Genomic DNA, 72,089 nt, shown 5'->3' with positions numbered 1-72,089 from the left:
CAAAACATTGACAATCTGAAAAGTCAGTCTTCTTTTACTTAAGTCGTCAATGTGCCATTTGTACTTAATTCCGATGCTATTTCCGTGTTTCATCGTCAATGTGAAGGTACAAGGGATGCAGTAAACCTGCAGTTGTGCATCGGAATCTAACACTGGTTACACAGGATAGGCTGAAAACATAGACACTCAGAAACGTTAGTCTTCTTGTACTTAAGTCGGCATTGTGCCGTTTGTATTTAATTCCTATGCAATTTCCGTGTTTCGTCGTCAATGTGAAGGTACAAGGGATGCAGTAAACATGCAGCTGGGCATCGGAATTTAAAACTGATTACACAGGATAGGCTCAAAACATAGACACTCAGAAAAGTCAGTCTTCTTTTACTTAAGTCGTCATTGTGCCATTTGTACTTAATTCCGATACAATTTCCGTGTTTCATCGTCAATGTGAAGGTACAAGGGAGGAAGTAAACATGCAGTTGGGCATCGGAATTTAAAACTGATTACACAGGATAGGCTCAAAACATAGTCACTCAGAAAAGTCAGTCTTCTTTTACTTAAGTCGTCATTGTGCCATTTGTACTTAATTCCGATGCTTTTTCTGTGTTTCATCGTCAATGTGAAGGTGCAAGGGATGCAGTAAACCTGCAGTTGTGCATCGGAATCTAAAACTGGTTACACAGGATAGGCTGAAAACATAGACACTCAGAAACGTTAGTCTTCTTGTACTTAAGTCGGCATTGTGCCGTTTGTATTTAATTCCTATGCAATTTCCGTGTTTCGTCGTCAATGTGAAGGTACAAGGGATGCAGTAAACATGCAGTTGGGCATCGGAATTTAAAACTGATTACACAGGATAGGCTCAAAACATAGACACTCAGAAAAGTCAGTCTTCTTGTACTTAAGTCGGCATTGTGCCATTTGTATTTAATTCCGATACAATTTCCGAGTTTCATCGTCAATGTGAAGGTACAAGGGATGCAGTAAACCTGCTTTTGTGCATCGGAAATTAAAACTGATTACACAGGATAGGCTCAAAACATAGACACTCAGAAAAGTCAGTCTTCTTTTACTTAAGTTGTCATTGTGCCATTTGTACTTAATTCCGATGCTATTTCCGTGTTTCATCGTCAATGTGAAGGTCCAAGGGATGCAGTAAACCTGCAGTTGTGCATCGGAATCAAAAGCTGGTTTCACAGGATAGGCTCAAAACATAGACACTCATAAAAGTCAGTCTTCATGTACTTAAGACGGCATTGTGCCATTTGTATTTAATTCCGATGCAATTTCCGTGTTTCATCGTCAATGTGAATGTCCAAGTTATGCATTCAACCTGCAGTTGTGCATCGGAATCTAAAACTGGTTACACAGGATAGGCTCAAAACATAGACACACAGAAAAATCAGTGTTCTTGTACTTAAGTTGGCATTGCGCCATTTGTATTTAATTCCGATGCAATTTCCGTGTTTCATCGCCAATGAGAAGGTCCAAGGGATGCAGTAAACCTGCAGTTGTGCATCGGAATCTAAAACTGGTTACACAGGACAGGCTCTAATCATAGACACTCAGAAAAGTCAGTCTTCTTCTACTTAAGTCGGCATTGTGCCATTTGTATTTAATTCCGATACAATTTCCGTGTTTCATCGTCAATGTGAAGGTACAAGGGATGCAGTAAACATGCAGTTGGGCTTCGGAATTAAAAACTGATTACACAGGATAGGCTCAAAACATAGACAATCAGAAAAGTCAGTCTTCTTTTACTTAAGTCGTCATTGTGCCATTTGTACTTAATTCCGATGCTATTTCCGTGTTTCATCGTCAATGTGAAGGTCCAAGGGATGCAGTAAAACTGCAGTTGTGCATCGGAATCTAAAACTGGTTACACAGGATAGGCTCTAAACATAGACACTCAGAAATGTCAGTCTTCTTGTACTTAAGTCGGCATTGTGCCATTTGTATTTAATTCCTATGCAATTTGCGTGTTTCATCGTCAATGTGAAGGTGCAAGGAACGCAGTAAACATGCAGTTGGGCATCGGAATTTAAAACTGATTACACAGGATAGGCTCAAAACATAGACACTCAGAAAAGTCAGTCTTCTTTTACTTAAGTCGTCATTGTGCCATTTGTACTTAATTCCGATTCAATTTCCGTGTTTCATCGTCAATGTGAAGGTACAGGTGATGAAGTAAACATGCAGTTGGGCATCGGAATTTAAAACTGATTATACAGGATAGACTCAAAACATAGACACTCAGAAAAGTCAGTCTTCTTTTACTTAAGTCGTCATTGTGCCATTTGTACTTCATTCCGATGCTATTTCCGTGTTTCATAGTCAATGTGAAGGTCCAAGGGATGCAGTAAACCTGCAGTTGTGCATCGGAATCTAAAACTGGTTACACAGGATAGGCTCTAAACATAGACACTCAGAAATGTCAGTCTTCTTGTACTTAAGTCGGCATTGAGCCATTTGTATTTAATTCCTATGCAATTTGCGTGTTTCGTCGTCAATGTGAATGTACAAGGGACGCAATAAACATGCAGTTGGGCATCGGAATTTAAAACTGATTACACAGGATAGGCTCAAAACATAGACACTCAGAAAAGTCAGTCTTCTTGTACTTAAGTCGGCATTGTCCCATTTGTATTTAATTCCGATGCAATTTCCGAGTTTCATCGTCAATGTGAAGGTCCAAGGGATGCAGTAAATCTGCAGTTGTGCATCGGAATCAAAAACTGGTTTGACAGGATAGGCTCAAAACATAGACACTCAGAAAACACAGTCTTCTTGTACTTAAGGGGGCATTGTGCCATTTGTATTTAATTCCGAAGCAATTTCCGTGTTTCATCGTCACTGTGAAGGTCCAAGGGATGCAGTAAAACTGCAGTTGTGCATCGGAATCTAAAACTGGATACACAGGATAGGCTCAAACATAGACACTCAGAAAAATCAGTCTTCTTGTACTTTAGTCGGAATTGTGCCATTTGTATTTAATTCCGATTGTATTTCCGTGTTTCATCGTCAATGAGAAGTTCCAAGGGATGCAGTAAACCTGCAGTTGTGCATCGGAATCTAAAACTGGTTACACAGGATAGGCTCAAAACATAGAACTCAGAAAAGTCAGTCTTCTTGTACTTAAGTCGGCATTGTGCCATTTGTATTTAATTCCTATGCATTTTCCGTGTTTCATCGAGAATGTGAAGGTCCAAGGGATGCAGTAAACCTGCAGTTGTGCATCGGTATTTAAAACTGGTTACACAGGATAGGCTCAAATCATAGACACTCAGAAAAATCAGTCTTCTTGTACTTAACACGGCATTGTGCCATTTGTATATAATTCCGATGCAATTTCCGTGTTTCATCGTCAATGTGAAGGTCCAAGGGATGCAGTAAACCTGCAGTTGTGCATCGGAATCAAAAACTGGTTACACAGGTCAGCCTCAAAACATAGACACTCAGAAAAGTCAGTCTTCTTGTACTGAAGTCGGCATTGTGCCATTTGTATTTAATTCCGATGCAGTTTCCGTGTTTCATCGATAATGTGAAGGTCCAAGGGATGCACTAAACCTGCAGTTGTGCATCGGAATCAAAAACTGGTTTCACAGGATACGCTCAAAACATAGACACTCATAAAAGTCAGTCTTCATGTACTTAAGACGGCATTGTGCCATTTGTATTTAATTCCGATGCAATATCCGTGTTTCATCGTCAAGGTGAAGGTCCAAGTTATGCAGTAAACGTGCAGTTGTGAATCGGAATCTAAAACTGATTACACAGGATAGGCTCATAACATAGACACACAGAAAAATCAGTGTTCTTGAACTTAAGTTGGCATTGTGCCATTTGTATTTAATTCCGATTGAATTTCCGTGTTTCATCGCCAATGAGAAGGTCCAAGTGATGCAGTAAACCCGCAGTTGTGCATCGGAATCTAAAACTGGTTACACAGGACAGGCTCAAAACATAGACACTCAGAAAAGTTAGTCTTCTAGTACTTATGTCGGCATTGTGTCATTTGTATTTAATTCCGATACAATTTCCGTGTTTCATCGTCAATGTGAAGGTACAAGGGATGCAGTAAACATGCAGATGGGCATCGGAATTAAAAACTGATTACACAGGATAGGCTCAAAACATAGACAATCAGAAAAGTCAGTCTTCTTTTACTTAAGTCGTTATTGTGCCATTTGTACTTAATTCAAATGCTATTTCCGTGTTTCATCGTCAATGTGAAGGTCCAAGGGATGCAGTAAAACTGCAGTTGTGCATCGGAATCTAAAACTGGTTACACAGGATAGGCTCTAAACATAGACACTCAGAAATGTCAGTCTTCTTGTACTTAAGACGGCATTGTGCCATTTGTATTTAATTCCGATGCAATATCCGTGTTTCATCGTCAATGTGAACGTCCAAGTTATGCAGTAAACCTGCAGTTGTGCATCGGAATCTAAAACTGGTTACACAGGATAGGCTCAAAACATAGACACACAGAAAAATCAGTGTTCTTGTACTTAAGTCGGCATTGTGCCATTTGTATTTAATTCCGATGCAATTTCCGTGTTTCATCGCCAATGAGAAGGTCCAAGGGATGCTGTAAACCTGCAGTTGTGCATCGGAATCTAAAACTGGTTACACAGGTCAGCCTCAAAACACAGACACTCAGAAACGTCAGTCTTCTTCTACTTAAGTCGGCATTGTGCCATTTGTATTTAATTCCGATAGAATTTCCGTGATTCATCGTCAATGTGAAGGTCCAAGCGATGCAGTAAACATGCAGTTGGGCATCGGAATTTAAAACTGATTATACAGTATAGGCTCAAAACATTGACAATCAGAAAAGTCAGTCTTCTTTTACTTAAGTCGTCATTGTGCCATTTGTACTTAATTCCGATGTTATTTCCGTCTTTCATCGTCAATGTGAAGGTCCAAGGGATGCAGTAAAACTGCAGTTGTGCATCGGAATCTAAAACTGGTTACACAGGATAGGCTCTAAACATAGACACTCAGAAATGTCAGTCTTCTTGTACTTAAGACGGCATTGTGCCATTTGTATTTAATTCCTATGCAATTTGCGTGTTTCATCGTCAATGTGAACGTCCACGTTATGCAGTAAACCTGCAGTTGTGCATCGGAATCTAAAACTGGTTACACAAGGTAGGCTCAAAAGATAGACACACAGAAAAATCAGTATTCTTGTACTTAAGTCGGCATTGTGCCATTTGTATTTAATTCCGATGCAATTTCCGTGTTTCATCGCCAATGAGAAGCTCCAAGGGATGCAGTAACCTGCAGTTGTGCATCGGAATCTAAAACTGGTTACACAGGTCAGCCTCAAAGCATAGACACTCAGAAACGTCAGTCTTCTTCTACTTAAGTCGGCATTGTGCCATTTGTATTTAATTCCGATGGAATATCCGTGTTTCATCGTCAATGTGAAGGTACAAGGGATGCAGTAAACATGCAGTTGGGCATCGGAATTTAAAACTGATTATACAGGATGGACTCAAAACATTGACAATCAGAAGAGTCAGTCTTCCTTTACTTAAGTCGTCATTGTGCCATTTGTACTTAATACCGATGCTATTTCCGTGTTTCATAGTCAATGTGAAGATCCAAGGGATGCAGTAAACCTGCAGTTGTGCATCGGAATCTAAAACTGGTTACACAGGATAGGCTCTAAACATAGACACTCAGAAATGTCAGTCTTCTTGTACTTAAGTCGGCATTGTGCCATTTGTATTTAATTCCTATGCAATTTGCGTGTTTCGTCGTCAATGTGAATGTACAAGGGACGCAATAAACATGCAGTTGGGCATCGGAATTTAAAACTGATTACACAGGATAGGCTCAAAACATAGACACTCAGAAAATTCAGTCTTCTTGTACTTAAGTCGGCATTGTGCCATTTGTATTTAATTCCGATGCAATTTCCGAGTTTCATCGTCAATGTGAAGGTACAAGGGATGCAGTAAATCTGCAGTTGTGCATCGGAATTTAAAACTGATTACACGGGATAGGCTCAAAACATAGACACTCAGAAAAGTCAGTCTTCTTTTACTTAAGTCGTCATTGTGCCATTTGTACTTAATTCCGATGCTATTCCCGTGTTTCATCGTCAATGTGAAGGTCCAAGGGATGCAGTAAACCTGAACTTGTGCATCGGAATCTAAACCTGGTTAGACATGATAGGCTCTAAAGACATAGACACTTAGAAAAGACAGTCTTCTTGTACTTATGTCGGCATTGTCCCATTTGTATTTAATTCCTATGCATTTTCCGTGTTTCATCGTCAATGTGAAGGTCCAAGGGATGCAGTAAACCTGCAGTTGTGCATCGGAATTTAAAACTGGTTACACAGAATAGGCTCAAATCATAGACACTCAGAAAAGTCAGTCTTCTTGTATTAAGTCGGCATTGTGCCATTTGTATTTAATTCCGATGCAATTTCCGTGTTTCATCGTCAATGTGAAGGTCCAAGAGATGCAGTAAACCTGCAGTTGTGCATCGGAATCTAAAACTGGTTACACAGGATAGGCTCAAAACATAGATACTCAGAAAAGTCAGTCTTCTTGTACTTAAGTCGGCATTGTGCCAATTGTATTTAATTCCGATGCAATTTCCGTGTTTCATCGTCAATGTGAAGGTCCAAAGGATGCAGTAAACCTGCAGTTGTGCATCAGAATCGAAAAATGGTTACACAGGATAGGCTCAAAACATAGACACTCAGAAAAGTCAATCTTCTTGTACTTAAGTCGGCATTGTGCCATTTATATTTAATTCCGATGCAATTTCCGCGTTTCATCGACAATGAAAATGTCCAAGGGATGCAGTAAACCTGCAGTTGTTCATCGGAATCTAAAACTGGTTACACATCATAGGCTCAAAACATATACATTCAGAAAAGTCCGTCTTCTTGTACTGAAGTCGCGCATTGTGCCATTTGTATTCAATTCCGATGCAGTGTCCGTGTTTCATCGTCAATGTGAAGGTGCAAGGGATGCCGTAAACCTGCAGTTGTGCATCGGAATCAAAAACTGGTTTCACAGGATAGGCTCAAAACATAGACACTCAGAAAACACAGTCTTCTTGTACTTAAGACGGCATTGTGCCATTTGTATATAATTCCGATGCAATTTCCGTGTTTCATCGTCAATGTGAAGGTCCAAGGGATGCAGTAAAACTGCAGTTGTGGATCGGAATCTAAAACTGGTTACACAGGATAGGCTCAAAACATAGACACTCAGAAAAATCAGTCTTCTTGTACTTAAGTCGGAATTGTGCCATTTGTATTTAATTCCGATTGTATTTCCGTGTTTCATCGTCAATGAGAAGTTCCAAGGGATGCAGTAAACCTGCAGTTGTGCATCGGAATCTAAAACTGGTTACACAGGATAGGCTCAAAACATAGACACTCAGAAAAGTCAGTCTTCTTGTACTTAATTCGGCATTGTGCCATTTGTATTTAATTCCTATGCAATTTCCGTGTTTCATCGAGAATGTGAAGGTCCAAGGGATGCAGTAAACCTGCAGTTGTGCATCGGAATTTAAAACTGGTTACACAGGATGGGCTCATAACATAGACACTCAGAAAAATCAGTCTTCTTGTACTTAAATCGGCATTGTGCCATTTGTATATAATTCCGATGCAATTTCCGTGTTTCATCGTCAATATGAAGGTCCAAGGGATGCAGTAAACCTGCAGTTGCGCATCGGAATCAAAAACTGGTTACACAGGATAGGCTCAAAACATAGACACTCAGAAAAGTCAGTCTTCCTGTACTGAAGTCGGCATTGTGCCATTTGTACTTGATTCCGATGCAGTTTCGGTGTTTCATCGTCAATGTGAAAGTACAAGGGATGCAGTAAACATGCAGTTGGGCATCGGAATTTAAAACTGATTACACAGGATAGGCTCAAAACATAGTCACTCAGAAAAGTCAGTCTTCTTTTACTTAAGTCGTCATTGTGCCATTTGTACTTAATTCTGATGCTATTTCTGTGTTTCATCGTCAATGTAAAGGTGCAAGGGATGCAGTAAACCTGCAGTTGTGCATCGGAATCTAAAACTGGATACACAGGATAGGCTCAAAGCATAGACACTCAGAAACGTTAGTCTTCTTTTACTTAAGTCGGAATTGTGCCATTTGTATTTAATTCCTATGCAATTTCCGTGTTTCATCGTCAATGTGAAGGTACAAGGGATGCAGTAAACATGCAGTTGGGCATCGGAATTTAAAACTGATTACACAGGATAGGCTCAAAACATACACACTCAGAAAAGTCAATCTTCTTGTACTTAAGTCGGCATTGTGCCATTTATATTTAATTCCGATGCAATTTCCGCGTTTCATCGACAATGAAAATGTCCAAGGGATGCAGTAAACCTGCTGTTGTTCATCGGAATCTAAAACTGGTTACACATCATAGGCTCAAAACATATACATTCAGAAAAGTCAGTCTTCTTGTACTTAAGACGGCATTGTGACATTTGTATTTAATTCCGATGCTATTTCCGTGTTTCATCGTCAATGTGAAGGTCCAAGGGATGCAGTATTCCTGCAGTTGTGCATCGGAATCAAAGACTGGTTACACATGATAGGCTCAAAACATAGACACCCAGAAAAGTCCGTCTTCTTGTACTTAAGTCGCGCATTGTGCCATTTGTATTCAATTCCGATGCAGTGTCCGTGTTTCATCGTCAATGTGAAGGTGCAAGGGATGCCGTAAACCTGCAGTTGTGCATCGGAATCAAAAACTGGTTTCACAGGATAGGCTCAAAACATAGACACTCAGAAAACACAGTCTTCTTGTACTTAAGATGGCATTGTGCCATTTGTATATAATTCCGATGCAATTTCCGTGTTTCATCGTCAATGTGAAGGTCCAAGGGATGCAGTAAAACTGCAGTTGTGCATCGGAATCTAAAACTGGTTACACAGGATAGGCTCAAAACATAGACACTCAGAAAAATCAGTCTTCTTGTACTTAATTCGGCATTGTGCCATTTGTATTTAATTCCTATGCAATTTCCGTGTTTCATCGAGAATGTGAAGGTCCAAGGGATGCAGTAAACCTGCAGTTGTGCATCGGAATTTAAAACTGGTTACACAGGATGGGCTCATAACATAGACACTCTGAAAAATCAGTCTTCTTGTACTTAAATCGGCATTGTGCCATTTGTATATAATTCCGATGCAATTTCCGTGTTTCATCGTCAATATGAAGGTCCAAGGGAAGCAGTAAACCTGCAGTTGCGCATCGGAATCAAAAACTGGTTACACAGGATAGGCTCAAAACATAGACACTCAGAAAAGTCAGTCTTCCTGTACTGAAGTCGGCATTGTGCCATTTGTACTTAATTCCGATGCAGTTTCGGTGTTTCATCGTCAATGTGAAAGTACAAGGGATGCAGTAAACATGCAGTTGGGCATCGGAATTTAAAACTGATTACACAGGATAGGCTCAAAACATAGTCACTCAGAAAAGTCAGTCTTCTTTTACTTAAGTCGTCATTGTGCCATTTGTACTTAATTCTGATGCTATTTCTGTGTTTCATCGTCAATGTAAAGGTGCAAGGGATGCAGTAAACCTGCAGTTGTGCATCGGAATGTAAAACTGGATACACAGGATAGGCTCAAAGCATAGACACTCAGAAACGTTAGTCTTCTTGTACTTAAGTCGGAATTGTGCCATTTGTATTTAATTCCTATGCAATTTCCGTGCTTCATCGTCAATGTGAAGGTATAAGGGATGCAGTAAACATGCAGTTGGGCATCGGAATTTAAAACTGATTACACAGGATAGGCTCAAAACATACACACTCAGAAAAGTCAATCTTCTTGTACTTAAGTCGGCATTGTGCCATTTGTACTTAATTCCGATACAATTTCCAAGATTCATAGTCAATGTGAAGGTACAAGGGATGCAGTAAACCTGCAGTTGTGCATCGGAAATTAAAACTGATTACACAGGATAGGCTCAAAAGCGTAGACACTCAGAGAAGTCAGTCTTCTTTTACTTAAGTCGTCATTGTGCCATTTGTACTTAATTCCGATGCTATTTCCGTGTTTCGTCGTCAATGTGAAGGTCCAAGGGATGCAGTAAACCTGCAGTTGTGCATCGGAATCTAAAACTGGGTACACAGGATTGGCTCAAAACATAGACACCCGCAAAAGTCAGTCTTCTTGTACTTAAGTGGGCATTGTGCCATTTGTATTTAATTCCTATGCAATTTCCGTGTTTCATCGTCAATGTGAAGGTACAAGGGATGCAGTAAACATGCAATTGGGCATCGGAATTTAAAACTGATTACACAGGATAGGCTCAAAACATAGACACTCAGAAAAGTCAGTCTTCTTGTACTTAAATCGGAATTGTGCCATTTGTATTTAATTCCGATGCAATTTCCGTGTTTCATCGTCAATGTGAAGGACCAATGGATGCAGTATACCTGCAGTTGTGCATCGGAATCTAAAACTGGTTACCCAGGATAGGCTCAAAACATAGACACTCAGAAAAGTCAGTCTTCTTGTACTTAATGCGGCATTGTGCCATTTGTATTTAATTCCGATGCAATTTCCGTGTTTCATCGTCAATGTGAAGGTCCAAGGGATGCAGTAAACCTGAAGTTGTGCATCGGAATCTAAACCTGGTTAGACATGATAGGCTCAAAACATAGACACTCAGAAAAGTCCGTCTTCTAGTACTTTAGGGGGCATTGTGCCATTTGTATTTAAGTCCGATGCAGTGTCCGTGTTTCATCGTCAATGGGACGGTCCAAGGGATGCAGTAAACCTGCAGTTGTGCATGGGAATCTAAAACTGGTTACACAGGATAGGCTCAAAACATAGACACTCAGAAAAGTCAGTCTTCTTGTACTTAAGTCGGCATTGTGCCAATTGTATTTAATTCCGATGCAATTTCCGTGTTTCATCGTCAATGTGAAGGTCCAAGGGATGCAGTAAACCTGCAGTTGTGCATCGGAATCTAAAACTGGTTACACAGGATAGGCTCAAAACATAGACACTCAGAAAAGTCAATCTTCTTGTACTTAAGTCGGCATTGTGCCATTTATATTTAATTCCGATGCAATTTCCGCGTTTCATCGTCAATGAAAATGTCCAAGGGATGCAGTATACCTGCAGTTGTTCATCGGAATCTAAAACTGGTTACACATCGTAGGCTCAAAACATATACATTCAGAAAAGTCAGTCTTCATGTACTTAAGTCGGAATTGTGCCATTTGTATTTAATTCCGATTGTATTTCCGCGTTTCATCGTCAATGATGAGCTCCAAGGGATGCAGTAAACCTGCAGTTGTGGATCGGAATCTAAAACTGGTTACATAGGATAGGCTCAAAACATAGACACTCAGAAACGTTAGTCTTCTTGTACTTAAGTCGGCATTGTGCCATTTGTATTTAATTCCTATGCAATTTCCGTGTTTCATCGTCAATGTGAAGGTACAAGGGATGCAGTAAACATGCAGTTGGGCTTCGGAATTTAAAACTGATTACACAGGATAGGCTCAAAACATAGACACTCAGAAAAGTCAGTCTTCTTGTGCTTAAGTCGGCATTGTGCTATTTGTATTTAATTCCGATACAATTTCCGTGTTTCATCGTCAATGTGAAGGTCAAAGGGATGCAGTAAACCTGCAGGTGTGCATAGGAATAAAAACTGGTTACACAGGGTAGGCTCAAAACATAGACATTCAGAAAAGTCAGTCTTCTTGTACTTAAGTCGGCATTGTCCCATTGGCATTTAATTCCGATGCTATTTCCGTGTTTCATCGTCAATGTGAAGGTCCAAGGGATGCAGTAAACCTGCAGGTGTGCATCGGAATCAAAAACTGGTTACACAGGATAGGTTCAAAGCATAGACATTCAGAAAAGTCAGTCTTCTTGTACTTAAGTCGGCATTGTCCCATTGGCATTTAATTCCGATGCTATTTCCGTGTTTCATCGACAATGTGAAGGTCCAAGAGATGCAGTAAACCAGCAATTGTTCATCGAAATCTAAAAATGGTTACACAGGATAGGCTCAAAACATAAGCACTCAGAAAAGTTAGTCTTCTTGTATTTAAATCGGCATTGTGCCATTTGTATTTAATTCCGATGCCATTTCCGTGTTTCATCGTCAATGTGAAAGTCCAAGGGATGCAGTAAACCTGCAGTTGTGCATCGGAACCTAAAACTGGTTACACAGGATAGGCTCAAAACATATACATTCAGAAAAGTCAGTCTTCTTGTACTTAAGTAGTAATTGTGCGATTTGTATTTAATTCAGATGCTATTTCCGTGTTTCATCGTCAATGTGAAGGTCCAATGGATGCAGTATACCTGCAGTTGTGCATCGGAATCTAAAACTGGTTACCCAGGATAGGCTCAAAACATAGACACTCAGAAAAGTCAGTCTTCTTCTACTTAATTCGGCATTGTGCCATTTGTATTTAATTCCGATGCAATTTCCGTGTTTCATCGTCGTTGTGAAGGTCCAAGGGATGCAATAACCTGAAGTTGTGCATCGGAAACTAAACGTGGTTAGACATGATAGGCTCAAAACATAGACACTCAGAAAAGTCCGTCTTCTAGTACTTAAGTGGGCATTGTGCCATTTGTATTTATCTCCGATGCAGTGTCCGTGTTTCATCGTCAATGGCAAGGTCCAAGGGATGCAGTAAACCTGCAGTTGTGCATCGGAATCTAAAACTGGTAACACAGGATAGGCTCAAAACATAGGCACTCAGATAAGTCAGTCTTCTTGTACTTAAGACGGCATTGTGCCATTTGTATTTAATTCCGATGCAATTTCCATGTTTCATCGTCAATGTGAAGGTCCAAGGGATGCAGTAAACCTGCAGTTGTGCATCGGAATCAAAAACTGGTTTCACAGGATAGGCTCAAAACATAGACACTCAGAAAAGTCAATCTTCTTGTACTTAAGTCGGCATTGTGCCATTTATATTTAATTCCGATGCAATTTCCGCGTTTCATCGTCAATGAAAATGTCCAAGGGATGCAGTATACCTGCAGTTGTTCATCGGAATCTAAAACTGGTTACACATCGTAGGCTCAAAACATATACATTCAGAAAAGTCAGTCTTCATGTACTTAAGTAGAAATTGTGCCATTTGTATTTAATTCCGATTGTATTTCCGCGTTTCATCGTTAATGAGAAGCTCCAAGGGATGCAGTAAACCTGCAGTTGTGCATCGGAATCAAAAACTGGTTACACAGGATAGGCTCAAAACATAGACACTCATAAAAGTCAGTCTTCCTGTACTTAAGTCGGCATTGTGCCATTTGTATTTAATTCCGATGCAATATCCGTGTTTCATCGTCAATGTGAATGTCCAAGCTATGCAGTAAACCTGCAGTTGTGCATCGGAATCTAAAACTGATTACACGGGATAGGCTCAAAACATAGACACACAGAAAAATCAGTGTTCTTGTACTTAAGTTGGCATTGTGCCATTTGTATTATATTTCGATTGAATTTCCGTGTTTCATCGCAAATGCAAGGTCCAAGGGATGCAGTAAACCTGCAGTTGTGCATCGGAATCTAAAACTGGTTACACAGGACAGGCTCAAAACATAGACACTCAGAAAAGTCAGTCTTCTTCTACTTAAGTCGGCATTGTGCCATTTGTATTTAATTCCGATACAATTTCCGTGTTTCATCGTCAATGTGAAGGTACAAGGGATGCAGTAAACATGCAGTTGGGCATCGGAATTTAAAACTGATTACACAGGATAGGCTCAAAACATAGTCACTCAGAAAAGTCAGTCTTCTTTTACTTAAGTCGTCATTGTGCCATTTGTATTTAATTCCGATGCAGTTTCCGTGTTTCATCGTCAATGTGAAGGTCCAAGGGATGCACTAAACCTGCAGTTGTGCATCGGAATCAAAAACTGGTTTCACAGGATAGGCTCAAAGCATAGACACTCATAAAAGTCAGTCTTCATGTACTTAAGACCGCATTGTGCCTATTGTATTTAATTCCGATGCAATTTCCGTGTTTCATCGTCAATGTGAAGGTCCAAGGGATGCAGTAAACCTGCAGTTGTGCATCGGAATCTAAAACTGGTTACACAGGATAGGCTCAAAACATAGACACTCAGAAAAGTCAATCTTCTTGTACTTAAGTCGGCATTGTGCCATTTATATTTAATTCCGATGCAATTTCCGCGTTTCATCGTCAATGAAAATGTCCAAGGGATGCAGTATACCTGCAGTTGTTCATCGGAATCTAAAACTGGTTACACATCGTAGGCTCAAAACATATACATTCAGAAAAGTCAGTCTTCTTGTACTTAATTCGGCATTGTGCCATTTGTATTTAGTTTCGATGCAATTTCCGTGTTTCATCGTCAGTGTGAAGGTCCAAGGGATGCAGTAAACCTGAAGTTGTGCATCGGAAACTAAACCTGGTTAGACATGATAGGCTCAAAACATAGACACTCAGAAATGTCCGTCTTCTAGTACTTAAGGGGGCATTGTGCCATTTGTATTTAAGTCCGATGCAGTGTCCGTGTTTCATCGTCAATGGGACGGTCCAAGGGATGCAGTAAACCTGCAGTTGTGCATCGGAATCTAAAACTGGTTACACAGGATAGGCTCAAAACATAGACACTCAGAAACGTTAGTCTTCTTGTACTTAAGTCGGCATTGTGCCATTTGTATTTAATTCCTATGCAATTTCCGTGTTTCATCGTCAATGTGAAGGTACAAGGGATGCAGTAAACATGCAGTTGGGCTTCGGAATTTAAAACTGATTACACAGGATAGGCTCAAAACATAGACACTCAGAAAAGTCAGGCTTCTTGTGCTTAAGTCGGCATTGTGCTATTTGTATTTAATTCCGATACAATTTCCGTGTTTCATCGTCAATGTGAAGGTCAAAGGGATGCAGTAAACCTGCAGGTGTGCATAGGAATAAAAACTGGTTACACAGGGTAGGCTCAAAACATAGACATTCAGAAAAGTCAGTCTTCTTGTACTTAAGTCGGCATTGTCCCATTGGTATTTAATTCCGATGCTATTTCCGTGTTTCATCGTCAATGTGAAGGTCCAAGGGATGCAGTAAACCTGCAGGTGTGCATCGGAATCAAAAACTGGTTACACAGGATAGGTTCAAAGCATAGACATTCAGAAAAGTCAGTCTTCTTGTACTTAAGGCGGCATTGTCCCATTGGCATTTAATTCCGATGCTATTTCCGTGTTTCATCGTCGTTGTGAAGGTCCAAGGGATGCAGTAATCCTGAAGTTGTGCATCGGAAACTAAACCTGGTTAGACATGATAGGCTCAAAACATAGACACTCAGAAAAGTCCGTCTTCTTGTACTTAAGTGGGCATTGTGCCATTTGTATTTATCTCCGATGCAGTGTCCGTGTTTCATCGTCAATGGCAAGGTCCAAGGGATGCAGTAAACCTGCAGTTGTGCATCGGAATCTAAAACTGGTAACACAGGATAGGCTCAAAACATAGACACTCAGATAAGTCAGTCTTCTTGTACTTAAGACGGCATTGTGCCATTTGTATTTAATTCCGATGCAATTTCCATGTTTCATCGTCAATGTGAAGGTCCAAGGGATGCAGTAAACCTGCAGTTGTGCATCGGAATCAAAAACTGGTTTCACAGGATAGGCTCAAAACATAGACACTCATAAAAGTCAGTCTTCATGTACTTAAGACGGCATTGTGCCATTTGTATTTAATTCCGATGCAATATCCGTGTTTCATCGTCAATGTGAATGTCCAAGCTATGCAGTAAACCTGCAGTTGTGCATCGGAATCTAAAACTGATTACACAGGATAGGCTCAAAACATAGACACACAGAAAAATCAGTATTCTTGTACTTAAGTTGGCATTGTGCCATTTGTAAATAATTTCGATTGAATTTCCGTGTTTCATCGCCAATGCAAGGTCCAAGGGATGCAGTAAACCTGCAGTTGTGCATCGGAATCTAAAACTGGTTACACAGGACAGGCTCAAAACATAGACACTCAGAAAAGTCAGTCTTCTTCTACTTAAGTCGGCATTGTGCCATTTGTATTTAATTCCGATACAATTTCCGTGTTTCATCGTCAATGTGAAGGTACAAGGGATGCAGTAAACATGCAGTTGGGCATCGGAATTTAAAACTGATTACACAGGATAGGCTCGAAACATAGTCACTCAGAAAAGTCAGTCTTCTTTTACTTAAGTCGTCATTGTGCCATTTGTACTTAATTCCGATTCTATTTCCGTGTTTCATCGTCAATGTGAAGGTCCAAGGGATGCAGTAAACATGCAGTTGGGCATCGGAATTTAAAACTGATTACACAGGATAGGCTCAAAACATAGACACTCAGAAAAGTCAGTCTTCTTGTACTTAAGTCGGCATTGTGCCATTTGTATTTAATTCCGATACAATTTCCGAGTTTCATCCTCAATGTGAAGGTACAAGGGATGCAGTAAACCTGAAGTTGTGCATCGGAATTTAAAACTGATTACACGGGACAGACTCAAAACATAGACACTCAGAAAAGTCAGTCTTCTTTTACTTAAGTCGTCATTGTGCCATTTGTACTTAATTCCGATGCTATTTCCGTGTTTCATCGTCAATGTGAAGGTCCAAGGGATGCAGTAAACCTGAAGTTGTGCATCGGAATCTAAACCTGGTTAGACATGATAAACTCAAAACATAGACACTCAGAAAAGTCAATCTTCTTGTACTTAAGTCGGCATTGTGCCATTTATATTTAATTCCGATGCAATTTCCGCATTTCATCGTCAATGAAAATGTCCAAGGGATGCAGTAAACCTGCAGTTGTTCATCGGAATCAATAACTGGTTTCACAGGATAGGCTCAAAACATAGACACTCAGAAAAGTCAGTCTTCCTGTACTGAAGTCGGCATTGTGCCATTTGTATTTAATTCCGATGCAGTTTCCGTGTTTCATCGTCAATGTGAAGGTCCAAGGGATGCACTAAACCTGCAGTTGTGCATCGGAATCAAAAACTGGTTTCACAGGATAGGCTCAAAGCATAGACACTCAGAAAAGTCAGTCTTCATGTACTTAAGACCGCATTGTGCCAATTGTATTTAATTCCGATGCAATTTCCGTGTTTCATCGTCAATGTGAGGGTCCAAGGGATGCAGTAAACCTGCAGTTGTGCATCGGAATCTAAAACTGGTTACACAGGATAGGCTCAAAACATAGACACTCAGAAAAGTCAATCTTCTTGTACTTAAGTCGGCATTGTGCCATTTATATTTAATTCCGATGCAATTTCCGCGTTTCATCGTCAATGAAAATGTCCAAGGGATGCAGTATACCTGCAGTTGTTCATCGGAATCTAAAACTGGTTACACATCGTAGGCTCAAAACATATACATTCAGAAAAGTCAGTCTTCATGTACTTAAGTAGAAATTGTGCCATTTGTATTTAATTCCGATTGTATTTCCGCGTTTCATCGTTAATGAGAAGCTCCAAGGGGTGCAGTAAACCTGCAGTTGTGCATCGGAATCAAAAACTGGTTACACAGGATAGGCTCAAAACATAGACACTCATAAAAGTCAGTCTTCCTGTACTTAAGTCGGCATTGTCCCATTGGCATTTAATTCCGATGCTATTTCCGTGTTTCATCGACAATGAGAAGGTCCAAGAGATGCAGTAAACCAGCAATTGTTCATCGAAATCTAAAAATGGTTACACAGGATAGGCTCAAAGCATAAGCACTCAGAAAAGTTAGTCTTCTTGTATTTAAATCGGCATTGTGCCATTTGTATTTAATTCCGATGCCATTTCCGTGTTTCATCGTCAATGCGAAAGTCCAAGGGATGCAGTAAACCTGCAGTTGTGCATCGGAACCTAAAACTGGTTACACAGGATAGGCTCAAAACATATACATTCAGAAAAGTCAGTCTTCTTGTACTTAAGTAGTAATTGTGCGATTTGTATTTAATTCAGATGCTATTTCCGTGTTTCATCGTCAATGTGAATGTCCAATGGATGCAGTATACCTGCAGTTGCGCATCGGAATCTAAAACTGGTTACCCAGGATAGGCTCAAAACATAGACACTCAGAAAAGTCAGTCTTCTTGTACTTAATTCGGCATTGTGCCATTTGTATTTAATTCCGATGCAATTTCCGTGTTTCATCGTCAATGCGATGGTCCAAGGGATGCAGTAAACCTGAAGTTGTGCATCGGAAACTAAACCTGGTTAGACATGATAGGCTCAAAACATAGACACTCAGAAAAGTCCGTCTTCTTGTACTTAAGTGGGCATTGTGCCATTTGTATTTATCTCCGATGCAGTGTCCGTGTTTCATCGTCAATGGCAAGGTCCAAGGGATGCAGTAAACCTGCAGTTGTGCATCGGAATCTAAAACTGGTAACACAGGATAGGCTCAAAACATAGACACTCAGATAAGTCAGTCTTCATGTACTTAAGACGGCATTGTGCCATTTGTATTTAATTCCGATGCAATATCCGTGTTTCATCGTCAATGTGAATGTCCAAGCTATGCAGTAAACCTGCAGTTGTGCATCGGAATCTAAAACTGATTACACAGGATAGGCTCAAAGCATAGACACAAAGAAAAATCAGTGTTCTTGTACTTAAGTTGGCATTGTGCCATTTGTATTTAATTTCGATTGAATTTCCGTGTTTCATCGCCAATGCAAGGTCCAAGGGATGCAGTAAACCTGCAGTTGTGCATCGGAATCTAAAACTGGTTACACAGGACAGGCTCAAAACATAGACACTCAGAAAAGTCAGTCTTCTTCTACTTAAGTCGGCATTGTGCCATTTGTATTTAATTCCGATACAATTTCCGTGTTTCATCGTCAATGTGAAGGTACAAGGGATGCAGTAAACATGCAGTTGGGCATCGGAATTTAAAACTGATTACACAGGATAGGCTCAAAACATAGTCACTCAGAAAAGTCAGTCTTCTTTTACTTAAGTCGTCATTGTGCCATTTGTACTTAATTCCGATTCTATTTCCGTGTTTCATCGTCAATGTGAAGGTCCAAGGGATGCAGTAAACATGCAGTTGGGCATCGGAATTTAAAACTGATTACACAGGATAGGCTCAAAACATAGACACTCAGAAAAGTCAGTGTTCTTGTACTTAAGTCGGCATTGTGCCATTTGTATTTAATTCCGATACAATTTCCGAGTTTCATCCTCAATGTGAAGGTACAAGGGATGCAGTAAACCTGAAGTTGTGCATCGGAATTTAAAACTGATTACACGGGACAGACTCAAAACATAGACACTCAGAAAAGTCAGTCTTCTTTTACTTAAGTCGTCATTGTGCCATTTGTACTTAATTCCGATGCTATTTCCGTGTTTCATCGTCAATGTGAAGGTCCAAGGGATGCAGTAAACCTGAAGTTGTGCATCGGAATCTAAACCTGGTTAGACATGATAAACTCAAAACATAGACACTCAGAAAAGTCAATCTTCTTGTACTTAAGTCGGCATTGTGCCATTTATATTTAATTCCGATGCAATTTCCGCGTTTCATCGTCAATGAAAATGTCCAAGGGATGCAGTAAACCTGCAGTTGTTCATCGGAATCTATAACTGGTTGCACAGGATAGGCTCAAAACATAGACACTCAGAAAAGTCAGTCTTCCTGTACTGAAGTCGGCATTGTGCCATTTGTATTTAATTCCGATGCAGTTTCCGTGATTCATCGTCAATGTGAAGGTCCAAGAGTTGCACTAAACCTGCAGTTGTGCATCGGAATCAAAAACTGGTTTCACAGGATAGGCTGAAAGCATAGACACTCAGAAAAGTCAGTCTTCATGTACTTAAGACCGCATTGTGCCAATTGTATTTAATTCCGATGCAATTTCCGTGTTTCATCGTCAATGTGAAGGTCCAAGGGATGCAGTAAACCTGCAGTTGTGCATCGGAATCTAAAACTGGTTACACAGGATAGGCTCAAAACATAGACACTCAGAAAAGTCAATCTTCTTGTACTTAAGTCGGCATTGTGCCATTTATATTTAATTCCGTTGCAATTTCGGCGTTTCATCGTCAATGAAAATGTCCAAGGGATGCAGTATACCTGCAGTTGTTCATCGGAATCTAAAACTGGTTACACATCGTAGGCTCAAAACATATACATTCAGAAAAGTCAGTCTTCATGTACTTAAGTAGAAATTGTGCCATTTGTATTTAATTCCGATTGTATTTCCGCGTTTCATCGTTAATGAGAAGCTCCAAGGGATGCAGTAAACCTGCAGTTGTGCATCGGAATCAAAAACTGGTTACACAGGATAGGCTCAAAACATAGACACTCATAAAAGTCAGTCTTCCTGTACTTAAGTCGGCATTGTCCCATTGGCATTTAATTCCGATGCTATTTCCGTGTTTCATCGACAATGTGAAGGTCCAAGAGATGCAGTAAACCAGCAATTGTTCATCGAAATCTAAAAATGGTTACACAGGATAGGCTCAAAGCATAAGCACTCAGAAAAGTTAGTCTTCTTGTATTTAAATCGGCATTGTGCCATTTGTATTTAATTCCGATGCCATTTCCGTGTTTCATCGTCAATGCGAAAGTCCAAGGGATGCAGTAAACCTGCAGTTGTGCATCGGAACCTAAAACTGGTTACACAGGATAGGCTCAAAACATATACATTCAGAAAAGTCAGTCTTCTTGTACTTAAGTAGTAATTGTGCGATTTGTATTTAATTCAGATGCTATTTCCGTGTTTCATCGTCAATGTGAATGTCCAATGGATGCAGTATTCCTGCAGTTGCGCATCGGAATCTAAAACTGGTTACCCAGGATAGGCTCAAAACATAGACACTCAGAAAAGTCAATCTTCTTGTACTTAATTCGGCATTGTGCCATTTGTATTTAATTCCGATGCAATTTCCGTGTTTCATCGTCAATGCGATGGTCCAAGGGATGCAGTAAACCTGAAGTTGTGCATCGGAAACTAAACCTGGTTAGACATGATAGGCTCAAAACATAGACACTCAGAAAAGTCCGTCTTCTTGTACTTAAGTGGGCATTGTGCCATTTGTATTTATCTCCGATGCAGTGTCCGTGTTTCATCGTCAATGGCAAGGTCCAAGGGATGCAGTAAACCTGCAGTTGTGCATCGGAATCTAAAACTGGTAACACAGGATAGGCTCAAAACATAGACACTCAGATAAGTCAGTCTTCTTGTACTTAAGACGGCATTGTGCCATTTGTATTTAATTCCGATGCAATTTCTATGTTTCATCGTCAATGTGAAGGTCCAAGGGATGCAGTAAACCTGCAGTTGTGCATCGGAATCAAAAACTGGTTTCACAGGATAGGCTCAAAACATAGACACTCATAAAAGTCAGTCTTCATGTACTTAAGACGGCATTGTGCCATTTGTATTTAATTCCGATGCAATATCCGTGTTTCATCGTCAATGTGAAGGTCCAAGGGATGCAGTAAACCTGAAGTTGTGCATCGGAAACTAAACCTGGTTAGACATGATAGGCTCAAAACATAGACACTCAGAAATGTCCGTCTTCTAGTACTTAAGGGGGCATTGTGCCATTTGTATTTAAGTCCGATGCAGTGTCCGTGTTTCATCGTCAATGGGACGGTCCAAGGGATGCAGTAAACCTGCAGTTGTGCATCGGAATCTAAAACTGGTTACACAGGATAGGCTCAAAACATAGACACTCAGAAAAGTCAGTCTTCTTGTACTTAAGTCGGCATTGTGCCATTTGTATTTAATTCCGATACAATTTCCGTGTTTCATCGTCAATGTGAAGGTACAAGGGATGCAGTAACCATGCAGTTGGGCATCGGAATTTAAAACTGATTACACAGGATAGGCACAAAACATAGTCACTCAGAAAAGTCAGTCTTCTTTTACTTAAGTCGTCATTGTGCCATTTGTACTTAATTCCGATGCTATTTCCGTGTTTCATCGTCAATGTGAAGGTCCAAGGGATGCAGTAAACCTGAAGTTGTGCATCGGAATCTAAACCTGGTTAGACATGATAGACTCAAAACATAGACACTCAGAAAAGTCAATCTTCTTGTACTTAAGTCGGCATTGTGCCATTTATATTTAATTCCGATGCAATTTCCGCGTTTCATCGTCAATGAAAATGTCCAAGGGATGCAGTAAACCTGCAGTTGTTCATCGGAATCTATAACTGGTTTCACAGGATAGGCTCAAAACATAGACACTCAGAAAAGTCAGTCTTCCTGTACTGAAGTCGGCATTGTGCCATTTGTATTTAATTCCGATGCAGTTTCCGTGTTTCATCGTCAATGTGAAGGTCCAAGGGATGCACTAAACCTGCAGTTGTGCATCGGAATCAAAAACTGGTTTCACAGGATAGGCTCAAAGCATAGACACTCATAAAAGTCAGTCTTCATGTACTTAAGACCGCATTGTGCCAATTGTATTTAATTCCGATGCAATTTCCGTGTTTCATGGTCAATGTGAAGGTCCAAGGGATGCAGTAAACCTGCAGTTGTGCATCGGAATCTAAAACTGGTTACACAGGATAGGCTCAAAACATAGACACTCAGAAATGTCAATCTTCTTGTACTTAAGTCGGCATTGTGCCATTTATATTTAATTCCGATGCAATTTCCACGTTTCATCGTCAATGAAATTGTCCAAGGGATGCAGTATACCTGCAGTTGTTCATCGGAATCTAAAACTGGTTACACATCGTAGGCTCAAAACATATACATTCAGAAAAGTCAGTCTTCATTTACTTAAGTCTAAATTGTGCCATTTGTATTTAATTCCGATTGTATTTCCGCGTTTCATCGTTAATGAGAAGCTCCAAGGGATGCAGTAAACCTGCAGTTGTGCATCGGAATCAAAAACTGGTTACACAGGATAGGCTCAAAACATAGACACTCATAAAAGTCAGTCTTCCTGTACTGAAGTCGGCATTGTGCCATTTGTATTTAATTCCGATGCAGTTTCCGTGTTTCATCTTCAATGTGAAGGTCCATGTTATGCAGTAAACCTGCAGTTGTGCATCGGAATCTAAAACTGGTTACACAGGACCGGCTCAAAACATAGACACTCAGAAAGGTCAGTCTTCTTGTACTTAAGTCGGCATTGTGCCATTTATATTTAATTCCGATACAATTTCCGTATTTCATCGTCAATGTGAAGGTACTAGGGATGCAGTAAACATGCAGTTGGGCATCGGAATTTAAAACTGATTACACAGGATACGCTCAAAACATAGACACTCAGAAAAATCAGTCTTCTTTTACTTAAGTCGTCATTGTGCCATTTGTACTTAATTCTGATGCTATTTCTGTGTTTCATCGTCAATGTGAAGGTGCAAGGGATGCAGTAAACCTGCAGCTGTGGTTCGGAATCTAAAACTGGTTACACAGGATAGGCTCAAAACATAGACACTCAGAAACGTTAGTCTTCTTGTACTTAAGTCGGCATTGTGCCATTTGTATTTAATTCCTATGCAATTTCCGTGTTTCATCGTCAATGTGAAGGTACAAGGGATGCAGTAAACATGCAGTTGGGCTTCGGAATTTAAAACTGATTACACAGGATAGGCTCAAAACATAGACACTCAGAAAAGTCAGTCTTCTTGTGCTTAAGTCGGCATTGTGCCATTTGTATTTGATTCCGATACAATTTCCGTGTTTCATCGTCAATGTGAAGGTCCAAGGGATGCAGTAAACCTGCAGGTGTGCATAGGAATAAAAACTGGTTACACAGGGTAGGCTCAAAACATAGACATTCAGAAAAGTCAGTCTTCTTGTACTTAAGTCGGCATTGTCCAATTGGTATTTAATTCCGATGCTATTTCCGTGTTTCATCGTCAATGTGAAGGTCCAAGGGATGCAGTAAACCTGCAGGTGTGCATCGGAATCAAAAACTGGTTACACAGGATAGGTTCAAAGCATAGACATCCAGAAAAGTCAGTCTTCTTGTACTTAAGTCGGCATTGTCCCATTGGCATTTAATTCCGATGCTATTTCCGTGTTTCATCGTCAATGTGAAGGTCCAAGGAATGCAGTAAACCAGAAGTTGTGCATCGGAAACTAAACCTGGTTAGACATGATAGGCTCAAAGCATAGACACTCAGAAAAGTCCGTCTTCTTATACTTACGTGGGCATTGTGCCATTTGTATTTATGTCCGATGCAGTGTCCGTGTTTCATCGTCAATGGCAAGGTCCAAGGGATGCAGTAAACCTGCAGTTGTGCATCGGAATCTAAAACTGGTAACACAGGATAGGCTCTAAACATAGACACTCAGATAAGTCAGTCTTCTTGTACTTAAGACGGCATTGTGCCATTTGTATTTAATTCCGATGCAATTTCCATGTTTCATCGTCAATGTGAAGGTCCAAGGGATGCAGTAAACCTGCAGTTGTGCATCGGAATCAAACACTGGTTTCACAGGATAGGCTCAAAACATAGACACTCATAAAAGTCAGTCTTCATGTACTTAAGACGGCATTGTGCCATTTGTATTTAATTCCGATTGAATTTCCGTGTTTCATCGCCAATGAGAAGGTCCAAGGGATGCAGTAAACCTGCAGTTGTGCATCGGAATCTAAAACTGGTTACACAGGACTGGCTCAAAACATAGACACTCAGAAAAGTCAGTCTTCTTCTACTTAAGTCGGCATTGTGCCATTTGTATTTAATTCCGATGCTATTTCCGTGTTTCATCGTCAATGTGAAGGTCCAAGGGATGCAGTAAACATGCAGTTGGGCATCGGAATTTAAAACTGATTACACAGGATAGGCTCAAAACATAGTCACTCAGAAAAGTCAGTCTTCTTTTACTTAAGTCGTCATTGTGCCATTTGTACTTAATTCCGATGCTATTTCCGTGTTTCATCGTCAATGTGAAGGTCCAAGGGATGCAGTAAACATGCAGTTGGGCATCGGAATTTAAAACTGATTACACAGGATAGGCTCAAAACATAGACACTCAGAAAAGAGTCTTCTTGTACTTAAGTCGGCATTGTGCCATTTGTATTTAATTCCGATACAATTTCCGAGTTTCATCCTCAATGTGAAGGTCCAAGGGATGCAGTAAACCTGCAGTTGTGCATCGGAATTTAAAACTGATTACTCGGGACAGACTCAAAACATAGACACTCAGAAAAGTCAGTCTTCTTTTACTTAAGTCGTCATTGTGCCATTTGTACTTAATTCCGATGCTATTTCCGTGTTTCATCGTCAATGTGAAGGTCCAAGGGATGCAGTAAACCTGAAGTTGTGCATCGGAATCTAAACCTGGTTAGACATGATAGACTCAAAACATAGACACTCAGAAAAGTCCGTCTTCTTGTACTTAAGTGGGCATTGTGCCATTTGTATTTAATTCCCATGCAGTGTCCATGTTTCATCGTCAATGTGAAGGTGCAATGGATGCAGTAAACCTGCAGTTGTGCATCGGAATTTAAAACTGGTTACACAGAATAGGCTCAAAGCATTGACACTCAGAAAAGTCAGTCTTCTTGTATTAACTCGGCATTGTGCCATTTGTATTTAATTCCGATGCAGTTTCCGTGTTTCATCGTCAATGTGAAGGTCCAAGAGATGCAGTAAACCTGCAGTTGTGCATCGGAATCTAAAACTGGTTACACAGGATAGGCTCAAAACATAGACACTCAGAAAAGTCAGTCTTCTTGTACTTAAGTCGGCATTGTGCCAATTGTATTTAATTCCGATGCAATTTCCGTGTTTCATCGTCAATGTGAAGGTCCAAGGGATGCAGTAAACCTGCAGTTGAGCATCACAATCTAAAACTGGTTACACAGGATAGGCTCAAAACATAGACACTCAGAAAAGTCAATCTTCTTGTACTTAAGTCGGCATTGTCCCATTTATATTAAATTCCGATGCAATTTCCGCGTTTCATCGTCAATGAAAATGTCCAAGGGATGCAGTAAACCTGCAGTTGTTCATCGGAATCTATAACTGGTTACACAGGATAGGCTCAAAACATAGACACTCAGAAAAGTCAGTCTTCCTGTACTGAAGTCGGCATTGTGCCATTTGTATTTAATTCCGATGCAATATCTGTGTTTCATCGGAAAGGTGAAGGTCCAAGTTATGCAGTAAACCTGCAGTTGTGCATCGGAATCTAAAACTGATTACACAGGATAGGCACAAAACATAGACACACAGAGAAATCAGTGATCTTGTACTGAAGTTGGCATTGTGCCATTTGTATTTAATTCCGATTGAATTTCCGTGTTTCATCGCCAATGAGAAGGTCCAAGGGATGCAGTAAACCTGCAGTTGTGCATCGGAATCGAAAACTAGTTTCACAGGCTAGGCTCAAAGCATAGACACTCAGAAAAGTCAGTCTTCTTGTACTTCAGTCGGCATTGTGCCATTTGTATTTAATTCCGATACAATTACCGTGTTTCATCGTCAATGTGAAGGTACAAGGGATGCAGGAAACATGCAGTTGGGCATCGGAATTTAAAACTGATTACACAGGATAGGCTCAAAACATAGTCACTCAGAAAGTCAGTCTTCTTTTACTTAAGCCGTCATTGTGCCATTTGTACTTAATTCTGATGCTATTTCTGTGTTTCATCGTCAGTGTGAAGGTGCAAGGGATGCAGTAAACCTGCAGTTGTGGATCGGTATCTAAAACTGGTTACACAGGATAGACTCAAAACATAGACACTCAGAAACGTTAGTCTTCTTGTACTTAAGTCGGCATTGTGCCATTTGTATTTAATTCCTATGCAATTTCCGTGTTTCATCGTCAATGTGAAGGTCCAAGGGATGCAGTAAACCTGCAGTTGTGCATCGGAAACTAAAACTGGTTTCACAGGCTAGGCTCAAAACATAGACACTCAGAAATGTCAGTCTTCTCTTACTTATGTCGGCATTGTGCCATTTGTATTTAATTCCGATGCTATTTCCGTGTTTCATCGTCAATGTGAAGGTCCAAGGGATGCAGTAAACCTGCAGTTGTGCATCGGAATCGAAAACTAGTTTCACAGGCTAGGCTCAAAACATAGACACTCAGAAAAGTCAGTCTTCTTGTACTTCAGTCGGCATTGTGCCATTTGTATTTAATTCCGATGCAATTTCAGTGTTTCATCGTCAATGTGAAGTTCCAGGGGATGCAGTAACCCTGCAGTTGTGCATCGGAATCTAAAACAGGGTACACAGGATAGGCTCAAAACATAGACACCCAGAAAAGTCAGTCTTCTTGTACTTAAGTGGGCATTGTGCCATTTGTATTTAATTCCGATGCAATTTCCGTGTTTCATCGTCAATGTGAAGGTCCAAGGGATGCAGTAAACCTGCAGGTGTGCATCGGAATCATAAACTGGTTACACAGGGTAGGCTCAAAACATAGACATTCAGAAAAGTCAGTCTTCTTGTACTTAAGTCGGCATTGTCCCATTGGTATTTAATTCCGATGCTATTTCCGTGTTTCATCGACAATGTGAAGGTCCAAGAGATGCAGTAAACCTGCAATTGTTCATCGAAATCTAAAAATGGTTACACAGGATAGGCTCAAAACATAAGCACTCAGAAAAGTCCGTCTTCTTGTACTTAAGTGGGCATTGTGCCATTTGTACTTAATTCCGATGCTATTTCCGTGTTTCATCGACAATGTGAAGGACCAAGGGATGCAGTAAAACTGCAGTTGTGCATCGGAATCTAAAACTGGTTACACAGGATAGGCTCTAAACATAGACACTCAGAAATGTCAGTCTTCTTGTACTTAAGACGGCATTGTGCCATTTGTATTTAATTCCGATGCAATATCCGTGTTTCATCGTCAATGTGAACGTCCAAGTTATGCAGTAAACCTGCAGTTGTGCATCGGAATCTAAAACTGATTACACGGGACAGACTCAAAACATAGACACTCAGAAAAGTCAGTCTTCTTTTACTTAAGTCGTCATTGTGCCATTTGTACTTAATTCCGATGCTATTTCCGTGTTTCATCGTCAATGTGAAGGTCCAAGGGATGCAGTAAACCTGAAGTTGTGCATCGGAATCTAAACCTGGTTAGACATGATAGGCTCAAAACATAGACACTCAGAAAAGTCCGTCTTCTTGTACTTAAGTGGGCATTGTGCCATTTGTATTTAATTCCGATGCAGTGTCCATGTTTCATCGTCAATGTGAAGGTGCAATGGATGCAGTAAACCTGCAGTTGTGCATCGGAATCTAAAACTGGTTACACAGGATAGGCTCAAAACATAGACACACAGAAAAATCAGTGTTCTTGTACTTAAGTTGGCATTGTGCCATTTGTATTTAATTCCGATGCAATTTCCGTGTTTCATCGCCAATGAGAAGGTCCAGGGGATGCAGTAAACCTGCAGTTGTGCATCGGAATCCAAAACTGGTTACACAGGACTGCCTCGAAACATAGACACTCAGAAAAGTCAGTCTTCTTCTCCTTAAGTCGGCATTGTGCCATTTGTATTTAATTCCGATACAATTTCCGTGTTTCATCGTCAATGTGAAGGTACAAGGGATGCAGTAAACATGCAGTTGGGCATCGGAATTTAAAACTGATTATACAGGATAGGCTCAAAACATTGACAATCAGAAAATCAGTCTGCTTTACCTTAAGTCGTCATTGTGCCATTTGTACTTAACTCCGATGCTTTTTCCGTGTTTCATCGTCAATGTGAAGGTCCAAGGGATGCAGTAAACCTGCAGTTGTGCATCGGAATCTAAAACTGGTTACACAGGATAGGCTCAAAACATAGACACTCAGAAAAGTCAGTCTTCTTGTACTTATGTCGGCATTGTGCCATTTGTATTTAATTCCTATGCATTTTCCGTGTTTCATAGTCAATGTGAAGTTCCAAGGGATGCAGTAAAACTGCAGTTGTGCATCGGAATTTAAAACTGGTTACACAGAATAGGCTCAAAGCATAGACACTCAGAAAAGTCAGTCTTCTTGTACTTATGTCGGCATTGTGCCATTTGTATTTAATTCCTATGCATTTTCCGTGTTTCATAGTCAATGTGAAGGTCCAAGGGATGCAGTAAACCTGCAGTTGTTCATCGGAATCTAAAACTGGTTACACAGGATAGGCTCAAAACATAGACACTCAGAAAAGTCAGTCTTCCTGTACTGAAGTCGGTATTGCGCCATTTGTATTTAATTCCGATGCAGTTTCCGTGTTTCATCGTCAATGTGAAGGTACAAGGGATGCAGTAAACCTGCAGTTGTGCATCGGAAATTAAAACTGATTACACAGGATAGCCTCAAAACATAGACACTCAGAAAAGTCAGTCTTCTTTTACTTAAGTCGTCATTGTGCCATTTGTACTTAATTCCGATGCTTTTTCCGTGTTTCATCGTCAATGTGAAGGTCCAAGGGATGCAGTAAACCTGCAGTTGTGCATCGGAAACTAAAACTGGTTTCACAGGCTAGGCTCAAAACATAGACACTCAGAAATGTCAGTCTTCTCTTACTTATGTCGGCATTGTGCCATTTGTATTTAATTCCGATGCTATTTCCGTGTTTCATCGTCAATGTGAAGGTCCAAGGGATGCAGTAAACCTGCAGTTGTGCATCGGAATCATAAACTGGTTACACAGGGTAGGCTCAAAACATAGACATTCAGAAAAGTCAGTCTTCTTGTACTTAAGTCGGCATTGTCCCATTGGTATTTAATTCCGATGCTATTTCCGTGTTTCATCGACAATGTGAAGGTCCAAGAGATGCAGTAAACCTGCAATTGTTCATCGAAATCTAAAAATGGTTACACAGGATAGGCTCAAAGCATAAGCACTCAGAAAAGTCCGTCTTCTTGTACTTAAGTGGGCATTGTGCCATTTGTACTTAATTCCGATGCTATTTCCGTGTTTCATCGTCAATGTGAAAGTCCAAGGGATGCAGTAAAACTGCAGTGGTGCATCGGAATCTAAAACTGGTTACATAGGATAGGCTCTAAACATAGACACTCAGAAATGTCAGTCTTCTTGTACTTAAGACGGCATTGTGCCATTTGTATTTAATTCCGATGCAATATCCGTGTTTCATCGTCAATGTGAACGTCCAAGTTATGCAGTAAACCTGCAGTTGTGCATCGGAATCTAAAACTGGTAACACAGGATAGGCTCAAAACATAGACACTCAGAAAAGTCAGTCTTCTTGTACTTAAGACGGCGTTGTGCCATTTGTATTTAATTCCGATGCAGTTTCCGTGTTTCATCGCCAATGAGAAGGTCCAAGGGATGCAGTGAAACTGCAGTTGTGCATCGGAATCTAAAACTGGTTACACAGGACAGGCTCAAAACATAGACACTCAGAAAAGTCAGTCTTCTTCTACTTAAGTCGGCATTGTGCCATTTGTATTTAATTCCGATACAATTTCCGTGTTTCATCGTCAATGTGAAGGTACAAGGGATGCATTAACATGCGGTTGGGCATCGGAATTAAAAACTGGTTCCACAGGCTAGGCTCAAAACATAGACACTCAGAAATGTCAGTCTTCTCTTACTTATGTCGGCATTGTGCCATTTGTATTTAATTCCGATGCTATTTCCGTGTTTCATCGACAATGTGAAGGACCAAGGGATGCAGTAAAACTGCAGTTGTGCATCGGAATCTAAAACTGGTTACACAGGATAGGCTCTAAACATAGACACTCAGAAATATCAGTCTTCTTGTACTTAAGATGGCATTGTGCCATTTGTATTTAATTCCGATGCAATATCCGTGTTTCATCGTCAATGTGAACGTCCAAGTTATGCAGTAAACCTGCAGTTGTGCATCGGAATCTAAAACTGATTACACGGGACAGACTCAAAACATAGACACTCAGAAAAGTCAGTCTTCTTTTACTTAAGTCGTCATTGTGCCATTTGTACTTAATTCCGATGCTATTTCCGTGTTTCATCGTCAATGTGAAGGTCCAAGGGATGCAGTAAACCTGAAGTTGTGCATCGGAATCTAAACCTGGTTAGACATGATAGGCTCAAAACATAGACACTCAGAAAAGTCCGTCTTCTTGTACTTAAGTGGCCATTGTGCCATTTGTATTTAATTCCGATGCAGTGTCCATGTTTCATCGTCAATGTGAAGGTGCAATGGATGCAGTAAACCTGCAGTTGTGCATCGGAATCTAAAACTGGTTACACAGGATAGGCTCAAAACATAGACACTCAGAAACGTTAGTCTTCTTGTACTTAAGTCGGCATTGTGCCATTTGTATTTAATTCCTATGCAATTTCCGTGTTTCATCGTCAATGTGAAGGTCCAAGGGATGCAGTAAACCTGCAGTTGTGCATCGGAAACTAAAACTGGTTTCACAGGCTAGGCTCAAAACATAGACACTCAGAAACGTCAGTCTTCTCTTACTTATGTCGGCATTGTGCCATTTGTATTTAATTCCGATGCTATTTCCGTGTTTCATCGTCAATGTGAAGGTCCAAGGGATGCAGTAAACCTGCAGTTGTGCATCGGAATCGAAAACTAGTTTCACAGGCTAGGCTCAAAACATAGACACTCAGAAAAGTCAGTCTTCTTGTACTTCAGTCGGCATTGTGCCATTTGTATTTAATTCCGATGCAATTTCAGTGTTTCATCGTCAATGTGAAGTTCCAGGGGATGCAGTAACCCTGCAGTTGTGCATCGGAATCTAAAACAGGGTACACAGGATAGGCTCAAAACATAGACACCCAGAAAAGTCAGTCTTCTTGTACTTAAGTGGGCATTGTGCCATTTGTATTTAATTCCGATGCAATTTCCGTGTTTCATCGTCAATGTGAAGGTCCAAGGGATGCAGTAAACCTGCAGGTGTGCATCGGAATCATAAACTGGTTACACAGGGTAGGCTCAAAACATAGACATTCAGAAAAGTCAGTCTTCTTGTACTTAAGTCGGCATTGTCCCATTGGTATTTAATTCCGATGCTATTTCCGTGTTTCATCGACAATGTGAAGGTCCAAGAGATGCAGTAAACCTGCAATTGTTCATCGAAATCTAAAAATGGTTACACAGGATAGGCTCAAAACATAAGCACTCAGAAAAGTCCGTCTTCTTGTACTTAAGTGGGCATTGTGCCATTTGTACTTAATTCCGATGCTATTTCCGTGTTTCATCGACAATGTGAAGGACCAAGGGATGCAGTAAAACTGCAGTTGTGCATCGGAATCTAAAACTGGTTACACAGGATAGGCTCTAAACATAGACACTCAGAAATGTCAGTCTTCTTGTACTTAAGACGGCATTGTGCCATTTGTATTTAATTCCGATGCAATATCCGTGTTTCATCGTCAATGTGAACGTCCAAGTTATGCAGTAAACCTGCAGTTGTGCATCGGAATCTAAAACTGATTACACGGGACAGACTCAAAACATAGACACTCAGAAAAGTCAGTCTTCTTTTACTTAAGTCGTCATTGTGCCATTTGTACTTAATTCCGATGCTATTTCCGTGTTTCATCGTCAATGTGAAGGTCCAAGGGATGCAGTAAACCTGAAGTTGTGCATCGGAATCTAAACCTGGTTAGACATGATAGGCTCAAAACATAGACACTCAGAAAAGTCCGTCTTCTTGTACTTAAGTGGGCATTGTGCCATTTGTATTTAATTCCGATGCAGTGTCCATGTTTCATCGTCTATGTGAAGGTGCAATGGATGCAGTAAACCTGCAGTTGTGCATCGGAATCTAAAACTGGTTACACAGGATAGGCTCAAAACATAGACACACAGAAAAATCAGTGTTCTTGTACTTAAGTTGGCATTGTGCCATTTGTATTTAATTCCGATGCAATTTCCGTGTTTCATCGCCAATGAGAAGGTCCAGGGGATGCAGTAAACCTGCAGTTGTGCATCGGAATCCAAAACTGGTTACACAGGACTGCCTCGAAACATAGACACTCAGAAAAGTCAGTCTTCTTCTCCTTAAGTCGGCATTGTGCCATTTGTATTTAATTCCGATACAATTTCCGTGTTTCATCGTCAATGTGAAGGTACAAGGGATGCAGTAAACATGCAGTTGGGCATCGGAATTTAAAACTGATTATACAGGATAGGCTCAAAACATTGACAATCAGAAAATCAGTCTGCTTTACCTTAAGTCGTCATTGTGCCATTTGTACTTAACTCCGATGCTTTTTCCGTGTTTCATCGTCAATGTGAAGGTCCAAGGGATGCAGTAAACCTGCAGTTGTGCATCGGAATCTAAAACTGGTTACACAGGATAGGCTCAAAACATAGACACTCAGAAAAGTCAGTCTTCTTGTACTTATGTCGGCATTGTGCCATTTGTATTTAATTCCTATGCATTTTCCGTGTTTCATAGTCAATGTGAAGTTCCAAGGGATGCAGTAAAACTGCAGTTGTGCATCGGAATTTAAAACTGGTTACACAGAATAGGCTCAAAGCATAGACACTCAGAAAAGTCAGTCTTCTTGTACTTATGTCGGCATTGTGCCATTTGTATTTAATTCCTATGCATTTTCCGTGTTTCATAGTCAATGTGAAGGTCCAAGGGATGCAGTAAACCTGCAGTTGTTCATCGGAATCTAAAACTGGTTACACAGGATAGGCTCAAAACATAGACACTCAGAAAAGTCAGTCTTCCTGTACTGAAGTCGGTATTGCGCCATTTGTATTTAATTCCGATGCAGTTTCCGTGTTTCATCGTCAATGTGAAGGTACAAGGGATGCAGTAAACCTGCAGTTGTGCATCGGAAATTAAAACTGATTACACAGGATAGCCTCAAAACATAGACACTCAGAAAAGTCAGTCTTCTTTTACTTAAGTCGTCATTGTGCCATTTGTACTTAATTCCGATGCTTTTTCCGTGTTTCATCGTCAATGTGAAGGTCCAAGGGATGCAGTAAACCTGCAGTTGTGCATCGGAAACTAAAACTGGTTTCACAGGCTAGGCTCAAAACATAGACACTCAGAAATGTCAGTCTTCTCTTACTTATGTCGGCATTGTGCCATTTGTATTTAATTCCGATGCTATTTCCGTGTTTCATCGTCAATGTGAAGGTCCAAGGGATGCAGTAAACCTGCAGTTGTGCATCGGAATCATAAACTGGTTACACAGGGTAGGCTCAAAACATAGACATTCAGAAAAGTCAGTCTTCTTGTACTTAAGTCGGCATTGTCCCATTGGTATTTAATTCCGATGCTATTTCCGTGTTTCATCGACAATGTGAAGGTCCAAGAGATGCAGTAAACCTGCAATTGTTCATCGAAATCTAAAAATGGTTACACAGGATAGGCTCAAAGCATAAGCACTCAGAAAAGTCCGTCTTCTTGTACTTAAGTGGGCATTGTGCCATTTGTACTTAATTCCGATGCTATTTCCGTGTTTCATCGTCAATGTGAAAGTCCAAGGGATGCAGTAAAACTGCAGTGGTGCATCGGAATCTAAAACTGGTTACACAGGATAGGCTCTAAACATAGACACTCAGAAATGTCAGTCTTCTTGTACTTAAGACGGCATTGTGCCATTTGTATTTAATTCCGATGCAATATCCGTGTTTCATCGTCAATGTGAACGTCCAAGTTATGCAGTAAACCTGCAGTTGTGCATCGGAATCTAAAACTGGTAACACAGGATAGGCTCAAAACATAGACACTCAGAAAAGTCAGTCTTCTTGTACTTAAGACGGCGTTGTGCCATTTGTATTTAATTCCGATGCAGTTTCCGTGTTTCATCGCCAATGAGAAGGTCCAAGGGATGCAGTGAAACTGCAGTTGTGCATCGGAATCTAAAACTGGTTACACAGGACAGGCTCAAAACATAGACACTCAGAAAAGTCAGTCTTCTTCTACTTAAGTCGGCATTGTGCCATTTGTATTTAATTCCGATACAATTTCCGTGTTTCATCGTCAATGTGAAGGTACAAGGGATGCATTAACATGCGGTTGGGCATCGGAATTAAAAACTGGTTCCACAGGCTAGGCTCAAAACATAGACACTCAGAAATGTCAGTCTTCTCTTACTTATGTCGGCATTGTGCCATTTGTATTTAATTCCGATGCTATTTCCGTGTTTCATCGACAATGTGAAGGACCAAGGGATGCAGTAAAACTGCAGTTGTGCATCGGAATCTAAAACTGGTTACACAGGATAGGCTCTAAACATAGACACTCAGAAATATCAGTCTTCTTGTACTTAAGACGGCATTGTGCCATTTGTATTTAATTCCGATGCAATATCCGTGTTTCATCGTCAATGTGAACGTCCAAGTTATGCAGTAAACCTGCAGTTGTGCATCGGAATCTAAAACTGATTACACGGGACAGACTCAAAACATAGACACTCAGAAAAGTCAGTCTTCTTTTACTTAAGTCGTCATTGTGCCATTTGTACTTAATTCCGATGCTATTTCCGTGTTTCATCGTCAATGTGAAGGTCCAAGGGATGCAGTAAACCTGAAGTTGTGCATCGGAATCTAAACCTGGTTAGACATGATAGGCTCAAAACATAGACACTCAGAAAAGTCCGTCTTCTTGTACTTAAGTGGCCATTGTGCCATTTGTATTTAATTCCGATGCAGTGTCCATGTTTCATCGTCAATGTGAAGGTGCAATGGATGCAGTAAACCTGCAGTTGTGCATCGGAATCTAAAACTGGTTACACAGGATAGGCTCAAAACATAGACACACAGAAAAATCAGTGTTCTTGTACTTAAGTTGGCATTGTGCCATTTGTATTTAATTCCGATGCAATTTCCGTGTTTCATCGCCAATGAGAAGGTCCAGGGGATGCAGTAAACCTGCAGTTGTGCATCGGAATCCAAAACTGGTTACACAGGACAGCCTCGAAACATAGACACTCAGAAAAGTCAGTCTTCTTCTCCTTAAGTCGGCATTGTGCCATTTGTATTTAATTCCGATACAATTTCCGTGTTTCATCGTCAATGTGAAGGTACAAGGGATGCAGTAAACATGCAGTTGGGCATCGGAATTTAAAACTGATTATACAGGATAGGCTCAAAACATTGACAATCAGAAAATCAGTCTGCTTTACCTTAAGTCGTCATTGTGCCATTTGTACTTAACTCCGATGCTATTTCCGTGTTTCATCGTCAATGTGAAGGTCCAAGGGATGCAGTAAACCTGCAGTTGTGCATCGGAATCTAAAACTGGTTACACAGGATAGGCTCAAATCATAGACACTCAGAAAAGTCGGTCTTCTTGTACTGAAGTCGGTATTGTGCCATTTGTATTTAATTCCGATGCAGTTTCCGTGTTTCATCGTCAATGTGAAGGTACAAGGGATGCAGTAAACCTGCAGTTGTGCATCGGAAATTAAAACTGATTACACAGGATAGCCTCAAAACATAGACACTCAGAAAAGTCAGTCTTCTTTTACTTAAGTCGTCATTGTGCCATTTGTACTTAATTCCGATGCTTTTTCCGTGTTTCATCGTCAATGTGAAGGTCCAAGGGATGCAGTAAACCTGCAGTTGTGCATCGGAAACTAAAACTGGTTTCACAGGCTAGGCTCAAAACATAGACACTCAGAAATGTCAGTCTTCTCTTACTTATGTCGGCATTGTGCCATTTGTATTTAATTCCGATGCTATTTCCGTGTTTCATCGTCAATGTGAAGGTCCAAGGGATGCAGTAAACCTGCAGTTGTGCATCGGAATCATAAACTGGTTACACAGGGTAGGCTCAAAACATAGACATTCAGAAAAGTCAGTCTTCTTGTACTTAAGTCGGCATTGTCCCATTGGTATTTAATTCCGATGCTATTTCCGTGTTTCATCGACAATGTGAAGGTCCAAGAGATGCAGTAAACCTGCAATTGTTCATCGAAATCTAAAAATGGTTACACAGGATAGGCTCAAAGCATAAGCACTCAGAAAAGTCCGTCTTCTTGTACTTAAGTGGGCATTGTGCCATTTGTACTTAATTCCGATGCTATTTCCGTGTTTCATCGTCAATGTGAAGGTCCAAGGGATGCAGTAAAACTGCAGTGGTGCATCGGAATCTAAAACTGGTTACACAGGATAGGCTCTAAACATAGACACTCAGAAATGTCAGTCTTCTTGTACTTAAGACGGCATTGTGCCATTTGTATTTAATTCCGATGCAATATCCGTGTTTCATCGTCAATGTGAACGTCCAAGTTATGCAGTAAACCTGCAGTTGTGCATCGGAATCCAAAACTGGTTACACAGGACAGCCTCAAAGCATAGACACTCAGAAAAGTCAGTCTTCTTCTACTTAAGTCGGCATTGTGCCATTTGTATTTAATTCCGATACAATTTCCGTGTTTCATCGTCAATGTGAAGGTCCAAGGGATGCAGTAAACCTGAAGTTGTGCATCGGAATCTAAACCTGGTTAGACATGATAGGCTCAAAACATAGACACTCAGAAAAGTCCGTCTTCTTGTACTTAAGTCGGCATTGTGCCATTTGTATTTAATTCCGATGCAGTGTCCATGTTTCATCGTCAATGTGAAGGTGCAATGGATGCAGTAAACCTGCAGTTGTGCATCGGAATCTAAAACTGGTAACACAGGATAGGCTCAAAACATAGACACTCAGAAAAGTCAGTCTTCTTGTACTTAAGACGGCGTTGTGCCATTTGTATTTAATTCCGATGCAGTTTCCGTGTTTCATCGCCAATGAGAAGGTCCAAGGGATGCAGTGAAACTGCAGTTGTGCATCGGAATCTAAAACTGGTTACACAGGACAGGCTCAAAACATAGACACTCAGAAAAGTCAGTCTTCTTCTACTTAAGTCGGCATTGTGCCATTTGTATTTAATTCCGATACAATTTCCGTGTTTCATCGTCAATGTGAAGGTACAAGGGATGCATTAACATGCGGTTGGGCATCGGAATTAAAAACTGGTTCCACAGGCTAGGCTCAAAACATAGACACTCAGAAATGTCAGTCTTCTCTTACTTATGTCGGCATTGTGCCATTTGTATTTAATTCCGATGCTATTTCCGTGTTTCATCGTCAATGTGAAGGTCCAAGGGATGCAGTAAACCTGCAGTTGTGCATCGGAATCATAAACTGGTTACACAGGGTAGGCTCAAAACATAGACATTCAGAAAAGTCAGTCTTCTTGTACTTAAGTCGGCATTGTCCCATTGGTATTTAATTCCGATGCTATTTCCGTGTTTCATCGACAATGTGAAGGTCCAAGAGATGCAGTAAACCTGCAATTGTTCATCGAAATCTAGAAATGGTTACACAGGATAGGCTCAAAACATAAGCACTCAGAAAAGTCCGTCTTCTTGTACTTAAGTGGGCATTGTGCCATTTGTACTTAATTCCGATCCTATTTCCGTGTTTCATCGACAATGTGAAGGACCAAGGGATGCAGTAAAACTGCAGTTGTGCATCGGAATCTAAAACTGGTTACACAGGATAGGCTCTAAACATAGACACTCAGAAATATCAGTCTTCTTGTACTTAAGACGGCATTGTGCCATTTGTATTTAATTCCGATGCAATATCCGTGTTTCATCGTCAATGTGAACGTCCAAGTTATGCAGTAAACCTGCAGTTGTGCATGGGAATCTAAAACTGATTACACGGGACAGACTCAAAACATAGACACTCAGAAAAGTCAGTCTTCTTTTACTTAAGTCGTCATTGTGCCATTTGTACTTAATTCCGATGCTATTTCCGTGTTTCATCGTCAATGTGAAGGTCCAAGGGATGCAGTAAACCTGAAGTTGTGCATCGGAATCTAAACCTGGTTAGACATGATAGGCTCAAAACATAGACACTCAGAAAAGTCCGTCTTCTTGTACTTAAGTGGGCATTGTGCCATTTGTATTTAATTCCGATGCAGTGTCCATGTTTCATCGTCAATGTGAAGGTGCAATGGATGCAGTAAACCTGCAGTTGTGCATCGGAATCTAAAACTGGTTACACAGGATAGGCTCAAAACATAGACACACAGAAAAATCAGTGTTCTTGTACTTAAGTTGGCATTGTGCCATTTGTATTTAATTCCGATGCAATTTCCGTGTTTCATCGCCAATGAGAAGGTCCAGGGGATGCAGTAAACCTGCAGTTGTGCATCGGAATCCAAAACTGGTTACACAGGACAGCCTCGAAACATAGACACTCAGAAAAGTCAGTCTTCTTCTCCTTAAGTCGGCATTGTGCCATTTGTATTTAATTCCGATACAATTTCCGTGTTTCATCGTCAATGTGAAGGTACAAGGGATGCAGTAAACATGCAGTTGGGCATCGGAATTTAAAACTGATTATACAGGATAGGCTCAAAACATTGACAATCAGAAAATCAGTCTGCTTTACCTTAAGTCGTCATTGTGCCATTTGTACTTAACTCCGATGCTATTTCCGTGTTTCATCGTCAATGTGAAGGTCCAAGGGATGCAGTAAACCTGCAGTTGTGCATCGGAATCTAAAACTGGTTACACAGGATAGGCTCAAATCATAGACACTCAGAAAAGTCAGTCTTCTTGTACTTATGTCGGCATTGTGCCATTTGTATTTAATTCCTATGCATTTTCCGTGTTTCATAGTCAATGTGAAGGTCCAAGGGATGCAGTAAAACTGCAGTTGTGCATCGGAATTTAAAACTGGTTACACAGAATAGGCTCAAAGCATAGACACTCAGAAAAGTCAGTCTTCTTGTACTTATGTCGGCATTGTGCCATTTGTATTTAATTCCTATGCATTTTCCGTGTTTCATAGTCAATGTGAAGGTCCAAGGGATGCAGTAAACCTGCAGTTGTTCATCGGAATCTAAAACTGGTTACACAGGATAGGCTCAAAACATAGACACTCAGAAAAGTCAGTCTTCCTGTACTGAAGTCGGTATTGTGCTATTTGTATTTAATTCCGATGCAGTTTCCGTGTTTCATCGTCAATGTGAAGGTACAAGGGATGCAGTAAACCTGCAGTTGTGCATCGGAAATTAAAACTGATTACACAGGATAGCCTCAAAACATAGACACTCAGAAAAGTCAGTCTTCTTTTACTTAAGTCGTCATTGTGCCATTTGTACTTAATTCCGATGCTTTTTCCGTGTTTCATCGTCAATGTGAAGGTCCAAGGGATGCAGTAAACCTGCAGTTGTGCATCGGAAACTAAAACTGGTTTCACAGGCTAGGCTCAAAACATAGACACTCAGAAATGTCAGTCTTCTCTTACTTATGTCGGCATTGTGCCATTTGTATTTAATTCCGATGCTATTTCCGTGTTTCATCGTCAATGTGAAGGTCCAAGGGATGCAGTAAACCTGCAGTTGTGCATCGGAATCATAAACTGGTTACACAGGGTAGGCTCAAAACATAGACATTCAGAAAAGTCAGTCTTCTTGTACTTAAGTCGGCATTGTCCCATTGGTATTTAATTCCGATGCTATTTCCGTGTTTCATCGACAATGTGAAGGTCCAAGAGATGCAGTAAACCTGCAATTGTTCATCGAAATCTAAAAATGGTTACACAGGATAGGCTCAAAGCATAAGCACTCAGAAAAGTCCGTCTTCTTGTACTTAAGTGGGCATTGTGCCATTTGTACTTAATTCCGATGCTATTTCCGTGTTTCATCGTCAATGTGAAGGTCCAAGGGATGCAGTAAAACTGCAGTGGTGCATCGGAATCTAAAACTGGTTACACAGGATAGGCTCTAAACATAGACACTCAGAAATGTCAGTCTTCTTGTACTTAAGACGGCATTGTGCCATTTGTATTTAATTCCGATGCAATATCCGTGTTTCATCGTCAATGTGAACGTCCAAGTTATGCAGTAAACCTGCAGTTGTGCATCGGAATCTAAAACTGGTTACACAGGACAGCCTCAAAGCATAGACACTCAGAAAAGTCAGTCTTCTTCTACTTAAGTCGGCATTGTGCCATTTGTATTTAATTCCGATACAATTTCCGTGTTTCATCGTCAATGTGAAGGTCCAAGGGATGCAGTAAACCTGAAGTTGTGCATCGGAATCTAAACCTGGTTAGACATGATAGGCTCAAAACATAGACACTCAGAAAAGTCAGTCTTCTTTTACTTAAGTCGGCATTGTGCCATTTGTATTTAATTCCGATGCAGTGTCCATGTTTCATCGTCAATGTGAAGGTGCAATGGATGCAGTAAACCTGCAGTTGTGCATCGGAATCTAAAACTGGTAACACAGGATAGGCTCAAAACATTGACACTCAGAAAAGTCAGTCTTCTTGTACTTAAGACGGCGTTGTGCCATTTGTATTTAATTCCGATGCAGTTTCCGTGTTTCATCGCCAATGAGAAGGTCCAAGGGATGCAGTGAAACTGCAGTTGTGCATCGGAATCTAAAACTGGTTACACAGGACAGGCTCAAAACATAGACACTCAGAAAAGTCAGTCTTCTTCTACTTAAGTCGGCATTGTGCCATTTGTATTTAATTCCGATACAATTTCCGTGTTTCATCGTCAATGTGAAGGTACAAGGGATGCATTAACATGCGGTTGGGCATCGGAATTAAAAACTGATTACACAGGATAGGCTCAAAACATAGACAATCAGAAAAGTCAGTCTTCTTTTACTTAAGTCGTCATTGTGCCATTTGTACTTAATTCCGATGCTATTTCCGTGTTTCATCGTCAATGTGAACGTCCAAGGGATGCAGTAAAACTGCAGTTGTGCATCGGAATCTAAAACTGGTTACACAGGATAGGCTCTAAACATAGACACTCAGAAATGTCAGTCTTCTTGTACTTAAGACGGCATTGTGACATTTGTATTTAATTCCGATGCAATATCCGTGGTTAATCGTCAATGTGAACGTCCAAGTTATGCAGTAAACCTTCAGTTGTGCATCGGAATCTAAAACTGGTTACACAGGATAGGCTCAAAACATAGACACACAGAAAAATCAGTGTTTTTGTACTTAAGTTGGCATTGTGCCATTTGTATTTAATTCCGATGCAATTTCCGTGTTTCATCGCCAATGAGAAGGTCCAGGGGATGCAGTAAACCTGCAGTTGTGCATCGGAATCTAAAACTGGTTACACAGGACAGCCTCAAAACATAGGCACTCAGAAAAGTCAGTCTTCTTCTACTTAAGTCGGCATTGTGCCATTTGTATTTAATTCCGATACAATTTCCGTGTTTCATCGTCAATGTGAAGGTACAAGGGATGCAGTAAACATGCAGTTGGGCATCGGAATTTAAAACTGATTATACAGGATAGGCTCAAAACATTGACAATCAGAAAAGTCAGTCTGCTTTAAGTTAAGTCGTCATTGTGCCATTTGTACTTAATTCCGATGCTATTTCCGTGTTTCATCGTCAATGTGAAGGTCCAAGGGATGCAGTAAACCTGCAGTTGTGCATCGGAATCTAAAACTGGTTACACAGGATAGGCTCAAAACATAGACACTCAGAAATGTCAGTCTTCATGTACTTAAGTCGGCATTGTGCCATTTGTATTTAATTCCTATGCAATTTGCGTGTTTCATCGTCAATGTGAAGGTACAAGGGACGCAGTAAACATGCAGTTGGGCATCGGAATATAAAACTGATTACACAGGATAGGCTCAAAACATAGACACTCAGAAAAGTCAGTCTTCTTTTACTTATGTCGGCATTGTGCGATTTGTATTTAATTCCTATGCATTTTCCGTGTTTCATCGTCAATGTGAAGGTCCAAGGGATGCAGTAAACCAGCTGTTGTGCATCGGAATTTAAAACTGGTTACACAGAATAGGCTCAAAGCATAGACACTCAGAAAAGTCAGTCTTCTTGTACTTAAGTCGGCATTGTGCCAATTGTATTTAATTCCGATACAATTTCCGTGTTTCATCGTCAATGTGAAGGACCAAGGGATGCAGTAAACCTGCAGTTGTGCACCGGAATCTAAAACTGGTTACACAGGATAGGCTCAAAACATAGACACTCAGAAAAGACAATCTTCTTGTACTTAAGTCGGCATTGTGCCATTTATATTTAATTCCGATGCAATTTCCGCTTTTCATCGTCAATGAAAATGTCCAAGGGATGCAGTAAACCTGCAGTTGTTCATCGGAATCTAAGACTGGTTACACAGGATAGGCTCAAAACATAGACACTCAGAAAAGTCAGTCTTCCTGTACTGAAGTCGGCATTGTGCCATTTGTATTTAATTCCGATGCAGTTTCCGTGTTTCATCGTCAATGTGAAGGTCCAAGGGATGCACTAAACCTGCAGTTGTGCATTGGAATCAAAAACTGGTTTCACAGGATAGGGTCAAAACATAGACACTCATAAAAGTCAGTCTTCATGTACTTAAGACGGCATTGTGCCATTTGTATTTAATTCCGATGCAATATCCGTGTTTCATCGGAAAGGTGAAGGTCCAAGTTATGCAGTAAACCTGCAGTTGTGCATCGGAATCTAAAACTGATTACACAGGATAGGCACAAAACATAGACACACAGAAAAATCAGTGTTCTTGTACTTAAGTTGGCATTGTGCCATTTGTATTTAATTCCGATGGAATTTCCGTGTTTCATCGTAATTCTGAAGGTCCAAGGGATGCAGTAAACCTGCAGATGTGCATCGGAATCTAAAACAGGTTACACAGGACAGGCTCAAAACATAGACACTCAGAAAAGTAGGTCTTCTTGTACTTAAGTCAGCATTGTGCCATTTGTATTTAATTCCGATTCAATTTCCGTGTTTCATCGTCAATGTGAAGGTACAAGGGATGCAGTAAACATGCAGTTGGGCATCGGAATTTAAAACTGATTACACAGGATAGGCTCAAAACATATTCACTCAGAAAAGTCAGTCTTCTTTTACTTAAGTCGTCATTATGCCATTTGTACTTAATTCTGATGCTATTTCTGTGTTTCATCGTCAATGTGAGGGTGCAAGGGATGCAGTAAACCTGCAGTTGTGGATCGGAATCTAAAACTGGTTACACAGGATAGGCTCAAAACATAGACACTCAGAAACGTTAGTCTTCTTTTACTTAAGTCGGCATTGTGCCATTTGTATTTAATTCCTATGCAATTTCCGTGTTTCATCGTCAATGTGAAGATACAAGGGATGCAGTAAACATGCAGTTGGGCATCGGAATTTAAAACTGATTACACAGGATAGGCTCAAAACATAGACACTCAGAAAAGTCAGTCTTCTTGTACTTAAGTCGGCATTGTGCCATTTGTATTTAATTCCGATACAATTTCCGAGTTTCATCGTCAATGTGAAGGTACAAGGGATGCAGTAAACCTGCAGTTGTGCATCGGAAATTAAAACTGATTACACAGGATAGGCTCAAAACATAGTCACTCAGAAAAGTCAGTCTTCTTTTACTTAAGTTGTCATTGTGCCATTTGTACTTAATTCCGATGCTATTTCCGTGTTTCATCGTCAATGTGAAGGTCCAAGGGATGCAGTAAACCTGCAGTTGTGCATCGGAAACTAAAACTGGTTTCACAGGCTAGGCTCAAAACATAGACACTCTGAAATGTCAGTCTTCTCTTACTTATGTCGGCATTGTGCCATTTGTATTTAATTCCGATGCAATTTCCGTGTTTCATCGTCAATGCGAAGGTCCAAGGGATGCAGTAAACCTGCAGTTGTGCATCAGAACCTAAAACTGGATACACAGGATAGGCTCAAAACATAGACACTCAGAAAAGTCAGTCTTCCTGTACTGAAGTCGGCATTGTGCCATTTGTATTTAATTCCGATGCAGTTTCCGTGTTTCATCGTCAATGTGAAGGTCCAAGGGATGCACTAAACCTGCAGTTGAGCATCGGAATCAAAAACTGGTTTCACAGGATAGGCTCAAAGCATAGACACTCATAAAAGTCAGTCTTCATGTACTTAAGACGTCATTGTGCCATTTGTATTTAATTCCGATGCAATATCCGTGTTTCATCGGAAAGGTGAAGGTCCAAGTTATGCAGTAAACCTGCAGTTGTGCATCGGAATCTAAAACTGATTACACAGGATAGGCACAAAACATAGACACACACAAAATCAGTGTTCTTGTACTTAAGTTGGCATTGTGCCATTTGTATTAAATTCCGATTGAATTTCCGTGTTTCATCGCCAATGAGAAGGTCCAAGGGATGCAGTAAACCTGCAGATGTGCATCGGAATCTAAAACTGGTTACACAGGACAGGCTCAAAACATAGACACTCAGAAAAGTAGGTCTTCTTGTACTTAAGTCAGCATTGTGCCATTTCTATTTAATTCCGATACAATTTCCGTGTTTCATCGTCAATGTGAAGGTACAAGGGATGCAGTAAACATGCAGTTGGGCATCGGAATTTAAAACTGATTACACAGGATAGGCTCAAAACATAGACACTCAGAAAAGTCAGTCTTCTTTTACTTAAGTCGTCATTGTGCCATTTGTACTTAATTCCGATGCTATTTCCGTGTTTCATCGTCAATGTGAAGGTCCAAGGGATGCAGTAAACCTGCAGTTGTGCATCGGAAACTAAAACTGGTTTCACAGGCTAGGCTCAAAACATAGACACTCAGAAATGTCAGTCTTCTCTTACTTATGTCGGCATTGTGCAATTTGTATTTAATTCCGATGCTATTTCCGTGTTTCATCGTCAATGTGAAGGTCCAAGGGATGCAGTAAACCTGCAGTTGTGCATCGGAATCGAAAACTAGTTTCACAGGCTAGGCTCAAAGCATAGAAACTCAGAAAAGTCAGTCTTCTTGTACTTAACTTGGCGTTGTGCCATTTGTATTTAATTCCGATGCAATTTCAGTGTTTCATCGTCAATGTGAAGTTCCAGGGGATGCAATAACCCTGCAGTTGTGCATCGGAAACTAAAACTGGTTACACAGGATAGGCTCAAAACATAGAGACTCAGATAAGTCAGTTTTCTTGTCCTTAAGTCGGCATTGCGCCAATTGTATTTAATTCCGATGCAATTTCCGTGTTTCATCGTCAATGAAAACGTCCAAGGGATGCAGTAAACCTGCAGTTGTGCTTCGGAATCTAATACTGGTTACACATGATAGGCTCAAAACATATACATTCAGAAAAGTCAGTCTTCTTGTACTTAAGTAGGAATTGTGCGATTTGTATTTAATTCAGATGCTATTTCCGTGTTTCATCGTCAATGTGAAGGTCCAATGGATGCAGTATACCTGCAGTTGTGCATCGGAATCTAAAACAGGTTACCCAGGATAGGCTCAAAACACAGACACTCAGAAAAGTCAGTCTTCTTGTACTTAATTCGGCATTGTGCCATTTGTATTTAATTCCGATGCAATTTCCGTGTTTCATCGTCAATGTGAAGGTCCAAGGGATGCAGTAAACCTGAAGTTGTGCATCGCAATCTAAACCTGGTTAGACATGATAGGCTCAAAACATAGACACTCAGAAAAGTCCGTCTTCTTGTACTTAAGTGGGCATTGTGCCATTTGTATTTAAGTCCGATGCAGTGTCCGTGATTCATCGTCAATGGGAAGGTCCAAGGGATGCAGTAAACCTGCAGTTGTGCATCGGAATCTAAAACTGGTTACACAGGATAGGCTAAAAACATAGACACTCAGAAAAGTCAGTCTTCTTGTACTTAAGTCGGCATTGTGGCAATTGTATTTAATTCCGATGCAATTTCCGTGTTTCATCGTCAATGTGAAGGTCCAAGGGATGCAGTAAATCTGCAGTTGTGCATCTTAATCTAAAACTGGTTACACAGGATAGGCTCAAAACATAGACACTCAGAAACGTCAATCTTCTTGTACTTAAGTCGGCATTGTGCCATTTATATTTAATTCCGATGCAATTTCCGCGGTTCATCGTCAATGAAAATGTCCAAGGGATGCAGTAAACCTGGAGTTGTTCATCGGAATCTAAAACTGGTTACATATCGTAGGCTCAAAACATATACATTCAGAAAAGTCAGTCTTCTTGTACTGAAGTCGGAATTGTGCCATTTGTATTTAATTCCGATGGAATTTCCGTGTTTCATCGTCAATGTGAAGGTCGAAGGGATGCAGTAAACCTGCAGTTGTGCATCGGAATCTAAAACTGGTTTAACAGGATAATCTCAAAACATAGACACTGAGAAAAGTCAGTCTTCTTGTACTTAAGTCGGCATTGTGCCGTTTTTATTTAATTCCGATACAATTTCCGTGTTTCATCGTCAATGTGAAGGTCCAAGGGGTGCAGTATACCTACAGTTGTGCATCGGAATCTAAAACTGGTTACACAGGATAGGCTCAAAACATAGACACTCAGAAAAGCCAGCCTTCTTACACTTATGTCGGCATTGTGCCATTTGTATTTAATTCCGATGGAATTTCCGTGTTTCATCGTCAATGTGAAAGTCCAAGGGATGCAGTAAACCTGCAGTTGTGCATCGGAATCAAAAACTGGTTTCACAGGATAGGCTCAAAACACTCAGAAATGTCAGTCTTCTTGTACTTAAGAGGGCATTGTGCCATTTGTTTTTAATTCCGATGCAATGTCCGTGTTTCATCGTCAATGTGAAGCTGCAACGGATGCAGTAAACCTGCAGTTGTGCATCGGAATCCAAAACTGGTTACACAGGATAGGCTCATTACACAGACACTCAGAAAAATCAGTCTTCTTGTAATTAAGTCGGCATTTTGCAATTTACATTTAATTCCGATGCAATTTCCGTGTTTCATCGTCAATGTAAAGGTCCAAAGGATGCAGTAAACCTGCAGTTGTGCATCGGAATCTAAAACTGGTTACACAGGATAGGCTCAAAACATAGACACTCAGAAAATTCAGTCTTCTTGTACTTAAGTTGGCATTGTGCAATTTGTATTTAATTCCGATGCATTTTCCGTGTTTCATCGGCAATGTGAAGGTCCACGGGATGCAGTAAACCTGCAGTTGTCCATCGGAAACTAAAATTTGTTACACAGGATAGGCTCATAACACAGACACTCAGAAAAGTCAATCTTCTTTTACTTAAGTCGGCATTGTGCCATTTACATTTAATTCCGATGCAATTTCCATGTTTCATCGTCAAATGTGAAGGTCCAAGGAATGCAGTAAACCTGCAGTTGTGTATCGGAATCAAAAACTGGTTTCACAGGATAGACTCAAAACACTCAGAAATGTCAGTCTTCTTGTACTTAAGCTGGCATTGTGCCAATTGTTTTTAATTCGGATGCAATGTCCGTGTTTCATCGTCAATGTGACGGTGCAACGGATGCAGTAAACCTGCAGTTGTGCATCGGAATCTAAAACTGGTTACAAAGGATAGGCTCATTACACAGACACTCAGAAAAATCAGTCTTCTTGTACTTAGGTCGGCATTGTGCCATTTATATTTAATTCCGATGCTATTTCCGTGTTTCATAGTCAATTTAATGTCCAAGGGATGCAGTAAACCTGCAGTTGTACATCGGAATCTAAAACTGGTTACACAGGATAGGCTCAAACATAGACACTCAGAAAACTCAGTCTTCTTGTACTTAAGTCGGCATTGTGCAATTTGTATTTAATTCCGATGCAATTTCCGTGTTTCATCGTCAATGTGAACGTCCAAGGGATGCAGTAAACCTGCAGTTGTCCATCGGAATCTAAAATTTGTTACACATGATAGGCTCATAACACAGACACTCAGAAAAATCAGTCTTCTTGTAACTAAGTCGGCATTTGCCATTTATATTTAATTCCGATGCAATTTCCGTGTTTCATCGTCAATGTAAAAGTCCAAGAGATGCAGTAAACCTGCAGTTGTACATCGGAATCAGAAACTGGTTACACAGGGTAGGCTCAAAACATAGACATTCAGAAAAGTCAGTCTTCTTGTACTTAAGTCGGCATTGTCCCATTGGTATTTAATTCCGATGCTATTTCCGTGTTTCATCGACAATGTGAAGGTCCAAGAGATGCAGTAAACCAGCAATTGTTCATCGAAATCTAAAAATGGTTACACAGGATAGGCTCAAAACATAAGCACACAGAAAAGTTAGTCTTCTTGTACTTCAATCGACATTGTGCCATTTGTATTTAATTCCGATGCAATTTCCGAGTTTCATCGTCAATGCGAAGGTCCAAGGGATGCAGTAAACCTGCAGTTGTGCATCGGAACCTAAAACTGGTTACACAGGATAGGCTGAAAACATAGACACTCAGAAAAGTCAGTCTTCCTGTACTGAAGTAGGCATTGTGCCATTTGAATTTAATTCCCTTGCAGTTTCCGTGTTTCATCATCAATGTGAAGGTCCAAGGGATGCACTAAACCTGCAGTTGTGCATCGGAATCCAAAACTGGTTTTACAGGGTAGGCTCAAAACATAGACACTCATAAAAGTCAGTCTTCATGTACTTAACACGTCATTGTGCCTTTTGTATTTAATTCCGATGCAATATCCGTGTTTCATCGGAAAGGTGAAGGTCCAAGTTATGCAGTAAACCTGCAGTTGTGCATCGGAATCTAAAACTGATTACACAGGATAGGCACAAAACATAGACACACAAAAAATCAGTGTTCTTGTACTTAAGTTGGCATTGTGCCATTTGTATTTAATTCCGATTGAATTTCCGTGTTTCATCGCCAATGAGAAGGTCCAAGGGATGCAGTAAACCTGCAGATGTGCATCGGAATCTAAAACTGGTTACACAGGACAGGCTCAAAACATAGACACTCAGAAAAGTAGGTCTTCTTGTACTTAAGTCAGCATTGTGCCATTTGTATTTAATTCCGATACAATTTCCGTGTTTCATCGTCAATGTGAAGGTACAAAGGATGCAGTAAACATGCAGTTGGGCATCGGAATTTAAAACTGATTACACAGGATAGGCTCAAAACGTAGACACTCAGAAAAGTCAGTCTTCTTGTACTTAAGTCGGCATTGTGCCATTTGTATTTAATTCCGATACAATTTCCGAGTTTCATTGTCAATGTGAAGGTACAAGGGATGCAGTAAACCTGCAGTTGTGCATCGGAAATTAAAACTGATTACACAGGATAGGCTCAAAACATAGACACTCAGAAAAGTCAGTCTTCTTTTACTTAAGTCGTCATTGTGCCATTTGTACTTAATTCCGATGCTATTTCCGTGTTTCATCGTCAATGTGAAGGTCCAAGGGATGCAGTTAACCTGCAGTTGTGCATCGGAAACTAAAACTGGTTTCACAGGCTAGGCTCAAAACATAGACACCCAGAAAAGTTAGTCTTCTTGTACTTAAATCGTCATTGTGCCATTTGTATTTAATTCCGATGCAATTTCCGTGTTTCATCGTCAATGCGAAGGTCCAAGGGATGCAGTAAACCTGCAGTTGTGCATCGGAAACTAAAACTGGTTACACAGGATAGGCTCAAAACATAGAGACTCAGATAAGTCAGTTTTCTTGTCCTTAAGTCGGCATTGCGCCAATTGTATTTAATTCCGATGCAATTTCCGTGTTTCATCGTCAATGAAAACGTCCAAGGGATGCAGTAAACCTGCAGTTGTGCTTCGGAATCCAAAACTGGTTACACAGGATAGGCTCATTACACAGACACTCAGAAAAATCAGTCTCCTTGTAATTAAGTCGGCATTTTGCAATTTACATTTAATTCCGATGCAATTTCCCTGTTTCATCGTCAATGTAAAGGTCCAAGGGATGCAGTAAACCTGCAGTTGTACATCGGAATCTAAAACTGGTTACAAAGGATAGGCTCATTACACAGACACTCAGAAAAATCAGTCTTCTTGTACTTAGGTCGGCATTGTGCCATTTGTATTTAATTCCGATGGAATGTCCGTGTTTCATCGTCAATGTGAAGGTGCAACGGGTGCAGTAAACCTGCAGTTGTGTATCGGAATCAAAAACTGGTTTCACAGGATAGACTCAAAACACTCAGAAATGTCAGTCTTCTTGTACTTAAGCTGGCATTGTGCCACTTGTTTTTAATTCGGATGCAATTTCCGTGTTTCATCGTCAATGTGAACGTCCAAGGGATGCAGTAAACCTGCAGTTGTCCATCGGAATCTAAAATTTGTTACACATGATAGGCTCATAACGCAGACACTCAGAAAGGTCAATCTTCTTGTACTTAAGTCGGCATTGAGCCATTTGTATTTAATTCCGATGGAATTTCCATGTTTCATCGTCACTATGAAGGTCGAAGGGATGCAGTAAACCTGCAGTTGTACATCGGAATCTAAAACTGGTTACACAGGATAGGCTCAAAACATAGACACTCAGAAAAGTCTTCTTGCACTTAAGCCGGCATTGTGCCATTTGCATTTATTTCCGATGCAATTTCCGTGTTTCAACGTCAATGTGAAGGTCCAAGGGATGCAGTAAACCTGCAGTTGTGCATCGGAATCTAAAACTGGTTACACTGGATAGGTTCAAAACACAGACACTCAGAAAAATCAGTCTTCTTGTACTTAAGTCGGAGTTGTGCCATTTGTATTTAATTCCGATGCAATTTCCGTGTTTCATCGTCAATATGAAGGTCCAAGGGATGCTGTAAACCTGCAGTTGTGCATCGGTATCTAAAACTGGTTTCACAGGATAGACTCAAAACATAGACACTCAGAAAAATCAGTCTTCTTGTACTTAAGTCGGCATTGTGCCATTTGCATTTAATTCCGATGCAATTTCCGTGTTTCATCGTCAATGTGAAGGTCCAAGGGATGCAGTAAACCTGCAGTTGTGTATCGGAATCAAAACTGGTTTCACAGGATAGGCTCAAAACATAGACACTCAGAAAAGTCAGTCTTCTTGTACTTAAGTCGGCATTGTGCCATTTGTATTTAATTCCGATGGAATTTCCGTGTTTCATCGTCAATGTGAAGGTCGAAGGGATGCAGTAAACCTGCAGTTGTGCATCAGAATCTAAAACTGGTTTAACAGGATAATCTCAAAACATAGACACTCAGAAAAGTCAGTCTTCTTGTACTTAAGTCGGCATTGTGCCGTTTGTATTTAATTCCGATGCAATTTCCGTGTTTCATCGTCAATGTGAAGGTCCAAGGGGTGCAGTATACCTACAGTTGTGCATCGGAATCTAAAACTGGTTACACAGGATAGGCTCAAAAAATAGACACTCAGAAAAGTCAGCCATCTTACACGTATGTCGGCATTGTGCCATTTGTATTTAATTTCGATGGAATTTCCGTGTTTCATCGTCAATGTGAAAGTCCAAGGGATGCAGTAAACCTGCAGTTGTGCATCGGAATCAAAAACTGGTTTCACAGGATATTCTCAAAACACTCAGAAATGTCAGTCTTCTTGTACTTAAGACGGCATTGTGCCTTTCTTTTTAATTCCGATGCAATGTCCGTGTTTCATCGTCAATGTGAAGCGCAACGGATGCAGTAAACCTGCAGTTGTGCATCGGAATCCAAAACTGGTTACACAGGATAGGCTCATTACACAGACACTCAGAAAAATCAGTCTTCTTGTAATTAAGTCGGCATTTTGCAATTTACATTTAATTCCGATGCAATTTCCGTGTTTCATCGTCAATGTAAAGGTCCAAGGGATCCAGTAAACCTGCAGTTGTGCATCGGAATCTAAAACTGGTTACACAGGATAGGCTCAAAACATAGACACTCAGAAAACTCAGTCTTCTTGTACTTAAGTTGGCATTGTGCAATTTGTATTTAATTCCGATGCATTTTCCGTCTTTCATCGGCAATGTGAAGGTCCACGGGATGCAGTAAACCTGCAGTTGTCCATCGGAATCTAAAATTTGTTACACAGGATAGGCTCATAACACAGACACTCAGAAAAGTCAATCTTCTTGTACTTAAGTCGGCATTGTGCCATTTACATTTAATTCCGATGCAATTTCCGTGTTTCATCGACAATGTAAAGCTCAAAGGGATGCAGTAAACATTCAGTTGTGCATCGGAATCTAAAACTGGTTACACATGATAGGCTCAACTCATAGACACTCAGAAAAGTCAGTCTTCTTGTACGTAAGTCGGCATTGTGCAATTTATATTGAATTCCGATGCAATTTCCGTGTTTCCTCGTCAATGTAAAGGTCCAAAGGATGCAGTAAACCTGTAGTTGTGCATCAGAATTTTAAACTGGTTACACATGATAGGCTCAAAACATAGACACTCAGAAATATCAGTCATCTTGTACCTAAGTGGGCATTGTGCCATTTGTATTTAATTCCGTTGCAATGTCCGTGTTTCATCGTCAATGTGAAGGTGCAGGGGATGCAACAAACCTCCAGTTGTGCATCGGATTCTAAAACTGGTAATACAGGATAGGCTCAAAACATAGACACTCAGAAAAGTCAGTCTTCTTGTACTTAAGTCGGCATTGTGCCGTTTGTCTTTAATTCCGATGCAATTTCCGTGTTTCATCGTCAATGTGAAGGTCCAAGGCATGCAGTAAACCTGCAGTTTTGCATCGGAATCTAAAATTGGTTTCACAGGATAGGCTCAAAACAGAGACACTCAGAAAAGTCAGTCTTCTTGTACTTAAGTCGGCATTGTGCCATTTGTATTTAATTCCGATGCAATTTCCATGTATCGTCGTCAATGTGAAGGTCCAAGGGATGCAGTGAACCTGCAGTTGTGCATCGGAATCTAAAACTGGTAACACAGGATAGGCTCAAAACATAGACACTCAGAAAAGTCTTCTTGCACTTAAGTCGGCATTGTGCCATTTGTATTTAATTCCGATGAAATTTCCGTGTTTCATCGTCAATGTGAAGGTCCAAGGGATGCAGTAAACCTGCAGTTGTGCATCGGAATCTAAAACTGGTTACACTGAATAGGTTCAAAACACAGACACTCAGAAAAGTCAGTCTTCTTGTACTTAAGTCGGCATTGTGCCAGTTGTATTTAAATCCGATGCAATTTCCGTGTTTCATCGTCAATGTGAAAGTCCAAGGGATGCAGTAAACCTGCAGTTGTGCATCGGAATGAAAAACTGGTTTCACAGGATAGGCTCAAAACACTCAGAAATGTCAGTCTTCTTGTACTTAAGACGGCATTGTGCCATTTGTTTTTCATTCCGTTGCAATGTCCGTGTTTCATCGTCAATGTGAAGGTGCAACGGATGCAGTAAACCTGCAGTTGTGCGTCGGAATCTAAAACTGGTTACACAGGATAGGCTCATTACACAGACACTCAGAAAAATCAGTCTTCTTGTACTTAAGTCGGCATTTTGCCATTTATATTTAATTCCGATGCAATTTCCGTGTTTCATCGTCAATGTAAAGGTCCAAGAGATGTAGTAAACCTGCAGTTGTACCTCGGAATCTTAAACTGGTTACACAGGATAGGCTCAAACATAGACACTCAGAAAACTCAGTCTTCTTCTACTTAAGTCGGCATTGTGCCATTTGTATTTAATTCAGATGGAATTTCCGTGTTTCATTGTAATTCTGAAGGTCCAAGGAATGCAGTAAACATGCAGTTGTGCATCGGAATTTAAAATTGGTTACACAGGATAGGCTTAAAGCATAGAAACCCAGAAAAGTCAGTCTTCTTGTACTTAAGTCGACATTGTGCCATTTATATTTAATTCCGATGCAATTTCCGTGTTTCATCGTCAATGTGAAGGTCCAAGGGATGCAGTAAACCTGCAGTTGTGCATCGAAATCTAAAACTGGTTACACAGGATAGGTTCATAACATAGACACTCAGAAAAGTAAGTCTTCTTGTACTTAAGTCGGCATTGTGCCATTTGTATATAATTCCGATGCTATTTCCGTGTTTCATCGTCAATGTGAATGTCCAAGGGGTGCAGTATACCTACAGTTGTGCATCGGAATCTAAAACTTGTTACACAGGATAGGCTCAAAACATAGGCACTCAGAAAAGTCTGTCTTCTTGTTCTTAAGTCGGCATTGTGCCATTTGTATTTAATTCCTATGCTATATCCGTGCTTCATCGTCAATGTGATGGTCCAACGGGTGCAGTATACCTACAGTTGTGCATCGGAATCTAAAACTGGTTGCACATGATAGGCTCAAAACATAGACACTCAGAAAAGTCCGTCTTCTTGTACTTAAGTCGGCATTGTGCCATTTATATTGAATTCCGATGCAATTTCCGTGTTTCATCGTCAATGTAAAGGTCCAAAGGATGCAGTAAACCTGCAGTTGTGCATCAGAATTATAAACTGGTTACACATGATAGGCTCAAAACATTGACACTCAGAAAAGTCAGTCATCTTGTACCTAAGTGGGCATTGTGCCATTTGTATTTAATTCCGATGCAATGTCCGTGTTTCATCGTCAATGTGAAGGTGCAAGGGATGCAGTAAACCTGCAGTTGTGCATCGGAATCTAAAACTGGTAACACAGGATAGGCTCAAAACATAGACACTCAGAAAAATCAGTCTTCTTGTACTTAAGTCGGCATTGTGCCGTTTGTATTTAATTCCGATGCAATTTCCGTGTTTCATCGTCAATGTGAAGGTCCAAGAGATGAAGTAAACCTGCAGTTTTGCATCGGAATCTAAAATTGGTTTCACAGAATAGGCTCAAAACATAGACACTCAGAAAAGTCAATCTTCTTGTACTTAAGTCGGCATTGTGCCATTTGTATTTAATTCCGATGCAATTTCCGTGTTTCATCGTCAATGTGAAGGTCCAAGGGATGCAGTAATCCTGCAGTTGTGCATCGGAATCTAAAACTGGTTACACAGGATAGGCTCAAAACATAGACACTCAGAAAAGTCTTCTTGCACTTAAGTCGGCATTGTGCCATTTGTATTTAATTCCGATGCAATTTCCGTGTTTCATCGTCAATGTGAAGGCCCAAGGGATGCAGTATACCTGCAGTTGTGCATCGGAATCCTAAACTGGTTTCACAGGATAGGCTCAAATCATAGACACTCAGAAAAGTCAGTCTTCATGTACTTAAGTCGGCATTGTGCCATTTGTATTTAATTCCGATGCAATTTCCGTGTTTCATCGTCAATGTGAAGGTCCAAGGGGTGCAGTATACCTACAGTTGTGCATCGATATCTAAAACTGGTTACACAAGATAGGCTCTAAACATAGACACTCAGATAAGTCAGTCTTCTTGCACTTATGTTGGCATTGTGCCATTTGTATTTAATTCCGATGGAATTTCCGTGTTTCATCGTTATTCTGAAGGTCCAAGTGATGCAGTAAACCTGCAGTTGTGCATCGGAATCTAAAACTGGTTACACAGGATAGGCTCAAGACATAGAAACCCAGAAAAGTCAGACTTCTTGTACTTAAGTCGGCATTGTGTCATTTCTATTTAATTCCGATGCAATTTCCGTGTTTCATCGTCAATGTGAAGGTCCAACGGATGCAGTAAACCTGCAGTTGTGCATCGCAATCTAAAACTGGCTACGCAGGATAGGATCAAAACATAGACACTCAGATAAGTCAGTCTTCTTGTACTTAAGTCGGCATTGTGCCATTTGTATTTAATTCGGATGCTATTTCCGTGTTTCATCGTCAATGTAAAGGTCCAAAGGATGCAGTAAACCTGCAGTTGTGCATCGGAATCTATAACTTTTTACACAGGATAGGCTCAAAACATAGACACTCAGAAAAGTCAGTCTACTTGCTCTTAAGTCGGCATTGTGCCATTTGTATTTAATTCCTATGCTATTTCCGTGCTTCATCGTCAATGTGATGGTCCAAGGGGTGCAGTATACCTACAGTTGTGCATCGGATTCTAAAACTGGCTACGCAGGATAGGCTCAAAACATTGAAACTCAGAAAAGTCAGTCATTTTGTACCTAAGTGGGCATTGTGCCATTTGTATTTAATTCCGATGCAATGTCCGTGTTTCATCGTCAATGTGAAGGTCCAAGGCGTGCAGTATACCTACAGTTGTGCATCGGAATGTAAAACTGGTTACACAGGATAGGCTCAAAACATAGACACTAAGAAAAGTCAGTCTCCTTGCACTTATGTCGGCATTGTGCCATTTCTATTTAATTCCGATGGAATTTCCGTGTTTCATTGTAATTCTGAAGGTCCAAGGGATGCAGTACACATGCAGTTGTGCATCGGAATTTTAAATTGGTTACACAGGATAGGCTTAAAGCATAGACACTCAGAAAAGTCAGTCTTCTTGCACTTATGTTGGCATTGTGCCATTTGTATTTAATTCCGATGGAATTTCCGTGTTTCATCGTTATTCTGAAGGTCCAAGGGATGCAGTAAACCTGCAGTTGTGCATCGGAATCTAAAACTGGTTACACAGGTTAGGCTCAAGACATAGAAACCCAGAAAAGTCAGTGTTCTTGTACTTAAGTCGACATTGTGCCATTTATATTTAATTCCGATGCAATTTCCGTGTTTCATCGTCAATGTGAAGGTCCAAGGGATGCAGTAAACCTGCAGTTGTGCATCGAAATCTAAAACTGGTACACAGGATAGGCTCATAACATAGACACTCAGAAAAGTCAGTCTTCTTGTACTTAAGTCGGCATTGTGCCATTTGTATTTAATTCCGATGCTATTTCCGTGTTTCATCGTCAATGTGAAGGTCCAAGGGATGCAGTAAACCTGCAGTTGTGCATCGAAATCTAAAACTGGTACACAGGATAGGCTCATAACATAGACACTCAGAAAAGTCAGTCTTCTTGTACTTAAGGTGGCATTGTGCCATTTGTATTTAATTCCGATGCTATTTCCGTGTTTCATCGTCAATGTGAAAGTCCAAGGGGGTGCAGTATACCTACAGTTGTGCATCGGAATCTAAAACTGGTTACGCAGGATAGGCTCAAAGGATAGACACTCAGAAAAGTCAGTCTTTTTTTTCTTAAGCCGGCATTATGCCATTTGTATTTAATTCCGATGTAATTTCCGTGTTTCATCGTCAATGTGAAGGTCCAAGGGATTCAGTAAACCTGCAGTTGTGCATCGGAATCTAAAACTGGTTACACAGGATAGGCTCATAACATAGACACTCAGAAAAGTCAGTCTTCTTGTACTTAAGTCGGCATTGTGCGATTTATATTTAATTCCGATGCAATTTCCGTGTTTCATCGTCAATGTAAAGGTCCAAAGGATGCAGTAAACCTGCAGTTGTGAATCGGAATCTAAAACTTGTTACACAGGATAGGCTCAAAACATAGACACTCAGAAAAGTCAGTCTACTTGTTCTTAAGTCGGCATTGTGCCATTTGTATTTAATTCCTATGCTATTTCCGTGCTTCATCGTCAATGTGATGGTCCAAGGGTTGCAGTATACCTACAGTTGTGCATCGGAATCTAAAACTGGTTGCACATGATAGGCTCAAAACATAGACACTCAGAAAAGTCAGTCTTCTTGTACTTAAGTCGGCATTGTGCAATTTATATTGAATTCCGATGCAATTTCCGTGTTTCATCGTCAATGTAATGGTCCAAAGGACGCAGTAAACCTGCAGTTGTGCATCAGAATTTTAAACTGGTTACACATGATAGGCTCAAAAGATTGACACTCAGAAAAGTCAGTCATCTTGGACCTAAGTGGGCATTGTGCCATTTGTATTTAATTCCGATGCAATGTCCGTGTTTCATCGTCAATGTGAAGGTGCAGGGGATGCAGTAAACCAGCAGTTGTGCATCGGAATCTAAAACTGGTAACACAGGATAGGCTCAAAACATAGACACTCAGAAAAATCAGTCTTCTGGTACTTAAGTCGGCATTGTGCCGTTTGTATTTAATTCCGATGCAATTTCCGTGTTTCATCGTCAATGTGAAGGTCCAAGGGATGCAGTAAACCTGCAGTTTTGCATCGGAATCTAAAATTGGTTTCACAGGATAGGCTCAAAGCATAGACACTCAGAAAAGTCAATCTTCTTGTACTTATGTCGGCATTGTGCTACTTGTATTTAATTCCGATGCAATTTCCCTGTTTCATCGTCAATGTGAAGGTCCAAGGGATGCAGTAAACCTGCAGTTGTGCATCGGAATCTAAAACTGGTTACACAGGATAGGCTCAAAACATAGACACTCAGAAAAGTCTTCTTGCACTTAAGTCGGCATTGTGCCATTTGTATTTAATTCCGATGCAATTTCCGTGTTTCATCGTCAATGTGAAGGTCCAAGGGATGCAGTAAACCTGCAGTTGTGCATCGGAATCTAAAACTGGTTTCACAGGATAGGCTCAAAACATAGACACTCAGAAAAGTCAGTCTTATTGTACTTAAGTCCGCATTGTGCCATTTGTATTTAATTCCGATGCAATTTCTGTGTTTTATCGTCAATGTGAAGGTCCAAGGGATGCAGTAAACCTGCAGTTGTGCATCGGAATCTAAAACTGGTTACGCAGGATAGGCTCAAAACATAGACACTGAGAAAAGTCAGTCTTCTTGTACTTAAGTCGGCATTGTGCCATTTGTATTTAATTCCGATGCAATTTCCGTGTTTCATCGTCAATGTGAAGGTCCAAGGGGTGCAGTATACCTACAGTTGTGCATCGGAATCTAAAACTGGTTACACAAGATAGGCTCAAAACATAGACACTCAGAAAAGTCAGTCTTCTTGCTCTTATGTCGGCATTGTGATATTTGTATTTAATTCCGATGGAATTTCCGTGTTTCATCGTAATTCCGAAGGTCCTAGGGATGCAGTAAACCTGCAGTTGTCCATCGGAATCTAAAACTGGTTACACAGGATAGGCTCAAAGCATAGAAACCCAGAAAAGTCAGTCTTCTTGTACTTAAGTCGGCATTGTGTCATTTCTATTTAATTCCGATGCAATTTCCGTGTTTCATCGTCAATGTAAAGGCCCAAAGGATGCAGTAAACATGCAGTTGTGCGTCAGAATTTTAAACTGGTTACACATGATAGGCTCAAAACATTGACACTTAGAAAAGTCAGTCATCTTGTACCTAAGTGGGCATTGTGCCATTTGTATTTAATTCCGATGCAATTTCCGTGTTTCATCGCCAATGTGAAGGTCCAAGGGATGCAGTAAACCTGCAGTTTTGCATCGGAATCTAAAACTGGTTACACAGGATAGGCTCAAAACATAGACACTCAGAAAAGTCAATCTTCTTGGACTTAAGTCGGCATTGTGCCATTTGTATTTAATTCCGATGCAATTTCCGAGTTTCATCGTCAATGTGAAGGTCCAAGGGATGCAGTAAACCTGCAGTTGTGCATCGGAATCTAAAACTGGTTACACAGGATAGGCTCAAAACATAGACACTCAGAAAAGTCTTCTTGCACTTAAGTCGGCATTGTGCCATTTGTATTTAATTCCGATGCAATTTCCGTGTTTCATCGTCAATGTGAAGGTCCAAGGAATGCTGTAAACCTGCAGTTGTGCATCGGAATCTAAAACTAGTTACACAGGATAGGCTCAAAACATAGACACTCAGAAAAGTCAGTCTTCTTGTACTTAAGTCCTCATTGTGCCATTTTTAATTAATTCCGATGCAATTTCTGTGTTTCATCGTCAATGTGTAGGTCCAAGGGATGCAGTAGACCTGCAGTTGTGCATCGGAATCTAAAACTGGTTACGCAGGATAGGCTCAAAACATAGAAACTCAGAAAAGTCAGTCTTCTTGTGCTTAAGTCGGCATTGTGCCATTTGTATTTAATTCCGATGCAATTTCCGTGTTTCATCGTCAATGTGAAGGTCCAAGGGGTGCAGTAAACCTACAGTTGTGCATCGGAATCTAAAACTGGTTACACAAGATAGGCTCAAAGCATAGACATTCAGAAAAGTCAGTATTCTTGCACTTATGTCGGCATTGTGCCATTTGTATTTAATTCCGAAGGAATTTCCGTGTTTCGTCGTAATTCGGAAGGTCCAAGGGTGCAGTAAACATGCAGTTGTGCATCGGAATTTAAAACTGGTTACACAGGATAGGCTCAAAACTTAGAAACCCAGAAAAATCAGTCTTCTTGTACTTAAGTCGACATTGTGCCATTTATATTTAATTCCGATCCGATTTCCGTGTTTCATCGTCAATGTGAAGGTCCAAGGGATGCAGTAAACCTGCAGTTGTGCATCCGAATCTAAAACTGGTTTAACCGGATAATCTCAAAGCATAGACACTCAGAAAAGTCAGTCTTCTTGTACTTAAGCCGGCATTGTGCCGTTTGTATTTAATTCCGTTGCAATTTCCGTGTTTCATCGTCAATGTGAAGGTCCAAGGTGTGCAGTATACCTACAGTTCTGCATCGGAATCTAAAACGGGTTACACAGGATAGGCTCAAAACATAGACACTCAGAAAAGTCAGTCTTCTTGCACTTATGTCGGCATTGTGCCATTTGTATTTAATTCCGATGGAATTTCCGTGTTTCATCGTAATTCTGAAGGTCCAAGGGATGCAGTAAACCTTCAGTTGTGCATCGGAATTTAAAACTGGTTACACTGGATAGGCTCAGAACATAGACACTCAGAAAGGTCTTCTTGCACTTAAGTCGGCATTGTGCCATTTGTATTTAATTCCGATGCAATTTCCGTATTTCATCGTCAATGTGAAAGTCCAAGGGATGCAGTAAACCTGCAGTTGTGCATCGGAATGTAAAACTGGTAACACAGGATAGGCTCAAAACATAAACACTCAGAAAAGTCAGTCTTCTTGTACTTATGTCGGCATTGTGCGGTTTGTATTTAATTCCGATGCAATTTCCGTGTTTCATCGTCAATGTGAAGGTCCAAGGGATGCAGTAAACCTGCAGTTTTGCATCGGAATCTAAAATTGGTTTCACAGGATAGGCTCAAAGCATAGACACACAGAAAATCAGACCACTTGTACTTATGTCGTTATTGTGCCATTTGTATTTAATTCCTATGCAATTTCCGTGTATCATCGTCAATGTGAAGGTCCAAGGGATGCAGTAAACCTGCAGTTGTGCATCGGAATCTAAAACTGGTTACACAGGATAGGCTCAAAACATAGACACTCAGAAAAGTCTTCTTGCACTTAAGTCGGCATTGTGCCATTTGTATTTAATTCCGATGGTATTTCCGTGTTTCATCGTCAATGTGAAGGTCCAAGGGATACAGTAAACCTGCAGTTGTGCATCGGATCCAAAACTGGTTACACTGGATAGGTTCAAAACACAGACACTCAGAAAAGTCAGTCTTCTTGTACTTAAGTCGGCATTTTACCATTTGTATTTAATTCCGATGCAATTTCCGTGCTTCATCGTCAATGTGAAAGTGCAAGGAATGCAGTAAACCTGCAGTTGTGCATCGGAATCAAAAACTGGTTTCACAGGATAGGCTCAAAACACCCAGAAATGTCAGTCTTCTTGTACTTATGACGGCATTGTGCCATTTGTTTTTAATTCCGATGCAATGTCCGTGTTTCATCGTCAATGTGAAGGTCCAACTGATGCAGTAAACCTGCAGTTGTGCGTCGGAATCTAAAACAGGTTACACGGGATAGGCTCATTACACAGACACTCAGAAAAATCAGTCTTCTTGTACTTAAGTCGGCATTTGCCATTTATATTTAATTCCGATGCAATTTCCGTGTTTCATCGTCAATGTAAAGGTCCAAGGGATGCAGTAAACCTGCAGTTGTCCATCGGAATCTAAAACTGGTTACACAAGATAGGCTCAAAACATAGACACTCAGAAAAGTCAGTCTTCTTGCTCTTATGTCGGCATTGTGACATTTGTATTTAATTCCGATGGAATTTCCGTGTTTCATCGTAATTCTGAAGGTCCAAGGGATGCAGTAAACCTGCAGTTGTCCATCGGAATCTAAAACTGGTTACACAGGATAGGCTCAAAACATAGGAACCCAGAAAAGTCAGTCTTCTTGTACTTAAGTCGGCATTGTGTCATTTCCATTTAATTCCATAGCAATTTCCGTGTTTCATCGTCAATGTGATGGTCCAAAGGATGCAGTAAACCTGCAGTTGTGCGTCAGAATTTTATACTGGTTACACATGATAGGCTCAAAACATTGACACTCAGAAAAGTCAGTCATCTTGTACCTAAGCGGGCTTTGTGCCATTTGTATTTAATTCCGATGCAATTTCCGTGTTTCATTTTAAATGTGAAGGTCCAAGGGATGCAGTAAACCAGCAGTTGTGCATCGGAATCTAAAACTGGTTACACAGAATAGGCTCAAAACATAGACACTCAGAAAAGTCTTCTTGCACTTAAGTCGCCATTGTGACATTTGTATTTAATTCCGATGCAATTTCCGTGTTTCATCGTCAATGTGAAGGTCCAAGGGGTGCAGTATACCTACAGTTCTGCATCGGAATCTAAAACGGGTTACACAGGATAGGCTCATAACATAGACACTCAGAAAAGTCAGTCTTCCTGCACTTATGTCGGCATTGAGCCATTTGTATTTCATTCCGCTGGAATTTCCGTGTTTCATCGTAATTCTGAAGGTCCAAGGGATGCAGTAACCCTGCAGTTGTGCATCGGAATTTAAAACTGGTTATACTGGATAGGCTCAGAACATAGACACTCAGAAAAGTCTTCTTGCACTTAAGTCGGCATTGTGCCATTTGTATTTAATTCGGATGCTATTTCGGTCTTTCATCGTCAATGTGAAAGTCCAAGGGATGCAGTAAACCTGCAGTTGTGCATCGGAATCTAAAACTGGTAACACAGGATAGGCTCAAAACATAAACACTCAGAAAAGTCAGTCTTCTTGTACTTATGTCGGCATTGTGCCGTTTGTATTTAATTCCGATGCAATTTCCGTGCTTCATCGTCAATGTAAAAGTCCAAGGATTGCAGTAAACTTGCAGTTGTACATCGGAATCTAAAACTGGTTACACAGGATAGGCTCAAACATAGAAACTCAGAAAACTCAGTCTTCTTGTACTTAAGTCGGCATTGTGCCATTTGTATTTAATTCCGATGCAATTTCCGTGATTCATCGTCAATGTGAAGGTCCAAGGGTTTTGTAAACCTGCAGTTGTGCATCGGAATCCAAAACTGGTTACACTGGATAGGTTCAAAACACAGACACTCAGAAAAGTCAGTCTTCTTGTACTTAAGTCGGCATTGTACCATTTGTATTTAATTCCGATGCAATTTCCGTGCTTCATCGTCAATGTAAAAGTCCAAAGAATGCAGTAAACTTGCAGTTGTACATCGGAATCTAAAACTGGTTACACAGGATAGGCTCAAACATAGACAGAAAACTCAGTCTTCTTGTACTTAAGTCGGCCCTGTGCAATTTGTATTTAATTTCGATGCAATTTCCGTGTTTCATCGTCAATGTGAAGGTCCAAGGGATGCAGTAAACCTGCAGTTGTCCATCGGAATCTAAAATTTGTTACACAGGATAGGCTCATAACACAGACACTCAGAAAAGTCAATCTTCTTGTACTTAAGTCGGCTTTGTGGCATTTATATTTAATTCCGATGCAATTTCCGTGTTTCATCGTCAATGTAAAGGTCCAAGGGATGCAGTAAAACTGCAGTTGTGCATCGGAATCTAAAACTGGTAACACATGATAGGCTCAAAACATAGACACTCAGAAAAGTCGGTCTTCATGTACTTAAGTAGGAGTTGCGCCGTTTGTATTTAACTCCGATGCAATTTCCGAGTTTCATCATCAATGTGAAGGTCCAAGGGGTGCAGTATACCTACATTTCTGCATCAGAATCTAAAACTGGTTTCACAGGATAGGCTCAAAACATAGACATTCAGAAAAGTCAGTCTTCTTGCACTTATGTCGGCATTGTGCCATTTGTATTTAATTCCGATGGAATTTCCGTGTTTCATCGTAATTCTGAAGGTCCAAGGGATGCAGTAAACCTGCAGTTGTGCATCGGAATCTAAAACTGGATTCACAGGATAGGCTCAAAACATAGAAACCCAGAAAAGTCAGTCTTCTTGTACTTAAGTCGGCATTGTGTCATTTCTATTTAATTCCGATGCAATTTCCGTGTTTCATCGTCAATGTGAAGGTCCAACGGATGCAGTAAACCTGCAGTTGTGCATCGGAATCTAAAACTTGTTACACAGGATAGGCTCAAAACATAGACACTCAGAAAAGTCAGTCTACTTGTTCTTAAGTCGGCATTGTGCCATTTGTATTTAATTCCTATGCTATTTCCGTGCTTCATCGACAATGTGTTGGTCCAAGGGGTGCAGTATACCTACAGTTGTGCATCGGAATCTAAAACTGGTTGCACATGATAGGCTCAAAACATAGACACTCAGAAAAGTCAGTCTTCTTGTACTTAAGTCGGCATTGTGCCATTTATATTGAATTCCGTTGCAATTTCCGTGTTTCATCGTCAATGTAAAGGACCAAAGGACGCAGTAAACCTGCAGTTGTGCATCAGAATTTTAAACTGGTTACACATGATAGGCTCAAAAGATTGACACTCAGAAAAGTCAGTCATCTCGGACCTAAGTGGGCATTGTGCCATTTGTATTTAATTCCGATGCAATGTCCGTGTTTCATCGTCAATGTGAAGGTGCAGGGGATGCAGTAAACCAGCAGTTGTGCATCGGAATCTAAAACTGGTAACACAGGATAGGCTCAAAACATAGACACTCAGAAAAATCAGTCTTCTGGTACTTAAGTCGGCATTGTGCCGTTTGTATTTAATACCGATGCAATTTCCGTGTTTCATCGTCAATGTGAAGGTCCAAGGGATGCAGTAAACCTACAGTTTTGCATCGGAATCTAAAATTGGTTTCACAGGATAGGCTCAAAGCATAGACACTCAGAAAAGTCAATCTTCTTGTACTTATGTCGGCATTGTGCTACTTGTATTTAATTCCGATGCAATTTCCCTGTTTTATCGTCAATGTGAAGGTCCAAGGGATGCAGTAAACCTGCAGTTGTGCATCGGAATCTAAAACTGGTTACACAGGATAGGCTCAAAACATAGACACTCAGAAAAGTCTTCTTGCACTTAAGTCGGCATTGTGCCATTTGTATTTAATTCCGATGCAATTTCCGTGTTTCATCGTCAATGTGAAGGTCCAAGGGATGCAGTAAACCTGCAGTTGTGCATCGGAATCTAAAACTGGTTTCACAGGATAGGCTCAAAACATAGACACTCAGAAAAGTCAGTCTTCTTGTGCTTAAGTCCGCAATGTGCCATTTGTATTTAATTCCGATGCAATTTCCGTGTTTCATCGTCAATGTGAAGGTCCAAGAGATGCAGTAAACCTGCAGTTGTGCATCGGAATCTAAAACTGGTTACGCAGGATAGGCTCAAAACATAGACACTCAGAAAAGTCAGTCTTCTTGTACTTAAGTCGGCATTGTGCCATTTGTATTTAATTCCGATGCAATTTCCGTGTTTCATCGTCAATTTGAAGGTCCAAGGGGTGCAGTATACCTACAGTTGTGCATCGGAATCTAAAACTGGTTACACAACATAGGCTCAAACATAGACACTCAGAAAAGTCAATCTTCTTGCTCTTATGTCGGCATTGTGACATTTGTATTTAATTCCGATGGAATTTCCGTGTTTCATCGTAATTCTGAAGGTCCTAGGGATGCAGTAAACCTGCAGTTGTCCATCGGAATCTAAAACTGGTTACACAGGATAGGCTCAAAACATAGAAACCCAGAACAGTCAGTCTTCTTGTACTTAAGTCGGCATTGTGTCATTTCTATTTAATTCCGATGCAATTTCCGTGTTTCATCGTCAATGTAAAGGCCCAAAGGATGCAGTAAACATGCAGTTGTGCGTCAGAATTTTAAACTGGTTACACATGATAGGCTCAAAACATTGACACTTAGAAAAGTCAGTCATCTTGTACCTAAGTGGGCATTTTGCCATTTGTATTTAATTCCGATGCAATTTCCGTGTTTCATCGCCAATGTGAAGGCCCAAGGGATGCAGTAAACCTGCAGTTTTGCATCGGACTCTAAAATTGGTTTCACAGGATAGGGTCAAAATATAGACACTCAGAAAAGTCAATCTTCTTGGACTTAAGACGGCATTGTGCTACTTGTATTTAATTCCGATGCAATTTCCGAGTTCCATCGTCAATGTGAAGGTCCAAGGGATGCAGTAAACCTGCAGTTGTGCATCGGAATCTAAAACTGGTTACACAGGATAGGCTCAAAACATAGACACTCAGAAAAGTCTTCTTGCACTTAAGTCGGCATTGTGCCATTTCTATTTAATTCCGATGCAATTTCCGTGTTTCATCGTCAATGTGAAGGTCCAAGGGATGCAGTAAACCTGCAGTTGTGCATGGGAATCTAAAACTGGTTTCTCAGGATAGTCACAAAACATAGACACTCAGAAAAGTCAGTCTTCTTGTACTTAAGTCCGCATTGTGCCATTTTTATTTAATTCCGATGCAATTTCCGTGTTTCATCGTCAATGTGTAGGTCCAAGGGATGCAGTAGACCTGCAGTTGTGCATCGGAATCTAAAACTGGTTACGCAGGATAGGCTCAAAACATAGAAACTCAGAAATGTCAGTCTTCTTGTACTTAAGTCGGCATTGTGCCATTTGTATTTAATTCCGATGGAATTTCCGTGTTTCATCGTAATTCTGAAGGTCCAAGGGATGCAGTAAACCTGCAGTTTTGCATCGGAATCTAAAATTGGTTTCACAGGATAGGCTCAAAACATAGACACTCAGAAAATCAGACCTCTTGTACTTATGTCGTTATTGTGCCATTTGGATTTAATTCCGATGCAATTTCCGTGTATCATCGTCAATGTGAAGGTCCAAGGGATGCAGTAAACCTGCAGTTGTGCATCGGAATCTAAAACTGGTTACACAGGATAGGCTCAAAACATAGACACTCAGAAAAGTCTTTTTGCACTTAAGTCGACATTGTGGCATTTGTATTTAATTCCGATGCAATTTCCGTGTTTCATCGTCAATGTGAAGGTCCAAGGGATGCAGTAAACCTGCAGTTGTGCATCGGAATCCAAAACTGGTTACAATGGATAGGTTCAAAACACAGACACTCAGAAAAGTCAGTCTTCTGGTACTTAAGTCGGCATTGTGCAATTTGTATTTAATTCCGATGCAATTTCCGTGTTTCATCGTCAATGTGAAGGTCCAAGGGATGCAGTAAACCTGCAGTTATCCATCGGAATCTAAAATTTGTTACACAGGATAGGCTCATAACACAGACACTCAGAAAAGTCAATCTTCTTGTACTTAAGTCAGCATTGTGGCATTTATATTTAATTCCGATGCAATTTCCGTGTTTCATCGTCAATGTAAAGGTCCAAGAGATGCAGTAAACCTGCAGTTATACATCGGAATCTAAAACTGGTTACACAAGATAGGCTCAAAACATAGACACTCAGTAAAGTCAGTCTTCTTGCTCTTATGTCGGCATTGTGACATTTGTATTTAATTCCGATGGAATTTCCGTGTTTCATCGTAATTCTGAAGGTCCAAGGGATGCAGTAAACCTGCAGTTGTCCATCGGAATCTAAAACTGGTTACACAGGATAGGCTCAAAACATAGAAACCCAGAAAAGTCAGTCTTCATGTACTTAAGTCGGCATTGTGTCATTTCTAATTAATTCCGATGCAATTTCCGTGTTTCAACGTCAATGTGAAGGTCCAAAGGATGCAGTAAACCTGCAGTTGTGCGTCAGAATTTTAAACTGGTAACACATGATAGGCTCAAAACATTGACGCTCAGAAAAGTCAGTCATCTTGTACCTAAGTGGGCATTGTGCCATTTGTATTTAATTCCGATGCAATTTCCGTGTTTCATCGTCAATGTGAAGGTCCAAGGGCTGCAGTAAACCAGCAGTTGTGCATCGGAATCTAAAACTGGTTACACAGGATAGGCTCAAAACATAGACACTCAGAAAAGTCTTCTTGCACTTAAGTCGGCATTGTGCCATTTGTATTTAATTCCAATGCAATTTCCGTTTTTCATCGTCAATGTGAAGGTCCAAGGGATGCAGTATACCTACAGTTGTGCATCGGAATCTAAAACTGGTTACACAACATTGGCTCAAAACATAGACACTCAGAAAAGTCAGTCTTCTTGTACTTAAGTCCGCATTGTGCCATTTGTATTTAATTCCGATGCAATTTCCGTGTTTCATCGTCAATGTGAAGGTCCAAGGGATGCAGTAAACCTGCAGTTGTGCATCGGAATCTAAAACTGGTTACACAACATAGGCTCAAACATAGACACTCAGAAAAGTCAGTCTTCTTGCTCTTATGTCGGCATTGTGACATTTGTATTTAATTCCGATGGAATTTCCGTGTTTCATCGTAATTCTGAAGGTCCAAGGGATGCAGTAAACCTGCAGTTTTGCATCGGAATCTAAAATTGGTTTCACAGGATAGGCTCAAAACATAGACACTCAGAAAATCAGACCTCTTGTACTTATGTCGTTATTGTGCCATTTGGATTTAATTCCGATGCAATTTCCGTGTATCATCGTCAATGTGAAGGTCCAAGGGCTGCAGTAAACCAGCAGTTGTGCATCGGAATCTAAAACTGGTTACACAGGACAGGCTCAAAACATAGACACTCAGAAAAGTCTTCTTGCACTTAAGTCGGCATTGTGCCATTTGTATTTAATTCCGATGCAATTTCCGTTTTTCATCGTCAGTGTGAAGGTCCAAGGGATGCAGTAAACCTACAGTTTTGCATCGGAATCTAAAATTGGTTTCACAGGATAGGCTCAAAGCATAGACACTCAGAAAAGTCAATCTTCTTGTACTTATGTCGGCATTATGCTACTTGTATTTAATTCCGATGCAATTTCCCTGTTTCATCGTCAATGTGAAGGTCCAAGGGATGCAGTAAACCTGCAGTTGTGCATCGGAATCTAAAGCTGGTTACACAGGATAGGCTCAAAACATAGACACTCAGAAAAGTCTTCTTGCACTTAAGTCGGCATTGTGCCATTTGTATTTAATTCCGATGCAATTTCCGTGTTTCATCGTCAATGTGAAGGTCCAAGGGATGCAGTAAACCTGCAGTTGTGCATCGGAATCTAAAACTGGTTACGCAGGATAGGCTCAAAACATAGACACTCAGAAAAGTCAGTCTTCTTGTACTTAAGTCGGCATTGTGCCATTTGTATTTAATTCCGATGCAATTTCCGTGTTTCATCGTCAATTTGAAGGTCCATGGGGTGCAGTATACCTACAGTTGTGCATCGGAATCTAAAACTGGTTACACAACATAGGCTCAAACATAGACACTCAGAAAAGTCAGTCTTCTTGCTCTTATGTCGGCATTGTGACATTTGTATTTAATTCCGATGGAATTTCCGTGTTTCATCGTAATTCTGAAGGTCCTAGGGATGCAGTAAACCTGCAGTTGTCCATCGGAATCTAAAACTGGTTACACAGGATAGGCAAAAAACATAGAAACCCAGAAAAGTCAGTCTTCTTGTACTTAAGTCGGCATTGTGTCATTTCTGTTTAATTCCGATGCAATTTCCGTGTTTCATCGTCAATGTAAAGGCCCAAAGGATGCAGTAAACATGCAGTTGTGCGTCAGAATTTTAAACTGGTTACACATGATAGGCTCAAAACATTGACACTTAGAAAAGTCAGTCATCTTGTACCTAAGTGGGCATTGTGCCATTTGTATTTAATTCCGATGCAATTTCCGTGTTTCATCGCCAGTGTGAAGGTCCAAGGGATGCAGTAAACCTGCAGTTTTGCATCGGAATCTAAAATTGGTTTCACAGGATAGGGTCAAAGCATAGACACTCAGAAAAGTCAATCTTCTTGGACTTAAGTCGGCATTGTGCCATTTGTATTTAATTCCGATGCAATTTCCGAGTTTCATCGTCAATGTGAAGGGATGCAGTAAACCTGCAGTTGTGCATCGGAATCTAAAACTGGTTACACAGGATAGGCTCAAAACATAGACACTCAGAAAAGTCTTCTTGCACTTAAGTCGGCATTGTGCCATTTCTATTTAATTCCGATGCAATTTCCGTGTTTCATCGTCAATGTGAAGGTCCAAGGGATGCAGTAAACCTGCAGTTGTGCATGGGAATCTAAAACTGGTTTCTCAGGATAGTCACAAAACATAGACACTCAGAAAAGTCAGTCTTCTTGTACTTAAGTCGGCATTGTGCCATTTTTATGTAATTCCGATGCAATTTCCGAGTTTCATCGTCAATGTGAAGGTCCAAGGAATGCAGTAAACCTGCAGTTGTGCATCGGAATCTAAAACTGGTTACACAGGATAGGCTCAAAACATAGACCCACAGAAAAGTCAGTCTTCTTGTACTTAAGTCGGCATTGTGCCATTTGTATTTAATTCCGATGGAATTTCCGTGTTTCATCGTAATTCTGAAGGTCCAAGGGATGCAGTAAACCTGCAGTTTTGCATCGGAATCTAAAATTGGTTTCACAGGATAGGCTCAAAACATAGACACTCAGAAAATCAGACCTCTTGTACTTATGTCGTTATTGTGCCATTTGGATTTAATTCCGATGCAATTTCCGTGTATCATCGTCAATGTGAAGGTCCAAGGGATGCAGTAAACCTGCAGTTGTGCATCGGAATCTAAAACTGGTTACACAGGATAGGCTCAAAACATAGACACTCAGAAAAGTCTTTTTGCACTTAAGTCGACATTGTGGCATTTGTATTTAATTCCGATGCAATTTCCGTGTTTCATCGTCAATGTGAAGGTCCAAGGGATGCAGTAAACCTGCAGTTGTGCATCGGAATCCAAAACTGGTTACAATGGATAGGTTCAAAACACAGACACTCAGAAAAGTCAGTCTTCTGGTACTTAAGTCGGCATTGTGCAATTTGTATTTAATTCCGATGCAATTTCCGTGTTTCATCGTCAATGTGAAGGTCCAAGGGATGCAGTAAACCTGCAGTTATCCATCGGAATCTAAAATTTGTTACACAGGATAGGCTCATAACACAGACACTCAGAAAAGTCAATCTTCTTGTACTTAAGTCAGCATTGTGGCATTTATATTTAATTCCGATGCAATTTCCGTGTTTCATCGTCAATGTAAAGGTCCAAGAGATGCAGTAAACCTGCAGTTGTACATCGGAATCTAAAACTGGTTACACAAGATAGGCTCAAAACATAGACACTCAGTAAAGTCAGTCTTCTTGCTCTTATGTCGGCATTGTGACATTTGTATTTAATTCCGATGGAATTTCCGTGTTTCATCGTAATTCTGAAGGTCCAAGGGATGCAGTAAACCTGCAGTTGTCCATCGGAATCTAAAACTGGTTACACAGGATAGGCTCAAAACATAGGAACCCAGAAAAGTCAGTCTTCATGTACTTAAGTCGGCATTGTGTCATTTCTAATTAATTCCGATGCAATTTCCGTGTTTCAACGTCAATGTGAAGGTCCAAAGGATGCAGTAAACCTGCAGTTGTGCGTCAGAATTTTAAACTGGTTACACATGATAGGCTCAAA

The sequence above is a fragment of the Schistocerca nitens genome, chromosome 6, assembly GCF_023898315.1.
Source record: "Schistocerca nitens isolate TAMUIC-IGC-003100 chromosome 6, iqSchNite1.1, whole genome shotgun sequence".
NCBI classification, from domain to species: Eukaryota; Metazoa; Arthropoda; class Insecta; order Orthoptera; family Acrididae; genus Schistocerca; species Schistocerca nitens.
This window is presented reverse-complemented; position numbering follows the sequence as displayed.